This window comes from Euphorbia lathyris, chromosome 2 (genome assembly GCF_963576675.1).
Source record: "Euphorbia lathyris chromosome 2, ddEupLath1.1, whole genome shotgun sequence".
Taxonomy (NCBI): Eukaryota; Viridiplantae; Streptophyta; class Magnoliopsida; order Malpighiales; family Euphorbiaceae; genus Euphorbia; species Euphorbia lathyris.
The window spans coordinates 49,246,312-49,300,926 of record NC_088911.1 but is presented as its reverse complement, the minus strand read 5'-3'; the positions used below and the strand labels follow the sequence as shown (position 1 = coordinate 49,300,926).

The 54,615-nt window shown below is 35.1% G+C and overlaps 4 protein-coding genes and 1 pseudogene across 5 annotated transcripts; 3 read left to right on the top strand and 2 right to left on the bottom strand.

The window, feature by feature from the left end:
• Nucleotides 1-6,325: 6,325 nt before the first annotated feature.
• Nucleotides 6,326-8,893, top strand: LOC136220434 (non-functional NADPH-dependent codeinone reductase 2-like). The gene is made up of 3 exons (XM_066008252.1): nt 6,326-6,718; nt 7,895-8,303; nt 8,392-8,893. The coding sequence occupies exons 1-3, from the start codon at nt 6,390-6,392 to the stop codon at nt 8,614-8,616; spliced, it is 963 nt and encodes a 320-aa protein (XP_065864324.1). The 5' UTR covers nt 6,326-6,389; the 3' UTR covers nt 8,617-8,893.
• A 1,840-nt stretch (nt 8,894-10,733) lies between these two features.
• On the top strand, nt 10,734-12,031 carry LOC136218127 (non-functional NADPH-dependent codeinone reductase 2-like). Its single transcript, XM_066004883.1, has 3 exons — nt 10,734-11,471; nt 11,544-11,723; nt 11,807-12,031. The coding sequence occupies exons 1-3, from the start codon at nt 10,899-10,901 to the stop codon at nt 12,029-12,031; spliced, it is 978 nt and encodes a 325-aa protein (XP_065860955.1). The 5' UTR covers nt 10,734-10,898.
• A 42-nt stretch (nt 12,032-12,073) lies between these two features.
• LOC136218126 (uncharacterized) lies at nt 12,074-17,193 on the bottom strand. Of its 2 annotated transcripts, XM_066004881.1 has the most exons (7): nt 16,564-17,191; nt 15,776-15,916; nt 15,301-15,666; nt 14,169-14,411; nt 13,694-13,786; nt 12,574-12,774; nt 12,074-12,491 (listed from the first exon to the last, which is right to left on the bottom strand). In XM_066004881.1, the coding sequence occupies exons 1-7, from the start codon at nt 16,897-16,899 to the stop codon at nt 12,279-12,281; spliced, it is 1,593 nt and encodes a 530-aa protein (XP_065860953.1). In that variant the 5' UTR covers nt 16,900-17,191; the 3' UTR covers nt 12,074-12,278. The 2 variants fall into 2 exon arrangements, with proteins under 2 accessions (XP_065860953.1, XP_065860954.1); XM_066004882.1 differs by lacking the exon at nt 15,776-15,916 and having other exon boundaries at nt 16,564-17,193.
• Nucleotides 17,194-20,734: 3,541 nt separating this feature from the next.
• LOC136218125 (uncharacterized) lies at nt 20,735-25,642 on the bottom strand. The gene is made up of 11 exons (XM_066004880.1): nt 25,089-25,642; nt 24,845-24,958; nt 24,652-24,770; nt 24,203-24,252; nt 24,028-24,125; nt 23,338-23,425; nt 22,251-22,359; nt 21,923-22,100; nt 21,736-21,807; nt 21,464-21,577; nt 20,735-21,387 (listed from the first exon to the last, which is right to left on the bottom strand). Exons 1-11 carry the CDS (start codon nt 25,188-25,190, stop codon nt 21,295-21,297), a joined length of 1,137 nt encoding a protein of 378 aa, XP_065860952.1. The 5' UTR covers nt 25,191-25,642; the 3' UTR covers nt 20,735-21,294.
• A 9,507-nt stretch (nt 25,643-35,149) lies between these two features.
• LOC136216955 (septin and tuftelin-interacting protein 1 homolog 2-like) lies at nt 35,150-41,205 on the top strand (annotated as a pseudogene).
• Nucleotides 41,206-54,615: the final 13,410 nt, after the last annotated feature.

The window sequence follows — 54,615 nt, the reverse complement described above, 5'->3', positions numbered from 1 at the left end:
GAGGATCGATCAATGACCGATCTTTGTAAATCTGGTGCGGAAATGAAAAGCATATTGCTCTGATACCATCTTAACACTTATATGAAAGGAAAATGAATCATTTCATTGATATAAATCTTGAAGAAGTGTTAGAGGAAGAAAAGGAAAGAGATGAATACTCTTGAGTTCTTCATCTAGTTTCTCGAATACAGAGAGAAGAGAAAAAGTAATTAAAACTAACCTATTCTTACCTATTTATACTAAGAGCCCTTACATTGCAAGTGGGCTGTGTACATAGCTTTTTACAATAAAGTCCCTACACTATTGTACTCATAAACACAAATGTAGAATCAGTTACAACCAATTAAACCAAAATATATATAGTAAGTACATGGGAGAAAATTATCACAAGACTATAATTAATCAACAATTAATCATGTATGTTAACATAAGTTGTTACAATTGAAAGTTGGAGGGAGCAGTTGCAATATTTGAATAAGTTCAGGGTTTATTTGTGTATTAGGCCATTAAAAAATAATAAATTTCAATAAAATAATCATAAATGAAACTTTGTATGAGTGCTTTTCGAATGTGATATCCTGGAAAGTTATGTATACTACTTTTTTCCTTGTTCGCTTTACTTTACTCAATCATCTTTCTTACCACATTTTTTCTGAAAATATGCTGCCAAAGCAAATTTTCATTTTTTTATAAGAAAAGTATTTCTTTTTTTTTTATGGAAATTTAAAAATGCATTAGGAGAAAGCTAACCCGATCATCAAATCCTTTACAATCTGAAAAAGTTAGTAGTACCCACTTGGACTCTGAATGATCAAACTGTTAGATCTATGATTATTAAATTTAAATTTTAAGGTGATTTGTATCTCCACCACGTGATCTTAATAAGCCCGAATCTAACGGTAAATGACCAAATTCATTTGATCATTCAGGGTCCAGATGAGTACTACTAAAAAAAAGTTTAGATTTATTAATACATGAAATATGTAATTTTACTCTGAATACTGCCAAAAAAAAATGTCAATTTTGTTCTCACCTAGCAAAAAAAAAATTAAATAAACTGCTTTAGTTTTAACCCTTATTTGAATGTCATATAAGATTTTTCAAAAAAAAAAAATTTATTGATAAATAAAATTAATTTCTTGTATTTTAGCAAGTTGTTTATAATTGTTTTCATAAATATTATACATTTTCTCCATTTTTTTATGATTAATTTGTACCATAATTTGTAACTGTTTTAATATAAGAATAAATTTTCTAAACATATTTAATGTTTGAAAGGTCAAATGTGATAATTAATCAATGAATCAAATAACAATAAATCATTCTACTTAAATTTTTTTTGGATAAAAGTAAAATTAATCTTGTGTTAAAATGGTAGGAATAAAATTGCATCAATTCGTACGTTAAGAACAAATCTGCAATTCTCCAAAAATGGTAATAGCAAATAGGAGTCTTATACCACATTTTGTATTAGGCTTAATACACTAAAGGCCCATGAATTTGGTCCAAAAACCTGATTAGCTCACTGAACTTGTATAGTGTCTCATTAGTCCTTGAACTTGTTTAAAGTTGACTATTGACTATCTGAATTTGTTAAAATCAGGGAGCGTAGGAGGAGGGAGTACAAACAGATTCCTTGCATAAGGCCCCAAATTTAAAGGCGGCAAATTTTTTATTATTATATAATATTTAACTAAATTATTACTTATTATGTCAAAAATAAAGTTAAAGTGTTTTTGTGTTTCATTTTATAGAAAAATTACTGTTATATAAAAGTATTAATTTTTTTTAATGAATATTGTCAATTTTTCATCTAGCATAGAGTCCTAAAAATATTAAGACGACACTGTTTAAAGTGGTCCATTGTCCCTCAATTTTTCTTACAAAAGTGATATACATTTTAAGTTGTCTAAAATCATTTTGTTTTGCCACATAGATTTAGATAGATTAAACATATTATTTTAATCAAATTCAAAAGACTGGAAAAACACTTTATAAATTCAAAAGAGCAATTTTTTTTCAAGTTCATCGGACTCCTGATATATTAAGCGTATATATAATAATTGCCTAGAACAATATACTCCATTTTTTATATGTTGTGTAAAAAGTTTCATTAAAACTAATAAATTATTATGTGATAAGATACAAAAATGCACTTAATATTAGTAGCAAGAAGTAATTTTACTCTTTATGTTATAAATGGCACAAGTTACCCCAACACTCGCAAGTTGTATCGATTTCAAACATCATAACGAAATCCTTTTCTTAGTCATGCACAAGAAATTCTACTATACTTTTAAAGTAATACATCTTACCAATTAATTGGTGTCATTTATACACGTTTATTCTTAACACCAATCATCACTCCTTAGATAGTATGCATCTCTCTTTTGATTGGTTGGGTATATTACTCCTGGAGTATGATAGAAGATCCCTCACTCATCTGTTATTTTTTCATTCATTAAGCCATTGATCTTTTATTTGGATACCTTAAGCCCCTTAACTTTTATTTTTGGTCTCATTAAGTCATTGATGACCAAATTAGTAAGTTGTGAATACGTTATTCTGTTAAAAAGACGATATTAATTTCATATGTATTTGAAATTATTAAAAAAATAATTTTTACAGTTTAAATTAAGGTTTTTACAGCTTTCTTATAACTACATTACACATCAAAAACGGCTTTCAAACTGTGAAAAAATACAAATTTCGAATGTAGGTGCAATGAAAAACAGTCTATTAACCGAATTTTATGTTTTAAATTGCTTTTTTTTTTGTTATCATGGGCTTAATGACACCGAAAATAAATAATCATGGACTTAACGTATTCAAATAAAAGATCAAGGATTCAGTGAACCAAAAAATGAAAGATCAGGGACCTAATAATACCTTTTGCCATAAAAATAAATATATTCCATATTTTATACGTGTTGGACAAAAAAAAATAAAAAATCATAATGTTTCGATGATTTTAGATATTCCATCTCAAAATTCATCATAGAATTAAAAAAAATCTAAACCAAGTGATATTCAACCAGTGTAAAATACGAGAACAGAATATTTGTGTTTTTTTCATAATGTTTAAAATTGATTCAACTTGTCCAAGTAGAATTTGGTTTTCTTTTTCTCGTTGAATTCCTTAATGTAAAATTGATTCATAATGAAAAAAAATTGATTCAACTTCGATCAATGCTGCATTCGCGTACTTAGGATTTGGTTTTCTTTTTCTTGTTGACTTCCTTATCCAAGTAGCCATTTGTCTACTCCCATTATCTTGCATTTCCTTGCAAAATACGACATGTTCATGTTTCTCTTTGTTGTTTATGACACACTTGAATTTTCCCACTCTATTGTGATTGTCGCACTCTTCTTTGTTGATCTCCCTCGACCTACGTCGCCTCGATGAATATTTGTAATCTCTTTTCGGTTGTTGTCATCGACCTTCTAGCCCTACCAAACCTTCTGTAACTTAGCTAATTCGCTTAAGCTCTTGATTAGAGCTTCCAGCATTACTATCTCTTTGATGATTTCCTTCTTGGTGAACCTTTGTTGGCTGTAAGCGCCTTACTTATGTTTCCTCGACGTAACAACTCCATATTTAGCTATGTTCATCTTGTGCTCCACTTTTTCATATGGCTTCTGCACCTTGAATATCTACATTGGCGTATGATTCACCCTCTCCTTGTATGATGACCCTTTTGACAGACCTATTGATTTAGGCTCCACCTTTATCTTTGGTGGCAATGTCTAGACCAATACTGATTTTTCTCACCTGACTTTCCTCCTCAATGACAGAATCTCAGTCATTACTTGTTGTTTATGCTCCACCTCTTCCTTGACTGGTGGTGTCTCGCATGAAGCTGGTGACTCCTTTCGGGAATCTCTCTTGTTCCTTTCTTCATTCAAATGTTCCTCAAGTGGTTTCTCATGACCACCTAGATCTTCAATGGTTCGTATATAATTGAGGAGCTAAATGGAATCCATTTGCCTCATTGGTTCCTCCTCCTTTTGCTATCCAGCAGCAAACGCTTGCTCTTTCTTTACATCTGCTATGGATGATATGATTGGATCACATATCACCGGCTCTACCATGGCACTTGAAGCTTGGAAATCTCATTCTTAATCTCTTTCTTCTTGAGTGAGTGTGTGGATGTAACGACGTTGCCTTCTACTTTCTTGTACCAACAATCTCGTGCATAGTGACCTATTTTGCCACAAACATAACACTGATTGTTCTTACGTCGATACACCTTATCATTTTATTCATTATTATTGTGACTGTGTTGAGCTCCCCTTGTTGCCAACTCTGCTAACATCTGTCTTCTTTAAATCTTCCTCTGAATCTTGATCTCTCGGTTTGTGATGGATCATTTGTCTCTTTCTTACTAAAAAGAGTTTTATCTTCATCATTCACTAAGACCTTAGGCATTTGTTTATCTAGAGTAGCAAGATTAGTCAGAATATTTTCTAATTCATTTAAATTTGGCTCTTTAGACCATCCACGGGTTGTCGTGACAAGTGTGTTAAACTCAGAATGCATCCCGTGGACTATGATTCTTCTCATTCTTGTTTCGGTTTATTTTCAAGATCCAATTTTGAAATTTCTTTAGATAAAGTTTTAACCTTAGTAAAGTATTCACTCACTGTCATTTCTTATTACGAGTCTGACAGTAACTCGAGTTGTTGGAGCTTGGCATCATTTGTCCTTGCAAATAATCCGGCAAGAGTATCTCATGCTTCGTTGGGGGTTTTGTCTTCCTTGATGCGCTACAGCAAATCGTCCTCCACCAAAATTGATAAAGAATACATAGCTTTACCATACTTGACCTTCCACTTTTTAAGGTCATTTTGTTCCATCGGAGGTGTTCTGTCATTACCTCCAACAGTCTCCCATAATCATTACCGAGCAGATGAAATTGCATACGAGTACTCCAAGTACTATAATTATTATTATTGAGTGTTTCTAATGTGTTTACCGAGGTAGACATGTCATCTATGACAACTTGATTATCTCTTTAAATCAACCAAGTATGTTTAGTCCCAAACCAATAATTTTCACAGTCCCGAATTACGTGCTAACAATATCTCGAACCACGATCCTGGATCGCGAACTTTCAAAACACTTGACTCCTAGTCCCTGACTGCGTGCTTGCACTCGACCACGTAAGGGTCTCTGACCGCCCGCTCTGATACCACTTGTTGAATATGGAGTACTAGCTTAAATAAAACACAATTTATTACTATTAATATATGACACAATCACTCTTTGGTATAATGTTATCTCACATACACATCACACGCTCAATGTTATTATTTTTAGAGTCTCCACTCACTTTGTATGTCTAATGATTTTTGTTTGGCTCGCATATAAAGTACAAGCACCTATTTATACTAATCTTTATTAATTTTGAACCACAAATTAAGTAGGTGAAGAAAAAAAAATTAACCAAAGAACACTTAAAATATCTAGATATTAGTAGACTAATCTATAAGTGAGTTTTGTAGAACCAATTAAGGTTAGTTTGGGTGGTTAAGGACCTCAAGTCATTTAAGTTAGTTTTTCGAGTTCGAGTCCTAACATACTCAAAAAAAACTTTAATTGGGAAAGAATCCACCTAAAAGTACTTGACGAGTCACGACCTAGAAATTGGATAAATTATAAAAACAATTGTAGACTATTCTAGAAATTAATCTACTCATCCATTTTTCAAAATTGGTGATGCATACTAATTAATAACCTCAACCCTAATTCATTTCATATGCGAGTTACGTGACCTAATAAAAAATGAAACATTTGATAAAATTTAAAAACTATAATAAAAATTGGACAGAATATATATTTTTGACAAGTGTATGACCATAAATTAATCGTAATAAACTAATCTAAAATTTATTGAAATAGTAAGCTGCTAAATTTGAATAATATTACAATTAGAAATCTTGCATATGATAATATTCTGGAAATGAAAAAAAAATATGATCAAAATATAATATTAAAAAGCTTGATAGTTTCCATTTGTTTGGTGGGGAATGTTCTTTTAATAAGTTTTGACTCTATAATTAGTTGAATTCAAAATTGCATTGATTTTGATAGATTACTTGCTAATAGTAATTAATTATTAGAATTTGTCAAAAAATAATTAGAAAAAACAACAAGTGTCACATTAAAGAAGAAACACACAGAGGGTGAATAGTGAACCAGAAACAAAACGAATGGCACCACTTTGAAATCGGAAACAGTTAAACTAACAGAAATATAATCCACCATCAAAGGAAGAATTAATTTAATTTAATTAATCACAATTAGATAATTGCTTTGGAGAAGATTAAGAAATTCAAAATCAAAGAAACATCGATCAGAGTTGATAATTTAGATTTAGAAAAGAAAGATGGAAGGAGATTCATTGATAAATATACCAGAAGTAATTCTGACCTGTAATGGAAGAAGAATGCCATTACTGGGAATGGGAACAGCAACATCTCCATTAGTTTCATCAGATGAGATAAAAACAGTGATAGTGCAAGCTATTGAGGTTGGTTATAGACATTTTGATACAGCTACTCTTTATTTAACAGAAGAGCCTCTCGGAGAAGCCATTGCTGAAGCTTTATCTCGAGGTCTTATTAAATCCAGAGATGAGCTTTTTATTACCACCAAACTATGGTGCAGCGATGCTCATCCTGATCTTGTTGTTCCTGCACTCAACAAGAGTCTCAAGTGAGCCCCCATAGTATCAACCTTTTTCATTTTTTCTCTTGTCATGCATCTTCAGACTAAAATGTCATTAATATATTTGCGGAAATTTCTATAATCGCCGGGATTAGTACTGGTTTCGTCCATTCAGATGATGTCACATCAATCTAAATTCTGATGTGATCGTTATCAAATTACACAAAACAATAGTAATTCTGATGTGAAGTTATCAAAGTAGATAGAACAATACTAGTCCCTATCCATTATATAACTTCTTTATATTTGGATAAATTAGTTATTCTCTTTATGACTTTTAATGTTTTTCATTTTATCTTGTGATAGGAACCAAATTCACCTATACTCTTAAGGTTCTTAGAAGTGCAAATACACTTTTTTTTTTTTTTTCCTTGAAAGGTTGGCAATCAGGAAGTGTTAATCACAGGCATCCCAACTATGTTGGCACCCCCATTCAGAACACCCGATCCCTAAACCGATAGAAGTGCAAATACACTTTAATGTAATAGATATCGAAGCTTTAGACAAAGGTGCTGTTGAGATATTGGGCCCTAGTGGATTTGTTGTGCGAAGTAAAATTTTTTCTTTTAACTCTATTTAATTTAGAACAATTTTAGATCTAAGAGTACTTGGATAAATTTTGAACTCAAATAACAAAATCTATTAAAAGGGAGAGTCTTATTTGGAACTAGAAGTAGAGAGATAAAGGGCATCGGTGCCAGCGCACCCTCGATCGTCAAGAGCACCTTTTATAGGTTTATGTCACATCCTAGATCCAAAAGTGAAAAGTGTCATAATTACCGGATACATGCCAATGTATCTCATCTACCATTGGCTAGTCAAAGGCGGAGTTGTTCTTACCTAAATAAAGGAGATAGAAAAAATGTTTAGCCTATATGGGTTGGAATCAGTTAATACTATAACTGAATGTATATGTATTTTTCCTTACACCAATCATTTTTTATATAATTGGTATGTAAAACTATTTTGATTGGTAGAATGTATCAAAATTTCTCTATGAATTGTCTTTAATTTTTGCACTTACAAATGTTCCACGTTACCATTTCTTACATTAGAATATATCTGCTATACTCTTACCAAACTTTAGAGGCAAATTAGAACTTTATTGCTTTTATTTTGATGTTCTAAAGAAACAAATTTGTGGGATTGGGATATAATTTGCAGGGATCTTCAATTGGAGTACATAGACCTATATGTAATCCATTGGCCAGTGAGCTCGAGACCAGGAATCTATGAATATCCAATAAAGAAAGAAGACTTTCTACCAATGGATTTCAAAGGTATATGGACAGCTATGGAAGAGTGTTATAAGCTTGGTTTAACAAAATCAATTGGTGTGAGCAATTTTTCATGTAAGAAGTTATCAGACATTCTAGGCATGGCAGAGATCCCACCAGCAGTTAATCAGGTAGAAATAAACCCACTTTGGCAACAAAAGAAACAGATGGAATTCTGTAAGAGCAATGGGATTGTTTTAGCAGCTTATGCTCCTTTAGGAGGAATCAATAACAAGGTTATGGAGAATGAAGTTTTGAAAGAGATTGCAACTGCCAAAGGGAAGAGCACTGCTCAGGTAATTGGTTAATTAATGTTCTTCTTATCTTCCTAATTCATTAGCTAATTAGTAACTAATGATGTGTTAATTTGGGTGTGGAAAACAGATATGCCTGAGGTGGGCATATGAACAGGGAGTGTGTGTGTTGGTGAAGAGTTTCAACAAGGAGAGGATGAGAGAAAATCTGGATATATTCAACTGGACATTATCAGAAGAAGAAACCAAGAAAATAAATGACATTCCTCAGCAAAGAGGACAAACTGGCCAAGATTATATATCTGAGGATGGTCCTTTCAAGTCTCTTGAGGAGCTTTGGGATGGAGAAATTTGATTTTTTCTTTTCTTTTTTTCATTTTTTTCATTTTTGTGTTTTTCGAGTGTGAAATATTATATGCAAATTGAGACAACTAAACAGATTGATAAAATATTATAACAGTTGTGTTACAATTAACAATCGTCAAACTATGCACTCTACCATGTTTTGGCTGCAATCTTGTTTGATGGTGCTAATTTCCCTGCTAAATCCAACTTTGTTGCCATTGCTTTCCGTGTGTGTCCTGAAGAAGAGTTTTGTGCTTCTTCAGCCTGTTCTGGATAGCAGCACGGCGTGCAATAGGTGAGACAGCCTGCTCTAGTGGCCACCACGAGTGCTATCGGGTCTTTGTGGCTTTAATCCTTTTCCCACTTGGTCCCTTGCTTATCGTTTGTCCTTCTTTTGACTGAAACATGATTATTAAAGTTAAAGTTAGACATTTCAAAATCGTGACTCTCATTTTCACACATCCAAATTTTAAAGCCAAAACCTATAGACTTAATTAAATCCGAATATAAACTATAACATTATCGAAAAGACTAAACAAATAAAAATTCTGGAGAAATAAGATTGAAATATTTCAAACATTAATCTACTTGAAAATACTAACTATGACAAAGGGAAAGTGTAGCGAAATTAAGTGAAAGATTACTAAGACTTAACAACTTCTACTCGAACTCACCTAACAAGTTCACATGAGTATCTAAATTAGAAAAGTAATGAAAATGACTTGAATCAAGCCAAAAGACTAAAAAAACGTATATAAAGATAAGGATAAAACGTCCATATCACACTTCAGTACGGTTTCGGCTTGCAAAGTCTGCTCCCTCCACGAGACTGTGATTAATATAGTCCGAGATTGTGTTTTTGCTCGTGATGTTTGGGATTTCTTCCATCCCGATACGTGGCATAACAACTTTTATGGGACTGGTATTCAACTGGATTTCTAATAACCTCTGAAGCTCTCATTCTTGGAATGGTATCGGGTGGGGGACTGTTTTTGCTACGGTTGTGTAGTGGCTTTGGAGGTGGCGCAATAACAATATTGTTGATGAAGTTGCTCCTGTTAGGAATAAGTTAGAAAAATATCTCTGTAGTTTGTAAATCAAGAGCAGTTTTATAAATTATATATACAATTGAAAGCCTAATATTTATGATAAACTATATTTATATCATCAAATATACAGTTATAGTGTAATCTTCAAAATATCTATAATTTTTCTAACAAAAAAAAAAACTTTTTCATGTTAACGGTGTCAAAACCGGTTATATCTATATATTCTACATAATTATATACAAAGTAAGAAAATTATTAAAATATTTCAAATATAGTGTTATTTTACTGTAATATTCGTATATATATTTTAAAATGTGAGATACTTTGTTAGTTTATTATGATCTAAGGATAGATTTGAAAAGAAAAAACATTTAATCTAAAATGATCCAACTGTAAAGTTACTTGCAGTAAAACTTTTATATATATATTTTATCCGAGATCGAGACTCGTTAGACATACTTTAAACGTTACAAACGCTAGGACGCGAAGTTCTTAAACAAGGGAGGAGAAAGTAATTAATAAACCTTGGAAATGCCATGGACAGTAACAATATATTATGAATAATTGATATATAAAGAAAATCCTAAATTATAGAAAACGTTAAAATTTTCAATTATGGAGCAGTTGGTTTTCTATGACCCAAAAATATTTGTTTAACCAGGAAAATAGAGAACATGCATAGCACATTTCAACGATGATGACGATAGAAAGAAAAGATCCAACTGGAAAGTTGCTTGCCGTAATAAAATAATGAACAAACAGCTTAGATATAGAATCAATCTTATTCATCCCAAACACTAAGGCCTTGATTGGATGGGGGTTTAGGAGGTTAAATAAAGGAAGGAAAGGGAAGGGAAGAGGGAGGAAAAGGAAGGAAATTTGTTTGACAACCACAAATTTGCTTTTCTTTTTGCGGCAATGCACCAAAAAAAAAAAAACAATGGGATAATGAAATTTTAACGAGGGTAATAATGGAAAATGAAATTTGTAACCCTCCTAAACCCTCCAAATTGGTGGGTTTGAAAATTGAAACAAATATACACAAATCAAACCCTTCCAAACCCTTCCAAACCCTTACCCTTCTAAATTTATATCCTCCAAACAAGGGTTTCCATAAACCCTCCCAAACCCTTCCCTTAACCCTCCCAAACCCCTCATCCAATCAAACCCTAACTAAGCACATAAATTCAACAGTTGAAGCTCATTTATCAAAAATAAATAAAAAAACAGTTGAAGCTCAAAGATGGAAAGCAATTCCTTGATTGAGATCCCTCAAGTTGTTCTCAGATCAACCGGGTGTAGAATGCCAGTGTTTGGGATGGGCACTGCCGCTTCACCTAGGGTACCATCCGAGCAAACTAAAGCTGCCATTATCGAAGCAATCAAGATCGGTTACAGACACTTTGATACTGCTTCGTTTTATCTAACTGAGGAACCATTAGGTGAAGCCATAGCTGAAGCATTATCTCTCGGCCTTATTCAATCCAGGGATGACCTCTTCATCACCACCAAACTATGGTGCCCCGACGCTCATCCTCATCTTGTTCTTCCTTCTCTCCACAAAAGTCTCAAGGCGCTTCACTTGGATTACGTTGATCTTTACCTGATTCATTGGCCAGTGAGTTCTACACCAGGAATCTATGAGTTTCCAATTAAGGAACAGCATTTCTTACCTATGGATTTCAAAGGTGTATGGGAAGCCATGGAAAACTGCCAGAAACTTGGTCTTGCTAAATCTATAGGAGTCAGTAATTTCTCCTGTAAAAAGCTATCAGACATTCTTGCTATTGCAGAGATCCCTCCAGCTGTTAATCAAGTAAATTTCCATTAAATTCATTTCGATTATCTGGAGATCGGAAGGTTCACTAAGTTGTTTGAATTTTTGCAGGTGGAGATAAACCCGCTCTGGCGACAAAAGAAGCTGATTGAATTCTGCAAGGAAAATGGAATTATATTGACTGCTTATGCACCTTTAGGAGCTAATGGAACCGCTTGGGGCAGCAACAGAGTTTTGACTAATGAAGTCCTCAAAGAGATTGCAATTTCTAAAGGAAAATCTCTTCCACAGGTTATTTTCTTACCACTCCAAAAAAAAAAATTCTTTTTAGTGAATTTGAAACCACATTTTGACTGTCAAAAGGAAATTTACAGATATGCCTGAGATGGGGATACGAGCAGGGAATATGTGTGTTGGTGAAAAGCTTCAACAAGGAAAGAATGAAACAGAATATCGACATCTTCAACTGGACACTAAGCGATGAAGAACACGAGAAAATCAACGAGATTCCCCAGAGCAGAGGATCTCCTGGCGAAAAATTCATATCAAATAATGGGCCTATCAAGACACTGGAGGAGTTGTGGGATGGTGAAATTTGATTTTTCAATATTTGCAATCCTTTGTAATAAAAGCATCAATCATACAGTCCAAATCCATTGTATGCATAAACTACAGTGCTTGACATTCAGAACATTGTCTTCATTCTGTTTGAATAACATTTACATTTTCCAGAATGTTGATATGCGGCTATATAACACATTAGCTTAACTAATACCATATATGATTGGGTTTCACGACAATACAAAAGGAACTGAATCACCCTTTCAATATTAGCAAATAGGTCAACTAGCATCGAATTGGCCTATCGTAAATGGGAGGCAAGGATGGGCAGTTCTCGTTCATATTGGCATAAGGCTCTATGGTGTTGTAATCAGGCAACTCCATCCGGTATTCACCAAGAATCTGACAGAATGTGAGACGACCTTCGTCATTATCACACCAAGCAGGCAAGCGAGTTGCGTTGTTCTCAAAAATTTTAAGCATGTAAGCATCGCGAATCTGCCAACAGTTATCAAGCAAGATAAACAAGTGTTTTAATGATTTAATTAAATGATGAACAAGTAGAGCATGAATAACTTACAGTGAATTCGGTTACTTGAATGCTGCTGGAAATGGGATTGAAGACTCCAGCTTCCTTGTACATTGCAAGGATAAAGGCTACACATGTTGTTGATTTACCATCACTATATATCCAATCATCTTGTTCTGGAGCTGTAAGCAAATCATCAAAGGCTATGCCACGTTTTTCAACCTCTGATAGAATCCCATACAAGTCCAAATCCTGAAAGAAATAACAAATGAAAAATGATCTGAATTCAACTGTTTATGAGTTCAAATAAGACCAGCATCCTAAACCATGCTTCTGCAAACATCTACATCCTGCAGCCAAATGATTGCAGAGCTCAAGCATGTTTAAAACAAATGTAAGCAGAAGAGTAGTGTCATCGTTATTTTCTGATTGGCACAAGAATGTCTTTACAACATTATGTTTTGACTTTTGAGAGTCGCATTACCAGCAACGGCTCTATTTTTTCTTCCAACTCCAGCTTGCACCCTTATCTAACATATTTACATGGGTTGCCCAAGCGAAGCTTTCTTGTTGCCACAAGCACACAACAAACATGAGCTGATGTGAACACCCTGGGTTGATTTGTATCAAGTTGGGCATGATCAATATACATGCCCCAACTTGAGGAGGAGTGTTATGGAATGTCGTAATTGTATATAGCCGTTACCTACTTGTAGGAATCAAATCCCCTAATCATAGGGATTATTTATTTCCTAGTAGTAGCTCTCTCATGGGCGAGCCTTGGCGCAACGGTAAACGTTGTTGTCGTGTGACCAAGAGGTTACGGGTTCGAGTCTTAGGAGCGGCCTCTTGCCAAATAAATTAGCAGGGGAAGGTTTGCCCCAGTACACCCTTGTGGTGGGACCCCTCACCGGACCCTCGCTCAGCAGGGACGCGTAGTGCGACCGGGCCGCCCTTTTTTAGTAGCTCTCTCATGTATATGTAGGTAATATGCACCCTATGAGTATAAGAATTCTATTTTCCGTTCTTTCTATTTGACACTTATATTGGCAGCAATATGTTTCTAAGTAAAAAGAACTCCTTCTATTCATTGCATAAGACCTGCAATAGCTTGAACATAGATCAAGACATGGTTTAAGAAAAATAGCAAAATCATATATTAAGACAATACCTCAGTCCCTAATCGTTTATTTAGGGCTTCATTCCACATGTTTGCAGCATAAGCAGGCTGCACCCTAGTCCACATAGACATGACAGAAATCACCTGAAATCAGATTCAGAGTGTGTGAATTTTCTTTTTCTTAAAAGATAGAAACTATAGGAAAAAAAAACAGTCAAACAATGCATATAATCTATCACTAGAAGTTCTAATAGAACCTAACTACATATGCACCCTGAAATACAATTCGATGCTCATTAGCCTAAATGCATGTAGGGCAAGCTTACACAAATAGAGACACATCATCTATCTAAGTGTACATTACAACAAAGACCCATATAACTAACAAATATAATGCAAGGCACATAAGTGTTCAAGTGTACGTGTGCTAGTCAAGATTTTAAAAGCAAACAATGTTCTTCCCCCAAAATACAGGGGCTATAATCACATTATACAATAATTGGCAAATTCTTAATGGAGTTGGTACCAAGTGAGCATCAAGAGGAGGCGGATAGTTATCAGCTAGTGTGTCAATCCAACTAAATATCATGTTGTGGTAACCATATGGCTTCCCTGACATGCTCCGAGCATACTCCCAAGCTGCAGTGGAGTTGAACTTAGCACGCACATCCGGATGTAAAGGAAGCAAAGCTATTTGTGGATTCGAACTATCTTTCAGAGATAGTTCCCACCATTCATCCCATGGAACTATTGCTATAATCTCTTCACCCTGTAAATTCAAATGACAATGAGGTGTAAATAAAAGCTTACTCTTTAAAAAACTAAATCAACCTAAAGGAGTATAATGTTCCAATACAATGACAGTATTATGACACATAAGATGAAGAAAACCATATGTACATAATGTCGTTAACAATATTTTTCTTAGGAGTACAAAAACTACAGCCAATCTACCACTTGTATATGTACTTCTCGGCACAAATGGTCGGCACAAATGGTCATCATACTTGCTGTATCTCACGCATAAATTTCCAATTTTTTTTCCATGCAAATACCAAGCAGACCGAAGAGATAAGGTTTTGTTCCAATGCCTAGAGAATCTTTCCTACATACTTAAAACTGTAAGTTACCATCTTTCAATATTTTTAATAGATAATATTCTGACCTCTCACATTAAATCATGGAGATGAGCAGTCCAATAACATAAGAGAGCTATTTGAAGCACAGACTGAGAGGGTAGTGATGCAAGAGTCTACTTGATCTCTTCCCATGAGTCAATACAGAAAACAATTGCATCCCTGACTTTATTTTTCTTCAAAGATGTTCTCTATTTTAGGACCCTCTGATATGAACGAAGCATTGATGAGTATTGCTTACCAATGCATCTAAAAATGTAATTTCGAAAAAGACTTGACAACCAGAAAAAAGGAAACAAGTGATTCCAATCAGGTATTCCAAAAGGATATTTCAATCCCATTTTCTACTTCAGCACACTTATAAAACACAAATATCTAACCAGAAAATAAGAACTGAAAATGAAAAGATAGCAAAAGTGTCAAGCGCAGAAACGCCATATACAAGTGCTCAACATATATAAAGATTTAAAAATACAGGAACCTTATTACGTGTGTCTGCAACTAACATTTTTCAACAAGTACCTTTTCATTCTCATGTCCTGATTCACCAACCCAGAGATTACCCTTTTCATCCTTCAAGCAAACTGATGTATGACCAGCAAATGCACCAGTCACCCATTTCTCCAACGACTCAAATCCACCCCAACGACCACGGATCTTTGACAAGGCTAGAAAATCCCCAGAATGAACATCAGCAGGATTAATTGTTGATTTCCATGGCTGAGGACGTTTCTCAAATGTGGCACCCATGTGCTTCTCTAAAAAAGCCAAGTTAGCATTCTGACCCCATGCAGTATTAGAGAATAGAGGCAAGACATCTACTAATGAAAGCAGAGTCCCCATCATTCCCGCTGGCATGAGGAAAACAGAAACTCCATGTTGCTTCACCTGCTCCATTGTCAGTAGGAAATCAGAAATCTCATCCAAGTCCATTGAAATTATCAAACACACTGTGTACAAACAAAGGGGAGAGAATTAAAAAAAAAAAAAAAGATACATATTCCATTTCTGCAGCTTCTTCCCATGACTCGAACTTCAAAGTGTGCTCCCGTGCAGAAAAGTAGTAGTCCCACATGATTCTATATGGTGTGGCAAAAACGTATAAATCCATGCAAGTCCAGCTGTGTGCTTCAGATGTCTGTACAGAGGCAAGGCAATAACTTGAAAAGGGCAATCAAACTCTAAGCCCTTGTTTGGGAGGAGGTTAATGGGAGTAAATGGGAGTAATGGAAGGTTAAGTATTAAGTTAACCTTGTTTGGGAGTTATTTTTTGGGAGTAAATGGAGGTTAATGGGGTTAAATCTTTACTTCCTCTAACCTCCAAACTCTAACCTCCAAATTGGGGGTTAATGGGAGTAACGTAAACTTTTTTAAAATTTCTTGTCTCTGGAGAGTAAATTTAACCTTCCTTCCCCTCCAAATTTAAACTCCCAAACAAGGTTAAACATTTAACCTCATTTACATCCTATAAACTCCCAAACAAGGTTAATTTTTAACTTTCCATTCCATCACTTTCCTTCCCTTTCCATTACCTCCTTTAACTCTCACCTCCATTAACCTCCAAACTCCCAAACAAAGGCTAATAGACAAGAAAATAATCAAATGAATGATTAAGCATCTAAATATTCAAGGGTAATAGTTCATACAAAAAGCAATAGCTATGCTGAGGAGTAGTCTTAAACTAACAACTATAAACTAGTATAAATTCGATCTACTGAACCATATATCAAATTAAGTATGAGTAAAACAGGGATAATTTGAAAAGGGAAGGCCAAGAGAGCAAACATTAAGATAGAGAATGCCGCCTCCCAAGCCAGTACTGTCTCGATCGCCTTCGGTGAAGTCAAGGCGAGCTTCATTCTCATAAAAGCAAGCTCCTTTCCAGTTAATAGAGCCGTTATTTGGAGCGACTGTGCCAACAAAATAGGGCATCAAATCAACAGGACTGTGGAGATTGTTAAGTACCGGCCAGGATATCTGACGGGGCAAAATCGGAAGCACATCTTTAGGCCTGAAAGGAATCTTCAAAGCTTCACCAAAAATTGAACCGAACCCTAACCCTAAAAGACAGTATAAAGCTAATACTGATAAAGTAAATATCGTCTGGGTTGAATTAGACATGGATAGGGTTGGGCTTTCTAAAGCTTCGAGTGTGTTGAACCGCAGGGAATGAGTTGCAGAAAAAGAACCGCGTCAACGATGGAGGCGAATTGAGTTGTGATCCATATGGGTTTTAGGGTCGGATTGGAGGAAGAGGAGAACAAACCGCTTGGATTATTATTTATTGTTATGATATTATCTGCTAATAAAATTGACTTGCTTTGGGGTTTCAGTTGTCGATGATGAAGTTCCGACACTGAGGGGACGAGGGGAACACGTGGCGGAGTACCAGATGGACACGTAATGTTTCTCTGCCATATCCGCCGAATTAGAATGATTGTTGCTCTTATAAGGAAAGAAGTAGATCATAATTCGATTGTAACTATAAATTGAATAGAAACTGAATGGGGAAAAATTAATCATTACGGTTTAATTAACTAAATCGAGCAATATAGTAATACTATGGTTTTTTTATTATTTTTTAATGTTAGCAATAAGGTGCTCAAATTTAGAAATTCAATCATAACTTAACCGAATCTTATCTTCTTCTTTTTTTTTTTTTTTTGTTAACGAAAACTCTTATCTTTATTAATACAAAAAACAATACACATGATTTTTTTTATACATTATTATATTGCACTGATATTTTTAAAAATAATTATTATTGTTTTAAAGTTTTTTTTTTCAAATCTTTCATCATTTTGGTGAAGTTAATAGTTAAATTGAATAAAATGAAATTTGAAATGATAAAATTGTCATTGACCCTATTTAATCTACTTGGAAGGATTTTCAGTATTAATTAGAAAAGAGGTATGTGATAAATATTTGCACTGTATTTGGATTTTTGCCATCGTTATGGATGAACTAACGAGTTAACTTCAAGATGGTATATCATGGTGCATGTTGTGTGCAGATGATATTGTATTAGTTGATGAGACGAAAGAAGGCGTGGAGAGGAAGTTGGAACTATGGAGACAAACTTTAGAATCTAGAGGTTTTAAGCTGAGCCGAAGTAAGACAGAATATTTGTAGTGTAAGTTTAGCGGCGATAGGAGTAGGGAGGCAGGGACACTCACACTAGATGGGAGAGTTGTTCAGGCATCGGATTGCTTTCGGTATTTATGATCTATTATCCAAACGGATGGAGAAGTAAATAGAGATGTTGCTCATAGGATTAAATCCGGTTGGGCGAAGTGGAAGAGTGATACGGGTTTCCTTTGTGACCCCGGCATGCCAAATAGATTGAGGGGAAAATTTTATCGCACGGCAATCAGACCAGCACTGTTATATGGTACGGAATGTTGGGCAGTGAAACACTGTCACACTCATAAGATGTCGGTGGCAGAGATGCGTATGTTGAGATGGATGTGTGGTCATGCGAGAAAGGATCGGATGAGTAATGAAATAATTAGGACAAAAGTAGGGGTTACATCTATTGAGAATAAAATGAGGGAAAACCGACTAAGGTAGTTTGCCATGTAAAACGAAGAACGCTTGATGCGCCGGTTAGGAGGACTGAAGAGTTGCAAAGGGATGTAGTGGTGAGGGGTAGGGGAAGACCTAAGCAAACTTGGAGGAGGGTGATCGAGAGTGATATGAGTGTATTGGGGATTGAGGAAAATATGGTAGTGGATAGGAAAGAGTGGAGGGAGAGAATTTGTGTCGCTGACACGATTATTTCACGGTTTTATATGATGGTTCATGTTAGCCGACCCCGAATCATTTCGGGACTAAGACTTTGTTGTTGCTGTTGTTATTTGGATTAGAACCATTAGTCCTATAATTTCACATTTATTATCATCTTCTGTCAAGCTACTTAATCTGAATGTGTTGTTATTTGCAATCTACCTCATGTTTATGAGTAATCATCTGATCAATATATTAATTATAATAAAACAGATATTACATTCAGTTCTAGGTTAGTATTGAATGTGAGAATACTTGTGCAAGTTTGCTTAGGGTTTGTGAGGTTGTTTCTTTTGCTAAATATTTTAGCTTACCAACTGTGATTGGACAGTCTAAGAAGTTTGTTTTCAATTTCCTTTAGGGGAGGTTATCAAAATGGATTTCTGGGTGGCATGAGAAATGTCTTTCTTATGGGAAAAAATTGGTTCTTATAAATTCTGTGGCTCAGACCATAACTCAATATATTATGAGTTGTTTCTTGCTTCCTAAATCTTTTTGTGAAAAATTACAACAATTAATGGCTCGTTTTTGGTGGAATCATTGTTCTAATTTAAGGAGGCGGTGGTTTGGGTTTCAGAAATATTTTTGCATTCAATCTTGCTTTACTTGCAAAACAGGTTTGGCGGATGATTGAAAATCCAAATTCATTGTGCTCGTTGGTCTTCAAACATAAGTATTTTTCGAGACAAGGTTTGATGGATGCTAAGATAGGATATTTTGCTAGTCATTTTAGCATAGTCTCCTTAAAGCTAAGCAAATTATTGAGGATGGTTATTGTTGGAGGGTAGGAGATGGTCGTCTAATTAATCTGAAATAGTTTCGTTGGATACCAGATATTCTTTACAATTAAACGATCTACCTTCTTATAATGTTTCGTGTTTGATTGATTTTGACTCATTCTATTAAAATAGGGATTTGATTAACTATTGTTTTCCATCTGATGTAATTGAGACAACCTTACAGATTCCTTTAAGCAGACAAAATATGGCAGATTCTTTATTTTGGCTTCATTCACGAATGGAGGAATATATGGTGAAGTCAGGTTATAAAGTTGCAATTCGAATAATGAAACTATATTGATCATTGGCATCTCTTTCTGTGTCCGGGCAAGCATTTTGAAAGTTTTTATGGTCAATCTCTACTCCAGTAAAGTTTATTAATACAATTGGTGTACATTTAAGAATAGTCTTCCATGCTATTATTCTCTTTTTAAAAGAGGATTTCGATTTCTAATATGTGTTTTTTTGTGGTAAGATGGAGTAAACTTTCATTCACCTATTTAAAGTTTGTTTGATTTCTAAGTTATATTGGAAACGCTTGGGATTTTCAGTTAAAGTTTATAAGGTGGGTGGTTTTAACTGTTGGGACTGGTTTGTTGGGGTATTGAATATTTTGCCACAGGTTGAAAGGGCAATGTTATGCGATTTAATCTGGTATTTATGGTTTGAACGGAATAGAATGGTACATGGACGGAGTCGTCTAAGCCATGTATAAAATGGGGATTTTATTAATTCTATTTTGGAAGGATATGTTTCGGTGCATGTTTTAAACAACACCAGGACATCGGGTAATGTTTTTTGTGACATTAGGTCGTCTGACTAGTTATCGCTAACTGATCGGATTGTTAAATTTAATCGCGATACTGTGTCGGACACGTAAAAGTGCTTTTGGGTTAGTTGTTCAAGATTGCAATGGTTTGGTTGCGCTTTTGGGTGGTGGACCTCTAGGATTGGCACTGTCTACTTCACATGCAAATTTATATATTGTCATTCGAGTTGTACATGCTTGTGGTTATCATCCGGTTCTCGTAGATACGGATTCTATTTCTACAGTTCATCTTCCTCACGGTGATTTAAAGGTTGCAAATTGGTTAGGAACATTTGTATGCGATATTTTAACAGAAGCAACGACATTTGAAGATATTCAATTCGTGCATGAACAAGAAGTTGCGAATTCGAGCTCATAATCTAACCTTTTGCATTGTTTCTCTTTCACAAATGGAAATTCTAATAAAAGATTTCCCTCCTTTTGTAGTGAATTGTATTCAAACTAATTCTCACATGCTTTTTCTTAATGTAAGTGTTTGATTATAAAAAAAAAATGATAAAACATATAACATTTCTTATTTTATACATTTTTTCTACGTAATCATACTCTCTTCAATATTAAGTAATTGAATTCTTAATTTTTATATAATTATAATAAAACTATAAACATGAACTTTTTATCTGTAATGGTAATAAGATACACACCAAAATGCAATTTTGAAAATTAAGGTCAATGAATTTGGAGTAGATTTGAAGATTTTTTTGGCAGATTCATGTTTGTTGCATATTGCAGAAATCCATCCTCTCCTCTTGTGCATAATGTTATGTTATGGTTGATGTTTGCTTTTTGGAACGAACATCTTGCTGATACTAGGATGATTTGGATTAATCTTGTTCCCATAGACAATCTTTTTCCTATCTCTATTATCGTTGTAATTTTGAATTGGAACTGCCGGATAGACAAGGGGCCAATATTGCTTATTAACTCCTACGTTTTTACATATTACATTAGTAATTCATATATTTAGAGAGATATCTGTAACCATAGAACCCAGCACATGTTGATGTTTGCCAAGCCCCCCAGGTAGCTCCATAGCTCAATTGCAGAACACGGACCACATATCCGGCAGTTCCGATTCAAAATATACCATTCTCAGTTCCTTGCTCATTTAACTTGGCCACTTTACATCCCAAATATAAAGCAATTGGAATAGCAAGGCACAAGCAGGGGGCTATCTTCTACCACCATTGGCTGCCTGAAAGGATTTATTTGAATCTACAAGGCACAGACATTAATCAAGCTCTAATCATATTCTGCAATAGATAAAATACTATTGAAAATGTCAACACACCGGAATGCTGAGAGGGCGTTTAGTTACACTGGTTATACAGCATGCTGCCAGATGGCAAGCTTCTTCGCAGTAATCAGAAAACACTGCCGGGACATCTATCTCTTTTATCAACTCCTGGGATATGTATCCAACAATAAAGTGAAGAAAGAAAAAGATAAAATAAATCAACTAATAAAAACAAAATTCGTTAGTTCCTTAGTGGCCTCACTCACACAAAAACATATACAGCTAGAGATGCAAAAAGAAATATATTCAGAGCATTGAAGCCATACAAGAGTAGGTAACCAACTCGTATAAGCAGCAATTCCAGCATTTGGAGCAACAATTATATGAGGAGCTGAAGCCTGTCCATAAATAATACCATGAGAAACTGTAAAAAGTAACAGAGGATAAAGGGAAAATGTGACACTGCATTCACAAGTAGGTTGAACCCACAGACAGATTGAGGAAAAAGAAGACCTGCATTAAATCTCTGTAACAATCATGGTAGTATCCTCTATGAAACTGGATCGTCACTTTTGAAGATTTATCAGTATTAGTAACTGTGTTGCTGTTCACATTTTTGCTTGAATGCCTGCAAGGGCACTCTGTATCCGAGCATTGAGCGTAACTGTGGAGATGAACTTTCTGACCATCCCTACCAATGCACAAGAACGGTTAAGCTCCACCTGGTAAACAGAGATTTTTTTTTTAAAGAAAAAAAAAATCCTCAAGGTTGATATCCAATAAAGGAACCAATAAACAGAACTGGGTACACAAAAATTCTATCTTCATTTAAGCCACTGACCAATTATCTGGAATTGCTGGTCCAATGAGTTCTATACGAACCTTCATGCGGGGAAAAAGTGCATGCAACTCCCCAAAAGCAGCCAATTGTAGAAGCTCTTTTTCAGGCCCTTTTAACATTCAACAATGAAGTAAATCCAACAAACCTAAGATATGCTATCTATATTTAGTAATTCATAATAAACACATGAGAAGAAAACTTGGCAGTTAATACCATAAACCTTGACTAAAGACATTAGAATGAATATTCTTATTACTATCATAGTTTTCCACGGGAGAAAAAAAAAAGGAAAAAGAAACAGATTATAAGAAGACTTCCAATTAAAATCACGTGAATACAGTATGTCAATCAGTCCTGGTACAAGATATTCTCAACATATTCTCAACGGAAAAAAAAAAAGAAAAAGATTGTTTGTCTTGTACATACTACTAAAAAAATTACCATGCATTTGGGATCATGGCGGTTTTGCTTCTAAATGGTAAAGTTGATTAAAAAAAATTACAGAAGACAGTATGATCAACTGATTGACCATGTAAAAGTAAAAAATTTAGCTTAATATTATAGTCATTTCCTAAAAGTCTATTCTAGAAAGCAGCAAGTGGAGATCTTGGTGCGGAAAGCTCCAAGAAAACCATAGTTGAACCTCAGCAAGAAGGCAACACAGAACCATACAATAAAGAGCAATACTACAACAGGACATATTATAAGTAAGCCTATTGACAAGTTTATATACCAGAGAACATGAACATCAGCTGTTATAATTAAGGCCAAAAGGCAGAAATCTTCATCCTAATTCCATTTGTGCACTATACCAAATTTAAACACCTTTTAGCTATGACAGAAATAATAATAAAAGCTATTCTTGGGCCTTAACTATCAGCTTAAGCTTTTGGTTCAATGACAAGCTACAAGAATTACAACAACAAACTAAAACAGCTATAAACTTGTTAGGTGCAAAAAAGTTTTAATACTATTTCAACTACAGTTCCAGTTAGAAGCAGCAAACTAAGTTGCTTCAATAATACAAAATCACAACAGCAGGCAAATATTTCACATTATTATCCAACTTTTGAACTATAACACTTACCAAGATAGTGTATGCACAATTCGTTACAGCTTTCAATAGTTGAGCTTCTCAGAGGAGCAACTTGAATGGCATGATAAATAGTAAGTGGCTGATACAGAAAACCTACTATCAGGTTTGTCATATATCTGGTTATTATGTAATGAAGTTACTAGCTATCCATTTAGCTTGTGGTTCCTGATTTAGATTTAAATAGGAATTAATTGAATTTCATTATCCTAGTCAAAACTTTAGTTTCATAACTTGAATGAGGATTCATGATATAACAGAGTCTTGATAAAAAAAAACTCGACTTGCATACTCAATGATGAAACAGTAGTTGGAGTGGCTCCTTCAAATTCCAGAAAACCTAGAACCACTACACCACAAACAATATGGTATATAACTTGAGCATGCTATGAGCCCTCTATCAAAAATGGAACTGCAGTAAAGGGGGAGACAGGAATATCCATAGCTCTATCTAGTTATATCTGGGTAGGCTTAATAAGATACAGGTTAGAAATGGAAAACTGATTGGCTTCCTGTGAATTATACATATCCAATGTGCTGTATGAGATAATGAGAATTGAGGCTGATAAAAGTATACAAAAAATGGATGGATGGATCATAGTAGAACCAAGATGGATGGAAAATGGAAAAAAATAATTTATAGCACAAAAATTATCTAGTTAGTGGCATAACCAAAATTCGTACCCAGTGAAGAATCAAACCAACAGGTGAATGTAATGGAATGCGTCTCCAATCATAGTAATCCATCCAGCTAGTTAAATGCTTTGCTGGAGATACAGGCCCTAAATATGACAACTTTGATAAATTGTACAGTCAAAACATAACCAAAAAAAAAAACCCTGGAAGCATAATATGATACCATGACATGGGCATTGTTCATTGGAGAGATTCCATCCTTCATCCCTTGACCTGTTATCCACGTAACACATTCGGTAAAGTTTTGAAATGAAAAATAAATTGTGACAGTTTTAATTTTCATAATGAACAATAGGTGTTGATTGACTTATGTTAAGTTTATCATGAGTAAGCGCAGCCATTTACGAGAACTACCAGAGGTTTTCTTTTCAATGCATACTATCAAACATCAACAATTGAATAATACAACGCAGTAAGACTCTTAGGTACACCACAAAAATGGTAAACAATTTTTCAGCTACATAGGAAAACATATAACATCAGGTGTCTGCTTCCTTTTATCAACATCTAGTTTTCTATAACAAAGTTCAGCTCAAATTTGCTCAAGCATTTTTACGCTAAATATTCAGAAGAGGACAAGAATCATGCACATTAATGAAAATAAGAATAAACCTTAAACAATCGAAAGAAGCAAGCGATGCACCACAGCAGCACTCAAACATCCACATCCCCAATCGATGAAGGCCTCTTTTGCTCAAGAACGAGCATCTAGTCTCATGCTTTTCAAAAACCTAATAAAAGAAAGTAAAATTGATTCAAATTAATAGAATCATTTTTCAATGCAAAATGGCGACTGTAGAATTACCTCAAATGTAGCTTCTCGAGCAAAAGTGAAAGGGAAATCATTCAATTCATCTACACGCTTCATTTGTTGCTCTAGTCTTTCACACTCTTCTTTATGGTCAGTCCAATGAGAAATCTAGCACCAAAAAGAACCAATTGAAGCAGAAATTTAACATTGGAAGGATCAATAGAACCAGTTAGTTCCATTGTTAAGTTAGTTCACCAGAAGCAGTTTATAATAGGATCAATCAGAAGGTAGGGGTTACCTGGTGAGAGACAGAGCAATAAGCAACAGCGCCACATCGACCGCACCGTCTTGTAGGTGGACCAGTGCACCGAGCGGCCCGGCCCCTTCCGGCGCATTCCATTCTTTCAGGTGGAGTCCGTATGTGGCTCCTTAATCCTGTTGCAGTTGCACTAACCTCCCTCAACCCGAAGTACAGAACCTAGAGAGATTAGGGCTGCGCATCAAACTAATTACATACAACCATATCAAAATCCTAATCCTATCCTTTGCTGTCAAATATGATTACTTTTGATTAGGGGATAAAGTAGAAGCCCTCTGCCTATCACTAGTCGGAGGAAAACACATTTTGGTCACCGGAGAAAAAAAAGAAATAGCTAAGCTAGAATACTCAAAAGCTTTCGTTTTTTTTTATCAACTAGGTGGACGTGTTGTTCCATAAAACTGAAAAATTAAGTGCTCAATACTGAGTTGTAAGTGTTAAATACAAGTTAAATCAACTTTTATAAAAATACTAGTTTGATACTAACTCCCTTCCTTTTTTAGAGCATTTCCAATAAAAACTGTTCAAAAGAGTGTATCTGCCATTGAAGTGATGGTAGATGTCAACAACGTTGTCAAAAATGTTGTCAATTCTATTTGAATGTTTGAGTGGTAAGCAAATTCAATGAGAGGCAAATATGTATCCCAATGACCACCAAAATCTAACACACACATTTTCAACATGTCTTCAAGTGTTTGGATTGTTCTTTCAGATTGACCATATGTCTGTAGATGAAAAGTTGTGCTAAAATTTAACCTAGTCCCCAAAGCATTTTGAAGTTTTTTCCAAAATTTTGAAGTAAATACCGAGCCTCTATCTGACATAATAGACACTGGTACTCCATGTAGGCAAACAATTTTATCCACGTACAACTGTGCCAATTTTGCCACTGAATATGTTGTCTTTACTGGAAGAAAATGCGCTGATTTGGTTAATCTATCAACTATGATCCAAATAGAATTATATCCGGTTAAAGCACGGGGCAATCCAACTACAAAATCCATGGTTACCCGCTCTCATTTCCATTTTGGAATAGGCAATTGTTGTAATAATCCCGAAGGCTTCTGATGTTCGAGTTTCACTTGTTGACAAGTCAAACATCGAGATACAAACTCTACTACATCTCGCTTCATACCATTCCACCAATACAACTTCTTAAGATCTTGATACATCTTTGTAGAGCCTGGATGCACATTATAAGCTGCCAAGTGTGCTTCTTCCATGATCTCTTTCCTCAAATCATCTACATTGGGAACACAAAATCGGTCTCCATATCGTAGACATTCACCATCGTCAATTCTAAAATCTCGAGCCTCACCATCATTCAATTCATCTACAATCTTACACAACTGAGGATCTCTTGATTGAGATGCCTTGATTCTATCAAGTAATACCGATCTAACCTTAAAGTGAGCTAAGAATGTGTCATGGTGATTCAACTCTAGTTGCACTCCAGAATCATACAGATCGTGCAGTTCTTTAATCAAAGGTCTTCTTTCTGAGCTAATATGAGCTAGACTTCTTGAAGATTTCCTGCTTAGAGCATCTGCCACGACATTAGCTTTACCAGGATGATATAAAATGGCACAATCATAATCTTTCAAAAGTTCCACCCAACGTTTCTGCCTTAAATTCAAATCCCTTTGTTGGAATATATATTTAAGACTCTTGTGGTCAGTGTAAATTTCACAAGCTTCTCCATATAGATAGTGTCTCCAGATCTTTAGGCAAATACTACTGCTGCCATCTCTAAGTCGTGAGTTGGATAATTCTGTTCATGTTTCTTTAATTGTCTCGAAGCATAGGCTACAACCCTACCATTTTGCATCAAAACACAGCCTAAGCCAACTCTAGAAGCATCACAATATACGTGAATCCTCCTGATCCAGATGGTAAAGTGAGTATCGGTGCTGAAGTCAAACATTCCTTTAACTCGGCTAACTCAGAAAAATATTCCTTTTGTAGTCCTTTAGTAGGCAGAAAAGCTATGTGGATCCAAGGAGGAATGCGTGGTATTCATGGAAGGGGACTATGTTTTTATCAAAGTGTCACCAATGAAAGGAATCATGAGATTTGGAAAGAAAGGAAAGTTGACACCTAGATACATCGGACCATTTGAGAATTTGAAGAGAATAAGTGAAGTTGCATATCAATTAGCACTGCCTCCTAACTTATCACAGGTTCATCCTGTGTTCCATATATCAATGCTAAGGAAATATGTTACTAATCCTTCTCATGTTCTTCATCCTCAAGCGATAGAAGTTAGTGAATATTTATCTTATGAGGAGCAACCAGTGGCAATAGTGGATCGTCAAGTTCGCCAACTTCGATCCAAAGTCATCCCAATGGTGAAGGTGTTATGGAGTAATCATTCTATGGAAGAGTGCACTTGGGAATCCGAATTGGAGATGAAGAACAATTATCCTTATCTATTTCAAACATGAGGTTAGTCCTTCAAATATAAATTCGAGGACGAATTTCTTTAAGGGGGGAAGAATTGTAATACCCCAAATTATATATATATAAGCTATTTGCTAAATTGAATTAGTTAGAAGGAGTTAAAGCTAAAATATAATTTTTTTAGGATTTTTTTTAAAAGATATTATAAATGTAGGGACTAATATGTAAATTGACCAAAAATGATCAAATAAGAACACTGCATATATACGCGCAGTCTTCTTCTTCCTCATACACTACATTGAAGCTTTGTTCCATTCCTCCTTCTTCTCTAACCTCAATCTTCCTCATTTCTTCACCGTTTTTGACGTTCTTTATACCGAAACGAAGCTCTCAACTCCAACTACAAGTGCATGTAAGTTTTATTGTGAGATTTTGAGTTTTTAAAAAACGTTTAGAGACAGAAAATTCGTCACTTTTGTTATTCTCTCTATTTTTCGGTCCTATATTCATTATTTTGAAATTCTAACACCAAAAATGGACTCAGATGGGTCGATTTATCTATGGATACACTAGATTTTGATGCATGCAAGGAGTTTTGAGGTGTAATCGGAGCTACACCGGAAAAAGTAAGAAATCTAACCAAAGTTTAATTTTCCAGTTGATTTTGGGTGTTTTGAGAGTAATTCTAGAATCCTGAAATCATAAGAAACAAAGTGGTATAATTAGTTTCTCAAAACAATCAATTTTAATTTTTTCGATAGGCGGATCCCGACCACCGGTGATATTTTCCGGTGACATGCAAAATAAATGCAGAAAAATTATTTGGTTAACTTCAGAATGTTCTAAATATTATTTAGAACAACATTAATTCTTGGACTTTGGCCAAATTCCTTACTGTTTAGTCTCTATAAATTACGAAAGTATATAGTTGGGTGAAATTAAAGAAAATAAATTAAGTTGAGTCAAAAATAATATTTGGATCCTCATTCAATAAAAATTCAAAATATATATAAGTTTTTTTAAAAAATAAAGGTTGAAGAGAGATTGGACTAAGCATAATTAATTAATTATGCCCTTAAGATTATTGATTAGTTAATTTGATCGGAATAGATATTATGAAAATGAATTATAAATATATATGTTTATATGTTGTTTGATGATGAGTAATTTTGGGAGTAAAGTATTGGAATTAGTGACAGTTATGGAACTGTCAGATGATTGATGTCCAACCGGGTTGATAAAATTGCAGTCTATGGAGTCTCGGTTTGGACTTTGGATATTTTTGAATATATAGGTGTATTTTATTGCATGGTTGACCCTAGTCATTATACTAGGAGGATGTCCATTTTATAGGGGAGACTCTGCCGAATTTTCGGTAGAAAGTCTATAAAACATGACGAAATAAATTTCAATATTTTCCTAAACCAATATAGATTCTAAAAATAATATTATCTCTTTTAGATACTCCACCGGTAGGAGAAGCGACAGTACCTGAAAACTAGGACAGTCAGCTAGGAGCAATTTGTGAGTTAATTATATGTTATGCATTTTTAATTTAGCATTTGCATTCATAATAAATTATTTCATGATATTTCAAGTAAAGTATTATTTTCACTTATAAAAGTGTATTATTATTTATAATAATTTATACGTAATTATTTGTGGATAACATGTGTCATGGACATGCTTCCTGGTGAGCGGCATCAGGACCTTGTGCGCACAAATATTATCGGGTTATTGGATATTAATGATAATAATATCGTGAATGTTGTGATATATGGACAAGCTCGGTTGAGATATTCTCGGGCTATATGATATGTGGATTTTGGATTTTAAGTGAGACTGGGTACGGAATCGGTTGAGTTATTCTCGGTCCTCCAGCTAACTGGACGTGTGGTTGGTTGAGTTATTCTCGGTCCCCCAGTTATTAGATAAAAGTGATATGGTGATTATTGGTGGATTATTAGACTGGGTATTAAGATTTAGGGTCCAACACGTATTAAACCACCTATCTATTTATTGATAAGACAATTTTATGAAAAGCATATTGTGTTATCACTTATATTATATATTATTATTGTTGTTATTATTATTATTATTGTGTGTGACATAAATGTTAAATTACTCATGCATTGCATATAATTAATTCACTATGGGAGGTTTGACTCTTTTAATTTTTCAGGTGACTAGAAGTCTGTTGCAGCCTAATTTCTTTCTTCGGGCAGCACATCTATCTTACTATGTATGACTATTTGAGAATTATGTTAAAAATTTATATTCTAGACCGCAGTACCGGTTTGAGGATTATGTTGCGTGTTTCTTTTTGAAAGTTTTAATATTAAATTATGTTAAGACTATTGGTAAGGTTGATTGTATATTATATTAAAGTTTGCTACGGGTTCCGATAGCTTGAGCTTACCCGTTCCCTAGCGCCGGTCACGGTCCATGGGATTTGTAACCTTGTTTCAAGGTTATCAAACTTTTTTTAATATAAAAAAAGTGATACCTTTTTTTATGACTCTCTCTCATTTCATTATTGGTTGATAATATTTATAATTGAAATAAATTATATATCAAGTAATGATTTATGGGATCATTGTGTCAACTTTTAAAGTTGCTTAATATTATAGCATTTTTAAACAAAAGTTGACAGGAGTGATGTGGATTTATTAAATTAATAAAATATTATATTTTAGTATGATGTGGTAAGTTTTGGCACTCTTTAAAGCAACCTCTATTGGAGATGCTCTTATAAGTCATTCTAGCAGTTGGGTTTTTTCCAAAATATAAGTTTTTCTAGTTTTTCAAAAACTTTTAGTATACTTTTCCGATCTAAACATTAAATTTGTTGCCTTGGTCCATGTGTTTTTCAAAATTACAAAACTTATTCACCAACCATTACATGAGAGAGAATTTTTTTTAGTTAATCAATGTAAATTTATTAATTTCACTCTATATTAATTGTATTTCTTAATTTGTATGAAACAACCTAGAATGACTTATATTTTGGAACGAGGGGAGTAATGTTTAACTTAAAATGCGAGCTTAGTTAGATTTAATTTACAAAGCACTTTTATTTCCAACTATTTTATAGTCTTTAAGAGCATCTCCAACAGCCTCTTAAATTGGCTCTTAAGTTAAAATTTGAGGAGGGAGAATGAAAAATCAGCTCCAACAGCCTCTTAGTGGCTCCTCAAATTACTAAGAGTCTCTCCATCCTCTCTATTAATAGAGAGCATCTCTCCACCTCTTAGTGCCTCTTAATTCATTTTTTTATTAATAATTTAGTATTGGGGACTCTCTCTCCTCACACTATTGGTAAATACAACAACAATTACTAATTTTAATGATAAAATAATAAATAAGGAGTGAATATAAGGAGTATTGTTGGAGATTATATGTCTTAGTCACTCTTAAATCACTAAGAGTTAATTATTTATATTATTTTTAGAGAGTCTAATAAGAGTCTCTTGGAGATGCTCTAAGTTATTTCAATTCATAAATAAAATAATTTATTTATTAGGGGTGCATAGCTCTAAGAAGCATTATGTAGATTGGAGAAAACAGAGTAATGCCCAATAGAGAAGAAAATGAGTTAAAAAATGTTGATTAAAATGGGAATTTGGAGTTCTTTCATCTCCGCTGTTGTTCAACGGATATGAGTATTATCATGTGACAAGTTTTTTCTTTTCTTTTCAATTCTTGCATCAAAAGTTCTTTTTCCATCTATGACATCATGACGTAATCACTATTGAGAATGCATTCTAGCTAAGATGTGAGCTTTTCAAGAAAATCTCAGTCATCAGCGAGCCGAGGCCATGACTACTAAAGAAACTTTAAGTTGGATTAAGAAGCATCGTCCCAGTGAGAAAATTAAAATTCAGTCGGATCGTCTTGTCATAATCAATGCAATTCAAATGGGTTTAGAAGGTCCTTCGTATTTAGTTGACATTATTTCTGATTGTATTCATTTATTACGAGATTTAGAGATGTGCTTTATCTCCTTTATTAAGCGTTCAATGAATTCGGCTGCACATGCTCTAGCAAAAGCGGTCAATTCTGTGTCTGTTCGGAGTGAGTGGGCATGTTGTTGTCATCTAAACAGACTCTAGCAAGTGCACTAGATACAAGTAATAAAGTGATAAATAGAGTATCGTCTCCACAGGGATTGATGACCAAATTTTACTAGAAAAACCTTGCAGAACATGGTGTTCGTGGTGTGTGAATTCTTTATATTGAGAGATATTGCGAATGGGTAACCAAGTAAATGATTCAACTTATGAAAAGGAGTATTTGATAATGATAAAAGGTAGAATAGGCTAGGCCACAGCAGAACATGCTACTTTCAGTCTCTAAACATCATATTTATTCATGAATGACGTAAACTGAAGTCAAGGTCTCTACTTTAATGCTCACTTAAGTCAACTTTCGTGTGTTCTTAAGATTCTAAGATGTACTACAACCTTAAGCGTTCCTAAAGTTGGTTCTTTCTTACATTACGATCGAAACAGAATTTCTATTAAGAAAACCCTTGATACAACCCCCTAACATTCCTGCTTCGGGGTTTGGACGTTTGAGAAATAGTTCCGTGAAGATGAAAGCAGTTCCCTATCATTCATCTAATATTAACATACATGCATACAACAATGGAGTGATAACTTTCTCAAACACAACATAATATATCACCATTCATTCATAAATAAGAAAATAGAAGACTTACATAACATGCCCTAACTGGCCGAACCCGTTCAAAACGACTACTCACTCATGCTAAAGAGTGAACAACCTAAGTCAAATATATAGAAATCCATGGATGGAGCTTTAAAGATCCTAGAGAGCTTCTCTCTCTAAACTTGTTCAAAACTTATCTATCTTCTGCTCCCAAAAAGATGATTCCTACCTTTCCTCCTTTTCCTCTATAAATAGGAGGAACAAAGGGACAAGTACACAAAATATTAACAAAATATTACAAAGCAGAAAGTTTGTTCAAAGTATCCGAGATTTCCCAAAGTGGTTACAAATGTTTTGACCCTTGAACACTCAAGGGTCGATCAATCTTGTCATCATGTTGCTTTTGCCGCCCATTCCTGCCCGCTCCTGCCTGCTTGTCAAGTCGCTATCCGTCATCAGGTACACATCGTTTAACCGCTAGATCAAAGGGTGCACGTCTCCTCTTGGTTGTTTGCAAAACAGGCTGCATAACAGCCTTTTTGACTTAATCTTTTCAAATCTGCATAAAACACTAATTAGTCCTTCATTTAAGTAATATTATGCCTAAAACACCCCTAATTTATCACAAATAGTATGTTTAATTGTAGTCATATTCATACCTAACACATGTCCACCACCATTTCTTAGCAATATTCTTTCATCTGATTTAAGTTAATAAAACTTAGCATTATTTCCAAAAAAAAACTTAAAATGTTAAGTTAAATATTTTAACTTATCAAAATAATTGATTTTTAACTTAATTAAGTAATTTAAGTGGTGGAGAAACAATTGTTCACTTAAATTAAATAAGTATTTAATATTTTAATTTAAGTAATTAAGTTAATTATAAACAAGACCTGCACATGGTACTTAGCTGATTTTATTTATTTATTTTTCCGATCCGCGGTTATTAGTTAATATTTTTTTAGTAAATTTAAGTGGCTAATTTGATTAGCGGTTTATGTGAATATTTGTGATAAAACTTAATTAATTATCTATAGTTAACTAATTAATTGTTTGAATGTGTAAACAGATAGATATAATTAACTATTCTAAAATAAATAAATGCTAATTAGAATTATTTTTAAATTTGAACCATATGTGTTCCATCAATTCCACTTAAAGACTCTAGTGAGTGTTTTGGTTATGAATTTCAACATTTTTTTGAAGTATAAGTTGGAAATAGCTCCATGAATTATTTCAACCGATTGGAGTGTTGATGGAGTCTTCATTATAATCAAAATCAAATAAACTCTTGTATGCATCTCTTTCATCCACAATAATAATGTTGTGCAATATAATACATAATATTTTTTAGAACATTTCTTTGCCAAAGACACTATCTAGTCCTCGTATAATGGCAAAACGAGATTGAAGTACTCCAAATGTCCGTTCAACATCTTTGTGCGTTGCTTCTTGGAATTGGCAAATAATTTTCTTTTTTCTATCAATAAGGTAATGAGATAGTTTTAAAAAACGTACCACGTTAGATAGATATCATCTGTTAGATAGTACATCTTCTGGTATTGTGCGACATTTACTATAAATACAACTGTGAGAGCTTACCCTAGTAAAACAGTAGTGAATAATGAGGATTGATTTAAGACATTGAGATCATTATTGGATCCCGTCACTACAACAAATCATCACTTGCGCCACGAATCATGCCACGAGAATTCAAGATTCGTGGCATATTTTCATTTAGCCATGGGAAAAAGAGATTCCAATAAAAACTTTAGATTACTTGATAAATTTATGCCACGGGTATTTGTTTTTCGTGGCAAAAATATACTTATGTCACGAATTTTGCCACAATAATTTTTTTTCGTGGCTAAATCTATTTTTGCCACGAAAAAAATTTACTCGTGGCATAAAATCACTTATACCACGACTAATTTATTTCATTGCAAGAAAATTAATTAGTTTTAGAATAAATAATGTATTATTCATAAAATAAGAAAAATATATATTAGTTATGTGTTTTAACCTATTATACTAGTTAGACCACATGTATATTTTAAAGTACTTATATTTTATTTTAATCAACTCTTTAATCCTTCCATATATATATTTTCGCTACAAGAAAAATAAATATTAATATGCAAACTTTAATAAGAGTGTAAAATACACTTATTAAAAATATATTCTTTATACATATAATAAAAATAAATTCTGTCACTATATTAGTAAATAAGGCAAAAGCTAACGGGCGCCCGGGACGCTTGTTAGTGGGCTCGTATTTAAAATAGCAATAAACATCTCACTTATTAAAAGATTTCAATTTACCGCCAAACACTTACTCCCTTTCCCTCCTCAAATTTCATTTCCTCCTTGAAAATTTCAGACCAAAACTGCAATAGAAATATTTTCCCTGCTCAAATTTGGTTTTCCCTAAATGCTTCCCTCTTGAAATTCGTTTCTTGCTCCAAAAGTTCAGACCAAAACCCAAATAGAAATCTTATGGCTCCTCAAATCGGGTTTCCCCTAAATGCTCCAAAACTGGTTTCCCTCCTTAAAACCCTAATTGAAATCGTTTGCTCTAAATTTCTCAACCTCTACTGAATTATTCACCTGTGCGAGCTGCTCCAAATCTCTAATTCACCTACGCAAGCTCGTTAGAACATCCACTACCACTCAAGGCAAACCTCCATACCATATCAAATGGCCATCGCTTAAGAAGCAGGTACTTCTTCAAATAATTTCACCTACGCGAGCTCTCTGAACATCCAAAATTGTTGTTTATCTTAGAAATTAGAAAGAGTATCTCCTTTACTTTCTCTCACTTTGATCCCTCTAGGGTTTTCCTTGCTCTTGGTTTGCATGATGAATTTAGGGGTTTAAGTTATCATCAAATTAATTTTGGTCATCAATTTGTTTAATTTCTTGTTTCATTAAAATATAGGAAGAGTATGTGCTTGAATTTGAAAGACATGGTACAACTGGATATTCAGAAAATTGATAGAGATTTGAGAAATGAGACGGAAATAGCTATTAGCTTGCAAAAAGAGAAGGATAATTGTATATACAGGCAGCATGCCAGAAGAAACAACTAGATAACATAGAGGAAATCATTCCTAGGAGTGGGATCCTCTCCCAAAACCATTCCATAGATTTGAAGTGATAGAATTATGGAAGAATGTATTGTAGGGCGAGGACATTAAATGATATATGGAGTGTGGCTATGCCTTATCCACTGTTAGTGAAAGTAGTTGTTCCAGCAGTAAGAATATCTAGTATTAACACTTGGGAGTCTTGCCAAAATATATTGGATATTGTAGTTGTTCCTGCCATAAGAATATCTAGTATTAATAACCCTAGTAGCTATCCAGAATATATTGGATATTGTAGTCCTGCCAAAATTGTCTTGAGCTGTGGAGACGGGGTCCTCATAGGGAAACTATGCCAATTCATGTTTGGGTGCATCCATGTCTGTCTCAGTTGGGATAGAAATTGGAATATTTGTATGAGAAGACCGTATGAAGCTAAGTATGGTCCTTGGTGATTGTCATGCAACTGATTCACCTGCTTTTTCTATCTTGTCACCATGGAGAACAATGTTTGATGCAGGCAGTTGGGAAGTCTTATGCGCAGAATTATAATTCCTAAGTTGGAGGTTGCATTACAAGAGTTCCAGATAAAGCCTTCGTCAGAATCTTGATCATTTTGACTGGGTTATAGCATGGACTTGTGCCATTCTAATTCGTCTAATGGCCAATCTAATGGAAAGGTTTTTCTTTGTCAAATGGTTGCAGGTTTTGTATCATTGGTTGTGTTCAAATCAAAACTTACATGAAGTTCATCAATGGTATATAGGATAAAAGGGAGTCCTTCCACCAGAGCTACAGTCACATAAAAATATTAGGTATCAATTTACACTTGGTCTCAATAAGATTGACAAGGCACTTGAAGGCATGGAAGTGTTTCAACCTGGCTTGAGGGAGAACCTTAGTTATCTTATGGGACAGGAAGCAAAAGCAGTTTGAGGCTCAGTAGAGAGCTACAACTCATTCTCAGCAGCAAGCAACCACATGAAGCACTACTCATACAGATGGTATGTCTGCTGGTCTGGAGATGACTTTGAAAGAAGTGGTAGAGGCCCATGCTCAGCATCATATCTTGCTATTAAAGTCTTGTTCGTCTAAGAATCAATTTCTATCTATAATCAGTTTGTATTTATGTAAAAAGCTAGCCAATAGCTGAATAGGACAAAGTTTAACTCAGTTGCTGGAATCATACATTGGAAATTTTGTTAGTATTTTGTTACTGGGTGGTTCTTTTCACATAACACCTTAATTTCTTTATGGTGTTATTTTAATTGTTCTTCAATCTAGCCACCCTATTTCTCTTTTTTCTTTGTGAATGTACATGCCCATCTTTGAACTCATGGTCATGATGTTGATTTTTCTGTTTAGGTTGCTAAGTATCCAGATGGCAATGGTGGAGTATACACGGGTAGCCTTTTGAATATCTAGTTCAACATGCTGATTACTGCTTACTCAATTGCATACTTTCTTTTCTTGGATTCTTATTTCTATAGTTTGGTTTTTAATTGTTTGTAGCATTGAAATATTCAAGATTGTTGGAAGATATAGCATCAAGAGGGGTTAAGTATGTGGATTGCTATGGAGTTGATAATGCATTGGTAAGATCTTTTCTTTGTTTCCCTTCATATGATTAGGAATTTTAAACCTCGTGCAATTTACTAAATTAAAATGTAGTGATTAAGGTCTTGAAAGTAGGTTTGTGTAGGTGATCCAACGTTTTTACAATATTTTACTGATAAAGGTGTACCTCCTGTTGCAAAAGTTGTTTGTAAGGTTTCCACATGCATTAATACTGGTTAGTACTTGATAAAGTTGTTATTTTTCTTGTGTTGAGTTCTTTAGGTGGATGTGTTTGCCAGAATACACAGATACTATCTGACGTGTGGTTGTGAGTGCGCATGAGAGTGAGGCTGCATGTATCTCATTCATAGAATCTATGCCCTCTTATGCCAACTTAAATAATCCCAAGATATTTGTCGTTTGTTTTATCATTTCATAAAAGTATTTCGTTAGGCTGCATAATTTAAGTTGTTGTTTTTTCTTTTTTCCCTTTTATGTCTAATGTAAATGATTACTTGTTTGTTAAGTCTTGCCCTACAGATTTCCTGCAGAAAATGGAATATAGATGGTTCAATGATGAAGTGCAAACTGTTCGTATTTTGTTCTATTTGTGGGTTATCCCAACATGTATCGAACGCCTGACTGGTTTTTTATTTTCAACATTTATTTAGCAGAGTGGTAGTTTCAACAATGTTTTTATATCCTTCATTAAAATAATTGGGATTCCTGTTTTCTAATGGTTTTTTATTTTTGATTCCTTAATCCAATTGAAATTAGATATATGGGATATGCAAATGGAAAATTTGGTAGAGCTTCTTCACCTTCCATGTTTGTGGCTTTCATATCTTCAGGGAAGGATTCTGATTATAAAGAAAGAACTCTAATGAAGGAGCAACTTGCTTTCTATTACTTACTTGCAGAGATCACTAGAGGTACCTAAATATTTGAATACCATATTAATCATTTTAGTTTGTGTGCTAATTTGTTCTTCTGTATGATTGCAGGGTATCATGGTTTTACTCCTTTTGATGGTATGGCTTCTAGAGTTTTATCCTTGGTTCAGAATCTTCCTACTGGGTGTCCAGCCACGTTTTATTGTATCCATAATCTTAGTGAAAAAGCTAAGATACTCTGCACCGATGTTTGCTCTCACGAGGTTGATATATGGAAAATTTGGCAGGCAGAGTCGGAGCTTTCTAAAAAATTCATAGATTTGCTTTTAGGACTTGTTTCTCTAGTCGATATACAAGTAAGTATTAACCTGTTCAGTTTACTAAACATTCTAATTTATTTATGATATCCATTTGGATGTCCATGAATATAGTTCTGCATAAAAAATTACAAATGAAAGCCAATACGATTTTCTAGTTAGAGGTTGTTTTGTAGAACCAACGAAAAAGAAATAAAGAAGCTTTGTTGATTATGCAATTCTAAAAACAATGTTTTGATGTTCTCTGTTAGTTGATTCTTTTTTTATCGAATATTGCAGTCGGTCAGCAAAGGACGTGAAGCGTTTTTTAGCCTTGTCAATAAGGAGGTACGATCAAGTTTGAATTATCAATTATGTGCAGATTTTATTTTAGGGATAAGTGAAATAGGCTTAAGGTTTTTGGGGAAGTACCAATGTAGGCTCAACGTTAAAATAGCACCAATGTAGGCTTAACGTTTACAAAATAGGCCTAAGGTTTATAGAAAGTATCAATTTAGGCTTCACGTACAAAATAGCACCAATATAGACTTAACGTTTACAAAATAATACGAATTTAAGCTTAACGTTTATAAAATATATTCAATTTAAGCTAAACGTTCCTAAATTCCATGGCTCATGTAATATATGCAATTTTATTAACGTTTAGCTTAAATTGGATATATTTTATAAACGTTAAACTTAAATTCATATTACGTGAGGCCTAAATTGATACTTTCTACAAACCTTAGGCCTATTTTGGTACCTTATGTGACGTGGCGCTGAGTTAGCAAACTTAACGGATGACGTGTCACGTTCTGTTAGTAATTCCTAAATTGATGCTACGTTGTAAACGTTAAAAATAAATTGATGTTATGTTGTAAACGTTAAGCCTATATTGGTGCTATTTTGAACGTTGAGCCTAAATTGGTACTTCCCCAAAAACCTTAGACCTATTTTAGTACCTCCATTTATTTTATATTTCCTACCATAAGGAAATGTCCCTTCATATGTGCTAATACTAACTCCTAATTTGCTCAAAAAGTCATCTAAATTGTTTTTTAGGGAATAGGTAGTACTTTAGGCGGGTAAATTACATACGTGGTGTACAACCTTTGCCCTATTTCACACTTTGATGTACAACTTTTAATTTTGTACAAAAAAGTGTATAACCTTTTGGTGACCTCCCACTAAAGTGTACATCAGGTAATTGTGACCGGTCAAACCGAAGTCAACACGCCACATCAGCATTTCTCATCATACCCATTTTAAAAAGTGAGACCCACTTCTTATATAATTACTAAAATACCCTTGTCCTTTATAAAATTACTAAAATATCCTTATCTTCTTCCTCTCTCTTTAAGTTATATGTTATTTATTTTCTGAAAATATAATTAAGAATTCATTTTTTATTATCTTATTTTGTTTAAAACTTTGATGTTTTATTTTATTTTACACTTTTGAGTTCTTAAAACTTATAAATCTAAGTATTTTATGTTCAGAAAATACTTATGTTCAGAAAAATGTTCTTGGTTTAATTGTAAATGTTTAAGGTTATATATGAACTGAACTAGTAAATTTATGTGAATTTTTTTCTTCTTTCTCTTCTCTCTCTTTCTCCTCTGCTGGGATCTCGTGCTCTTTCATCTCTTCTATGGAAACCAAAATCCTTAATCAAACTCACGGAGAAATTTCGTATTTCAGCGATTTACGAAATCTCGATGCCGTGAAATAACAACTCAACTGGAAAAGAAAAATAAGGGAATAGTTAGACGGTTTCCATGGCTAAGATAAAGCTTCCAGCCGGTTGGAAAACGCCTTCAACAACAGATCCAACGGTGTGCCAACTCCTCACCGGATTTAACGCCATTGGAATCTAACACCAAATTCTATTATCACCTATTTGCAATGTGAAACTCATCTTCTCCAGTTGCAATTCAGTATCATGAGTTTAGCAAGGGAGATCGCCCAAACTCAAATGGTTCTTTACTTTCGCCTTATTCCTTTTACGCCTCATATGCATCTCTGTAATCCCACTCCTTCTGCTGTTGTTTGTTATCGATTATTGCAAATAAAATTTAGAACCAAATGAAATTGAAAGCTTTAGAGAGAGAAGTTAGAGGGAGAAATGGTATAGAGAGGAGTTAGGAGAAAATAGAGGAAGAAGATAAGGATACTTCAGTAATTTTACAAAGGATAATGGTATTTTAGTAATTGTATATGGAGTGGGTCTCACTTTTTAAAATGGGTGGGACAAAAAATAGTGATGTGTCGCGTTGACTTTGGGTTGATCGGTCACAATTACCGGCTGTATACTTTAGTGGGAGGTCATCAAAAGGTTATACACTTTTATGTGCAAAATTAAAGGTTGTATACCAAAATGTGAAATAGGGCAAACGTTATATACCACGTATGTAATTTACCCTACTTTAGGCTTGAAAAGATGCATTGACCAAGAACCAACTCCAACTACTTATATTATACGGACATACTTGAGTTTAGTGCTATGGAAGAAGTCATCCTATTTTGTTTTTGGTTAATGCTTCCAATCTCCATGTTTAATTGTTACTTAATCTCCATGTTTAATTCTTATCCAATTTCCAAAAAGAGTTCAAATGTTTTGTGTTAGGAATTTTGCAACTTTGTGAGATACATGTGTCAAATTTTAGTTTATAATTTTCTTTGTGGATTTGACTATAGACTATAATCTGAGTCTTTGATTAAATTGCTTTTCTTAATTGGCATTTACATCCATTAACTTTAATAAACTGACTCTTTTTTTGTACTAATCAAAATTTTGACATTTATCATTGTTATATCGTTATATGAAGCTTTGAATCTCATCACCTGCATTATTTTGATTGAATTAATTGCTCCTATTAATAGCTTATACTCTTCATCGGGAGTTCCTGTACTGCCTGGGTGGGTTGCTTTTTGCGGGAGACGCATGTGTCGAAAGGTGGCAAGGTGTTGCGAGTCAGGCTTCAGATATAATATCTATGTAAGTAAATTTGATATTATTATTTGTTATTCTTTTTATGACTTGCATCAGTTTTATTCATATCATGCTTAAATTTGTATTTTATGGATGCAGGTCTCTGAACAACAATTTTTTAAGCGGAGATATACCAGACTCTTTGTAGTCGCTTACATGATTGATGAATTTGTAGATTCTTATGTTACTAAAATGGAATAGAATTGAGAGATTTTGTTTTTTTATGGAAGTCTGTTTGTTGAATTTTTCTGTTGAATGGTAGAATGATTGATGTTTACTTATTAATTTTTTGTTTTTTTGTGATTAAAATTTTAAATTTTGTTTATTTTTTATGCTTTTGTTCTTATTGAATTTAATGTAACTTTGTTCAATCCAAAAGTTCTTATGACAATAGCAATAATTAAAAATTAATTCAAAATAAATTGCTAAAATTTGATCAAGTTTGTGACGATTATATTTGTAGCTAAACAAAGTCTTTAGCTATAAGTGTTCTATTTTTGTCACGGTTATGCTCGTGGCTAAGTAAAGTTTCAGCCACGAATGTTATAATTTTGCCATGGTTATACTCGTGGCTTAGTGAGGTTGATTGACATGAGCCATTATATCTTGCCACGTGTATTTTACTCTTACCACGAACTTACATGTGGCAAAGGGATATGATTAGCCACAGATATTTCCGTGGCATAAAACTCAATATATGCCACAACCATCATTTTCCTGTGGCCATTACCTAGCCATGTTCACTTGCGCCATGAGAGATTTATTTTGAATTTCCGTGGCTAAATACTATAGCCACGGAAATATTATACTTGTGCCACGACTCTAACTGTGGCGCAAGTGATGATTTGTTGTAGTGCGTAACAACAAAAATGCATGCTATATCCAAAGATCTTGTGAAGCAATTGCTTCGAGTATGGTTACTAGTGTGTCATGATCACCTCGTGTGAATTGGCCTTTCCATAAAACTAGGTAATTTTACCATTCTCATTGCATACAATCAATGTTTCCCAGCATGCTTATAAAACCACACACCTCCCCCATTTGTAGTAAGCGGTGAATGCCCTCGGCATTGGGTCATCTTAGATATTCGGTGCCAAAAATCTCATTCACTCCCCTAACGAAATTGACTTGGCAATCAATAACAGTAGTTTCATTAATTCGAACATACTCATTAACATAATCAATAACAGATGTCGATGACGTTTCTAGATTCAGATCAGTACTAGACTTTTCCATACTTGGCTTTTAAATATTTGAAGCCATTTCGAGTTTGTGTGAGGAATGCATATGAAAGTTATATGGTGGTGAATTTCCTTCTATGAAGAACGGGGCATGTTTGGGTGTCCGAAAAATGTTAAAATTTTAGTAAGGAAATGAGGACATGAGATAATTTTGGGAATTATAATTTTTTTATTGAATTGAGAATATTCAAATTCTAACTTTGAGGGTTGGTAGATGGATAGTTTGGAAATTTTTTATTAAATGAAGAATATTGAAAATGTAGATTTTGGGGGTTTGTATATGGAGAATTCGGTGAATTTGGATTGAATTGAGCATAATAGAGAAATTGGATTTTTGGAGTTGGTATTTTGAGAAATTTGGAACCCGTTTGATAAGAAAAATAATTTGTGGTATAAAGAATATTGTAGAAAAATGTATGTAATGGTGAGTATTTATATAGATTAATAAAATCATTTACTGTTTAAAACAATTGTTTTAAAAAAATAAAAATAAAACAAACAGTCAAAAATTAACAGTGACAAAATAAATTGTATGCATTCGATTTCTTATTTTTTCGAGAGCGCTCCAATGTCAAATGGATGAAAAATACATCTGATTTTAAGTTTATTTTTTCTAGAGAGCTCCAATGTCAAATACATATTCTTTTAATAATCGGTATTCATGGCGAACTTCCTCTTTCAACTGTAGAGTCCTTTTCCATCAGAATCTCTCGCTATTGTCGAGTGGTCCATCGCTTTCTCCATCATCGTTCACCACTGTCAAGCCTTTGCCGTCAGCATGACTGGCCTCTCCACCTAAAGTGCCCTGATAACTATCGAGGAAGAAACTATACCTGACCTTGTTCTACAACCTAGTGAACTTTGTCGCCCAACATTGTCCGCCCTCCTGGAATCTTCTAGGGTCGTTCATCATGGACCAAGCTATCAAAGTCCTGTTTCTGAAGAGTACATGAGCTGATATATGGAGACATTCGAAGGGTATGTGTGTAGTGGAGTTAGGACCCAACCTATTTCGATTTGAGTTGTTCCATCTTGTCGAACGAGATAGGGTTCTGAAGGGTGGGTCGTGGACTTTGGATCAACACCTATTGATAGTGCAGAAGATTGAGTAGGATCAGAACCTGCCAGAGGTAGCCCTATCATAGTGGAGTTTTGGGTTCAGGTTTTTGACCTCCCATTTGGCTTTATGTCTGAGATTGACGTTGTTTGTGTACGGAACTTTTTAGGCTCTTTTGTGGAAGCTGGTCCCAAAAACTTCATTATTTTATCTTATACTTATCCGTGGATTGGGGTCTCGATTAATGTGCTACAGCCCTTGAAAAGAAAGATGAAGATTAACAAAGTCGGGGGAATTATCTCTTGGGTTCTATTCAAGTATGAGAGGCTCCCGACATTTTGTTTTGTGTGTGGATGTATAGGTCATGCAGATAAGTTTTGCTCAGCACTATTGGAGATGACTGATCCTAATAAGGTGGAACGTGTATTTGTGCCTTAGATGCGAGCTTCAACCAAACGATCATTGGCAGCGCCGATGTCTAAATTTCTACTGCCAGTCCCTCCTTTTAGCAACCCAGGACCAATTGGTGATGTTCGTGGGAAAGGTCATATGTCCACTCTACCTTCTGCCACTATATTCCTGATTCCAAAAATTTCCCAAGTGGTTTGTTAGATGGAAGCAACCTCGTTGGTAGAGACTGCTTGGGATTCTGGTGTAGTACGGCCTGTGATCCCAATTGAATGAGTAAAGAGTGTGGAAAGTGTGTTTTGACAAAGGAAATTGATAGGATTGAAATTGTCAAACCTAAGCATCGGTGCCAAGACTATGTTTAAATGGTAGGGCCATCAGCTTCTATATCCGATACTACAACTCTGACTGATAGTATGAGGCCTGCTATATAAGTGGATAGTTCGGTTATGTTTACAGTGGGAATTGGGGCCCAGTCCCATGAGGAACTACGAAAATTCTGAGCTAGAACTGTAGGGGTTTAGGGAACGCACGCATGGTTCGTAATTTAAAGAACTTTATATCTTGTTTCAGTCCTATTATTGTTTTTTATGGAAGTAAAGTGTAACCGTGCTAAAGTTGAGTTAAAAAAAACATATTGGTCATGATGGTTTATTATTATAGACTCGGTTAATTCAGGGGGTCGTCTTGCACTCTTCTAGAAATTTAAAGATTTTGTACATTTATAAGCATATGCATCTAATTACATTGATGTTACTATTTATCCTTAAGGTTTACCGGAGTATCGATTAAAAGATTTTGATGGGTTTCCTAAAAGGGCGCAAATAAGAGAGTCATGGCAACTTCTTCGATCCTTCAGTGCTTCGTTCGCTACCCCGTAGGTCATCTTAGGTGATTTCAGTGGCTTATTGGCACAGGAGGAGAAAAAGGGTGGTAATCGTCACTCGTCATCAATTTTACGAGGCTTCAATGAGACCATAAACTTTTGTAGGCTCTCCGAAGTAAAAATGTTGGGCTATCCATTTATGTGGCAGAGCGATCGCGGTTCTGCTACTTGTATTAAAGAAAAATTAGACAGAATGTTAGCTTCAGCATCGTGGCTGTCCCAATTTCTTATGGTGTCGGTTCTTAATAAGGATGTGGCCTACTCGGACCATTCTGCACTCATCTTATCTTTAATCGATGTCACGGGTTCTGTCAGCCATGGCTTTTGCTTTGAAAATGCCTGGTTCGGAGAGCCTTGTTGGTCCCATGTGATTAGTTCCATGGGGGGGGGTTAGGAACTAATATAACTTTTTTTTGTTTAATTAATGTGCTGACTTAGTTATTTGGTGAGTTTGTCAACTCAGCTTCTGGTCAGCTTGGCCAGATATGTTATAAGACAGCTTTGGCCGGATATTGACTAAGGCTGTTTTGCTTGTAAGTTAGATGTTGACACTCTTGGAGGTCAGCTTCTAACTCAGCACTTGAAATTACTCAGAGTCAACTTTAAACAATGTTATATGCTGAGTAAACTTCTCACACAACACATGCAAATATATATATTGAGAAAGGGTTAGAGATTACTCAGTATCACTTATCCTGGTTCGGCCTCTCTGCCTACGTCCAGTCCCTAGAGTCCTCCGGGCTTTTAGAATCCAATACTGAGCTCTTTAAAGGTAGAGCACAAACCGATTACAAAGCAGTTGAATATGCAAGAGTACCTTCCTCTATCCGTCTACTCAACTCCTACTAAGTGCTACAACCCAGCACCTAGATTTCTCTACCACTGAATGTTTACAGCCAAACACTCAGCACAACGTTCTCAATGTTACAATTGATAAACACTTGTTCCTTTTCAAATAAAGAACACTTTAGAAGATTACAAGTAATCACTCTAGCATTTACACAAAGAATGGAAGATGGGTGTAAGATCTCTTTTTGTATCTAAGTGCTTTTGTATCTTTTCTCTCTTTTACTTTTTTTTTTTTTTTTTGTCAATCGGCAATGATCCAGGGATTTTGATTGTCTTTATATAGGGGAAAATCTGGAATCGGATCATTTTGAAATGATGTAGCCGTTAATGTTAAAACGGCTCTTTTAGGAGACAACCTCTGGTCAGCTTCAGAATTCTCAGGCCAATCCTTTTCCTCTGATTTCTTCAGATGCCAGTTTTGTCATTATCTTGCAAACTTGTCTTTTTGTGCCAGTTGTCCTTTACCAATAATCCATTGACCCATACATCTCGGAATGTGTCTTTTACGTAATTCAAAGGTTTCAATTATTGGCGCAGAGGGTCGGCAATCTTTGTCGTCTTGCAAGCAACTCTTTCATGCTGTCCTGAGTATTCACTTAGCTTTGTTCATTATCTTTGGCAACTTCAATGCTGAGTTATGTTTTAGTTAGCTCATCTTTGTAAGATAGTTGTTAAGATGGCTTCTCATGCTGAGTTCTATCTCACTTAGCTCTGTTGGATCTTGAGCCTCAATCTTTTGATGTTGGGTTCGTTTCCACTCAGCTTGATTATGAGACTTCTATACTGAGTATTATTCTGCTTAGCTTGTTCTGTCATCTCATGCTGACTTTGTCCTGTTTTACTTTTATATATATTTATATTTATACTCAACATTGAACAAACGGATTAGTACAATTAAAATAAAGCACTTAAATTTAATTGTCTCTTAATCATGGATGATTTTGTCAAATCAAAATCTTGTGGAAAGGTGTTTCAACAAACTCCCCCATTTTGATGTTGGCAAAATGCATAATTATCGAACTCAGTTTTGAAATTCCCCATGATTGATTTATTTTTCATATTTCTGAAATTGCTCCCCCGTAAGGGTTGCATCTATTAACTTAACTCTAAATCTTCCAAGAGAAATTAAGGATACTTGTACTGACTAGGTTCAATCCTGGACCTTCTGAGATCTACTAGATCAGTTTTTCAGAAATGATCATTTTTAGAAACAATTTATTACTTCAGTTTACTTATGTGTGAAGATGTATACTGAGTATGTTTCATTATGATTTGTTTGTTCAATTTGGACAGATCAGTATATCTACTAAGCATGGTATTAAGACAGGTTGGATAAAGTGATGCTTATCATAAAGTTACTTGATATAAAACACAAATATTTAAGCACAAATTTTAAACTAGACTACTTCTTCTTCTTCAAACTGGCTTCAGCATACTTGCCTTTTCCTTTGTCTTTACTTCCTGATGCACCACCGGCGTATTGAGTTCCATCTTGGCTTTTCTCCCCCGTTTTTCCATCATCGGAGGGAGGAGGAATGAACGTATCATTTCTAGCAGCTCCAGACAGAGCGTTTGAGTAACGCTTCAATCTTCTTGTACTCTCACTTAAGCCATCAATAACTGGAACACAGTCATCCTGAACAGTTCGAGGAACTCGTAAGGAGCTGTTCAGCATGCTGATGAGACATTAATGAGATTTGCTGATCCAAGAGATGGATGCAGTAAGCTGAGCAAAGGATTGATGGTACATCTTTAGCAGAGTTGAGTCGTAGAATTGTCGTTGAGCATTTGTGTAGCGTTGTTAAATGGGTGTTAGGATTTTCGTTAGGTAACCCGTAAAATGTTACATTATTTTGCAACATATTAAGCAAAGCTGGCTTAATTTCAAATTGGTTTGCGGTGATTCTGGGTCTAACGATACTATTGGTCACACCGGCCACACCTGGCCTAGCGTAATCCATAAGTGTTGGTGGGTCTGCCATTTTTTTTTGCTCGATAAATATTTTTACTGGAGTCTTATTTTTGTTTTTCTTGTTTTTCTTGTTTTTCTTGTTCTTCCTAATGGTTTTCTCAATTTCTGGGTCTATAGGGTCTGGTACAATGCCTGAACTTCGAGAACTCCGCATGAACCTGAAATCTTGCACGAACCGAAACTACCTACAAAACAGAATTTGAAAATAAATTAGTAAATGAAAATTATTAAATTATAAAAGTTAAAATAAGTATGTTTAAACCTAGATTCGAAATAAAACACGAAAAATTTAAAATTTTGTCAAAAATTTTGGCGTTCCCCGGCAACGGCGCCAAAAACTTGTTGAGCGATTTCCGCAAGTGCACGGTATACGCTTGTAGTAATAAAAGTTATCGAACCCACAGGGAACGTTTTTTAACTAAAACTTTATTTAATTCAGTTTTAATCACGTGTTTAGGTTTAATAAAAGAAATACGTTTAATTGATGGAATTGGTTTTGGTAAATTAGGATTAGATAGAAGTATTATATCGAGTTTAGAGAACATTACTGTCTTGAGATTTTGATTACAAGACAGATACTTCCGTAATTGGAATAAATAGTAGGTATAAAACTTATTTTCATAAAGCAAAGAAAGCAACTTTAACTTTGTAAAGATTATGGACATGTAATAATATAGCGATTTATTCAATTAAATGGCTTTGAACCGTAGAAATCTCTCTAGATCGGAGCAGATTTCTACCTTAATCAAACTAGTATTTTATGTCCAATAAGCCGCGATCAGCGATCATGTCATCCATAAAAACTAAATCTGTCAAGTGTTCAACAAAGTTCTTATATGAATAAGAAGGAATAGAACGTTTTAATAAAAACAACAATTTATCATTTTGAAAATCATTTTGTCAGAACAATATCAAAATAACAACAGTAAGAATGTATTGAATAAATAAGTATATCATTAATGAAAGGGTAATTAATTTATTAGTCCCTATATTTTGACAAAACACACTGTTTAGTCCCTGTATTTTCAAAAACACATGATAAAGTCCCTAACCTTTTTCACGATGAACTGTTTAGTCCCTAACGTTTTTCTTGGTGAACTGTTTAGTCCCTGTCGTTAGACTCTCATGAAGATTTTGTTAGTCAATTTGGATTTGCGTTCTTCTTTTCCTTTCCTTTAAACTCTAATACATCTGAAATCAACTTTCAGTGTTCTTCTTTTTTATTTTCTTCTTAATCGTTCAAATTCGTAAGCATTGGGTCTTTTTTTTTCTTGTTCTCCATACAAATAGCTTCTTCTTTTAAATTGGATTTTCTCTTCTAAAGTTTGAAGGTAAATAGTAAAAGGTAATTTAGTCATTTCCGAAGTCATAAACGGTAAAAAAAATCTAACAAATAGAAGGAAGGACTAAACAGTTCATTGAAAAAAAGGTTAAGGACCTTACCATGTGTTTATGAAAATACAGGGACTAAACAGTGTGTTTTGTCAAAATATAGGGACTAATAAATTAATTACCCTTAATGAAATGTGAATTTTCACAAGTTAACAGAGAAGTAGAAACTTGGATAGCATTGCAACGAAAACTTTGAGATCCGGGTTGTCAATCTTTCCCTCAAACTCCGTAGGTGCGTCAAACCTCATACGCTTCAGCCGTCAATTCTTCTCGCTGGATCTTCGGAATAGAGACTGGTTAGTCCACTACTAGAATGAAAACTTGTCTCTGATCAACCTTAGAAACTAAACTAATACTGTGTTTATAACTAATCTAATAACAACTTGTGTATAGCAAGTTTATTTACACAGAAATGAAATCTAACTTTCTGATTCTTTTCTGAATCAGAAACTCAACATAATAACTTTCTTCTCTAATTTCTCTAACTTTTCCAACCTCTCAATTTCTGAAATGGATCACTTATTTATAGTTGTTGAAGGGTTGTAAATGATGGGTCGTGTCCGATGGTGAAGGGTCGCTTTTATCCAAACGAACAGACGCGTTTCTTGGATTAAAACATGTGAATTATGTGCAGAATAATTCGCTGTCGCGACTGAGATTCTGAAAATCTCAGTCGCGACAGGGGGTACAGGGGCGAGTTGAAGACTTCGTTCTTCTTTCGTGACGCCTTTCGTAAGTCGCGACTGAGGTTATGAAAATCTCAGTCGCGACAGAGAGTTATCTCCCTATCTCTCGACTGCTTCTCATCCTCCTTGAGCGTTCTTCTGACTGATACGTATTCTCGGTACGTTTTTTAGGTTTTTCCTCCATTTTAGCTCCGTTTTAGCTCCTATTTGGATTTAACCAAATAATTAAGTACCTTGCATCAAAGAAGTAAATAAAGACGTAAAAGTATTCCAAATGAACATAATTAGCACGATTTCAATGTAAATTTAACGTATTTATATATGATATTTTAGGTATATTTTGGGCTTAACAAGCGTACTGAGCGAAGGATGGTTTGTGAGAAGCTCAGAAGGGTTTCATGAGTGATGGGGTCAACATCCATCTGTGCTTTGTTTACGTTGAGTAGACTTACCGCTTCACTCAGTTGGTCAATTGTACACTGAGAAGAAGAAGAAACTAACTCACGTGTACAAGTAAGATCAGCAGTCAGCTTGGCAAAGCATGCTTGTAACTCAGCAGATGTGGCAGATTCAGGATTTCCCGTAGACCGTAGATGGGTCAGCTCTGCAGTCAGCTTAGCAAAGTGTTGGGCTAACTCGGCTGAAGTGACATATCCTGGATTGACCAGAGAGAGAGTGTTGATTTTTCCTTCAAGTGAATCCATGTGATTGACCATGAGAAGTAGCAGCTCGGTCAGCTTCGCAATTTGGTCTTGCTTGGGTTGCTGTGTTTGAACTGATGTCATAACACTTATAAGGTCCTTGAGCCCCTTGATTTCATGTAGAAGTTGAGCGATGGATGAGATGTTAGATGACTCAGGATGAGCAGACCCAGCAGCATCAGAAGTGGTGAACTCCTGGAGAAGGGATTGAGCAGTTTCTACGATGCGACGGCCAGATATAGTTGCACTAAGATATGCAAATTGGCCAGTTGGATTTGTCTCAGAAGCAGGTATGGAAGTTGAGCTGGATGGTGGTGGAGTTGGCTGCTTGTCAGCTTGAGTTGAGTGATCAACAGTTGGTCCTTGAGGTAACTCAATACCAGGAGCTGAGTGTTCTTCATGAGGTGGAAATTGAGCAGGTGGATTTATGGTTTGGTCTCCTTTTTGAGTAGCTGTGACTTCGAGTTCTTGCTCGGCTGATTTTGGATCCTCTGGAGTCTTGGCTTGTTCCTCAATACGAGTAATAGAGGCTTGATTGTTTGCCGGTTCTTTAGGAGGAGACTCTACGGTGTGGGAGAAGTATTGCAACTGAATATCAGACATATCGGTGATTGGGTCCAGAGGCGGAGAATCTATGAGTAGATCAATAACTGGTCCCTTGAAAGCCTTCTTCTTGAGCCTTTTGAATGGCTTAGCTTTGGGAGGAGACGGGTCAGCTTGGATGTCATCTGGACTTTCATATTGTGGAAGCCTCTCCCCTTGCTGATCATCTCCTTCTTGTTCAGTATCTTTCGCGTGATGTTGCTCAACATCATCTGACTCAGTACGAACTTCTTCCTCAACATCAGGCTGATTTACATCCTGTCGCTGTTCTTCCTCTTCTTCTGTTTGCTCAACTGGAGTTTTCTCTAAGTCAATTCCAAGACCTTGAGCGTAATGTGACTTGGGTGGCACAACCCAGTCAATAGGATCAGCTTCAACAATATTCAAGCCAGAACTTCGACGCTTCTTCTTTAGAGGTTGGGTGTCATCACTTTCGTCTTCAGGCTCAGCTTGCCCTTTTCTTTTCTCTGCTGACCTAGGTGTAACCTGAGGTTGGTCATCATCAACATTTTTGCTTTTAGCCATGACCCGCTTCTTCTTTGGGACGGCAGAGATGTCCTTTGTGCATGTTTCATGTGCTTTCCTCTTCTTCTTTGCCTTTGGTGACTCAACAGGGATTTCCTTCCCTTTCTTAGGTTCAACTTCTGGCTCAGCATCACTTGCTTTTTGCACAGCTTCTACTTCTTGAACAGTTTCGACTCCTTGTTTAGCATCGTTTTCTTCCTCATCTGCCTCTGCCTCAGCATCTTCAACTCCCTTTAGAGGATGGTTGAATAACAACCCAAATAGCAGAGCCGCGGTTATTTCTGTTCCCAAACTCTTAGTCTCAGTGATTGTCTCGATTTTGTGATCTTCAAGGATTTTGGTGATTAGAGAACCTAGTCTAAGTTTCTTACCTCCACGTTGAAGTGCACCAACTAGAAACACAGGCATATTGAGTGGGCTATAGGTCAGCATGTGCCATATAAAGCACTGCTCGAAGTTGGAGGCCGACAAGGCTGAGCTAAGTTTAGGGAAGATGAAGTTGGTCAGTATGTAGTGTGCCATCTTTTGGTTTTGTCCCATACAGGTACTGGGTATCTCTCCTTTGTGGTTTTTGGGTTTGCAGAATCCCTTGACATGATCAAGATTTTCCTTTGTTGTTCTAAACTTAGTCCCTTCTTCTGGTAGATTTAACAGGGTTGTCAAGTAGGATGATGTGATTGTTATCTTGTGGCCCTTGACATGGGTTACCAGGTAGTCTGCATCGTCTTCATCCACAAACAGACTGGAGTAAAATTCCCTAACCAGACGAGGATAGGTAGTTCCGGGGAGAGAGAAAAGGCCTGCCCAACCGTTTTTCTCGATCCACTCACAGAATGGTTTCTCGGCGGTGATGAAGCTGGGAGAAAACCACCGGCATTTTAAGACTTCGAGATTGTTGACTTTCTTGTGAACCTTTACCATGATTCTAGCCTTGGGTTGCTGTTGTTTCGAGGAGCTTGCTGGGTTAGCTTGAGGGTTTTTGTTAAGAATATGGGATTTGGGATTTTCATCGGTGTGATGTTTGCCGGAATCACCACCAGAGACATTTTGAGGGTTCGACATTTTCTTTCTCAGAGATTTCTTAGGAATTTTGAATTTTAGAGAGAGAGAGAGAGGTTCGAATGCCAAACGATTCAAGCGTAGAGAGGATTAAGTGGGAAATCTTCCACTATTTAAAGAGATTGAAATCGATCTTATTCGTTGAACTATCCGTTTCACCTTGGGACGTTCAATCGACAGAGATTCTGTCATTTATGACACATTCGGCGCATGGGTTTTCCCATTATTGCTTGAGTTATCCTAGGTGCTATTTATTACACGTGTTAGCGTTTAATGGTGCAAGTGGGTTTTAACTCAGCTTTGCTAGAATTTGAAGCATTTGTGATATTGAGTGCCTAATTTTACTTAGATGAATTTTTATTTCTTAGTAACTCAGCATAAGATAATAACACAGTTTGTATATCTACTCAGTACAAGGTTATTACTCAGCATATGTACCTACTCAGGATGATCACTCAACATGTATATTTGCTCAGTATAGAGTGATTTTCTATGTTTCAAGCTTAGTAAGTAGAAGTTACTAATTTTGAATTACCTTAGCATGGCAATCACTCAACGTTCAAATTTTTCTCATAGAATTATAGAAGAGGATTAGACATACCGATAGCTTCCCTTAGTATGTTGAATTGTTCACGAGCCAATGGCTTGGTGAAAATGTCTGTAAGCTGTTCATCTGTTGGTACATAGGTAAGCTTGATCTCACCTTTTAGTACGTGATCTCTGATGAATTGATGCCTTATGCTGACATGCTTCATCCTGCTATGTTGGATTGGATTCTTGGACAGATCAATGGCACTTTTGTTGTCACATTTGATCTCTATTGTTTCGGTTTTTACTCCATAATCCTCAAGCTGCTGCTTAATCCATAAAACTTGTGCAACACAGCTTCCAGCAGCAACATACTCAGCTTCAGTTGTAGACAAGGCTACTGATGACTGCTTCTTGCTGAACCAAGATACTAGACAGCTTCCAAGGAAATGGCATCCTCCTGAAGTACTTTTACGTTCTAGCTTATCTCGTCCATAGTCAGCACCAGTATATCCAATGAGTGTGAAGTCATTTGAGGTTGGATACCATAAACCTGGATCAACTGAGCTTTGCAAATATCTAAAAATTCTTTTTACAGCAACTAGGTGAGATTCCCTGGGGTCAGCTTAATATCTTGCACAATAACATACTGAGTACTGTATATCAGGTCTACTAGCCGTGAGATAAAGTAAGGAGCCTATCATACCTCGATAAAGTTTACTATCTATTGACTTACTCTTCTCATCTTTGCATAGGACAGTATCAGTACTCATTGGGGTTGATATGGGTTTGCAGTCTTCCATATCGAATTTCTTTAACATTTCTTTGGTGTACTTGGACTGACTTATGAAGATGTCATTCTTACCTTGCTTAATTTGAAGTCCAAGGAAGAAGTTGAGTTAACCCATCATGGACATCTCGAATTCAGTTTGCATCTGTTTGCTAAATTCTTTACACAAAGATTCGTCAGTAGTACCAAATATTATATCATCTACATATATTTGTGCAAGTAGGGTATGTTTACCCTTTTTCTTAATAAATAAGGTTGTGTCAGCTTTTCCTCTGACATAGTTCCTGGTCAGCAGGAAGTTGGTCAACCTCTCATACCAAGCTCTTGGAGCTTGCTTTAGGCTATACAAGGCCTTTTTGAGTTTATAGACGTGGTTTGGAAATTTTGGATCTTCAAATCCAGGAGGTTGATTAACATATACCTCTTCGTTTATGAACCCATTAATAAATGCACTTTTAACATCCATTTGGTATAACTTAAAGTTCATGAAACTAGTATAAGCACACAATATACGTATTGCTTCTAGCCGTGCAGCTGGTGCAAAAGTTTCTCCATAGTCAATACCCTCTTGCTGACTATAGCCTTGGGCTACAAGTCGAGCCTTGTTTCTTATTACGTTTCCATGCTCATCTAGTTTATTTCTAAAGACCCACTTGGTTCCTATAGCCTTTTGATTCCTAGGTTTAGGTACTAAATCCCATACCTCATTCCTGGTGAATTGATCAAGTTCTTATTGCATAGCATTGATCCAGTATTCATCGTGCTCAGCATCAGCAAAGTTCTTTGGCTCATGCATTGAGTACCCTAAGAAGATCGCTTCGTCAGCTTTAGCATCAAATTTTGCAAGATTGTCCTTTGTATTGAGTATAAAGCATTTACACCCAAAAGCACGAAAGTACCCAATATTGGGCTTT

Coding starts and splice junctions, on each gene's coding strand:
- LOC136220434 (XM_066008252.1), top strand. CDS start 6,390: ATGGAAGGAGATTCATTGATAAATATACCAGAAGTAATTCTGACCTGT. Junction 6,719..7,894: donor GCACTCAACAAGAGTCTCAA/GTGAGCCCCCAT, acceptor TATAATTTGCAG/GGATCTTCAATTGGAGTACA. Junction 8,304..8,391: donor AAGGGAAGAGCACTGCTCAG/GTAATTGGTTAA, acceptor TGTGGAAAACAG/ATATGCCTGAGGTGGGCATA.
- LOC136218127 (XM_066004883.1), top strand. CDS start 10,899: ATGGAAAGCAATTCCTTGATTGAGATCCCTCAAGTTGTTCTCAGATCA. Junction 11,472..11,543: donor TCCCTCCAGCTGTTAATCAA/GTAAATTTCCAT, acceptor GAATTTTTGCAG/GTGGAGATAAACCCGCTCTG. Junction 11,724..11,806: donor AAGGAAAATCTCTTCCACAG/GTTATTTTCTTA, acceptor GGAAATTTACAG/ATATGCCTGAGATGGGGATA.
- LOC136218126 (XM_066004881.1), bottom strand. CDS start 16,899: ATGTCTAATTCAACCCAGACGATATTTACTTTATCAGTATTAGCTTTA. Junction 15,667..15,775: donor AAGCTGCAGAAATGGAATAT/GTATCTTTTTTT, acceptor ACAATGGAGCAG/GTGAAGCAACATGGAGTTTC. Junction 13,787..14,168: donor CTCCTCTTGATGCTCACTTG/GTACCAACTCCA, acceptor ATCTGATTTCAG/GTGATTTCTGTCATGTCTAT.
- LOC136218125 (XM_066004880.1), bottom strand. CDS start 25,190: ATGGAATGCGCCGGAAGGGGCCGGGCCGCTCGGTGCACTGGTCCACCT. Junction 24,253..24,651: donor GCTTCTTTCGATTGTTTAAG/GTTTATTCTTAT, acceptor CGTGGATAACAG/GTCAAGGGATGAAGGATGGA. Junction 22,101..22,250: donor CCAGCAATTCCAGATAATTG/GTCAGTGGCTTA, acceptor GTGCATTGGTAG/GGATGGTCAGAAAGTTCATC.